The sequence below is a fragment of the Primulina tabacum genome, chromosome 7, assembly GCF_025594145.1.
Source record: "Primulina tabacum isolate GXHZ01 chromosome 7, ASM2559414v2, whole genome shotgun sequence".
In the NCBI taxonomy this organism is placed as follows: Eukaryota; Viridiplantae; Streptophyta; class Magnoliopsida; order Lamiales; family Gesneriaceae; genus Primulina; species Primulina tabacum.
In genome coordinates this window covers 32474517-32546605 of record NC_134556.1, presented here as the reverse complement: position 1 = coordinate 32546605, position 72089 = coordinate 32474517, and the positions used below count along the sequence as shown (strand labels likewise).

The 72089-nt window shown below is 36.2% G+C and overlaps 2 protein-coding genes across 2 annotated transcripts; one reads left to right on the top strand and one right to left on the bottom strand.

Annotated features, from left to right (window-relative positions):
• Positions 1 to 49108: 49108 nt before the first annotated feature.
• On the bottom strand, positions 49109 to 50207 carry LOC142550871 (RING-H2 finger protein ATL64-like). The gene has a single exon (XM_075659914.1). It carries the CDS (start codon positions 50105 to 50107, stop codon positions 49250 to 49252), a length of 858 nt encoding a protein of 285 aa, XP_075516029.1. The 5' UTR covers positions 50108 to 50207; the 3' UTR covers positions 49109 to 49249.
• A 13906-nt stretch (positions 50208 to 64113) lies between these two features.
• LOC142551298 (epoxide hydrolase 2-like) lies at positions 64114 to 67511 on the top strand. The gene is made up of 3 exons (XM_075660453.1): positions 64114 to 64672; positions 66199 to 66428; positions 67094 to 67511. Exons 1-3 carry the CDS (start codon positions 64196 to 64198, stop codon positions 67338 to 67340), a joined length of 954 nt encoding a protein of 317 aa, XP_075516568.1. The 5' UTR covers positions 64114 to 64195; the 3' UTR covers positions 67341 to 67511.
• Positions 67512 to 72089: the final 4578 nt, after the last annotated feature.

Genomic DNA, 72089 nt, shown 5'->3' with positions numbered 1-72089 from the left:
CTTGATACTAGCATATGTGATGTTGTGTACCACGTTTCATGATAAGGGCATAGAGATGTCCAATCAAGCAGATGGGTAATCACACGATTATTGTACCGACCAACTCTCCCTCGAACTTTCCAAGTGGTTGCCATTCATCGAGAGGAATAATATGTGATTGTGATTGTACACCATTAGTCCTTACGACCCGAGACAACGCCGATGCTCTACATACTAGGATTGTACTTTAACTCGTTTATCGACTCCGTAAGAGTCATAAAGTGGCGAGGTTGGTGCGATTGCGAAGTGTGTAGGAGCCAGTGCATTGTATTCGGGGATTCACCGCTTACCTATGGGTGTGGATATCCTATGTGATCTACCGAAATGCTAGTGTATGAAATATATGGCCAAAATGTGAGATATAAATTAGGTAAAGAGTTCTCTAGTTGTGCATATATTTCATAATTGTATCACATAGCTATCGAATTTATTACCAATGGTTGCATATTCGGTCGGGATAAATGAGATGAAGGGACCGTACCGTACGTTAATCATAACCGACTGGTTCTTGCAGGAACTATCAGTGATACCTAGGGAATTATGGGGCAATGTTACTAGACACTCTTACCATGATTCAATGAGTTTAATCAGAAAATTATTTTTGACATTCTCATGATCAAATGTTGGTGTATGGAATGAGACAAATTAGGATAAGCTCGAATAAAAGAAAATTTCCTAAATCACAAAGAGTTGTGAACCAACGGCTAGCTGTATCCCTGAACAATTGAGGGTCACACAAGCATTTGATCTTTTGTTCCCGTTGAGATAATAAATTCAAGGAGTTGAATTTATATCTAAATTTTGAGATAATAAATTCAACTCCATAATTAAATTTTGGAGAGAATAAATTCAAGGAGTTGAATTTATAAAATTTGAGAATTTAAATTATTATACTCAAAAGTTGAATTTATAAAAGATTAAATTAAATGTAGTGGAAAATAAGTTTAATGGGCTTGCAGGAGTATAAGTCTAACATGTTAAATAATTAAAGTTCTTAATGGACTTTATTATAATTAATTAAACTATGAAGGATCGAGTGTGCTAGTGCCTTTGAAGGTATTTCGAACACTATATTCTCCAATGAGCTGCAATAGCTCGTATTCTAAGAATGTTAACACCGATGAATTAAATCGAGTTTGGTTTAAAACCAAGCAGAAGAAAATCGAAGTAATCCTTCGTGAAGAAGAATGTTATATTAGAAAATATTTTAACTCATATAAACTGAATAACTGAAAAATGGTAGATTAATTTTTGCATTCATCAGTTCAGTTACGGTGACAACTGAACTGACAGATACTCTAACTGATACAAACAGTTTGAAAACAGCAGTTAATCAGTTAAATACACAAGATGTGTTTATGGATGTTCGGAGACTTCAATTGCTCCTACGTCACCCCTTCTACCTCCTCGGGTAGGTACCACTAGAAGATTTTGATTTATACAACTACTTGTACAAACCCACCCAGCTAGGACCTACACTACTGCCTAAACTGAACTCCTATCTATGACTGAAAGCAGCACCTTCCATTCAACACTTCTTTAACGTCTATGTGAGAAAGACTACATACACAAGTTTAACGTCTTTGTGCAAGACTATATTTGAGTGGTGGTGAGAGTGTTTGTGTGTGAGAACTGAACAATGATGTTCTCACAAACTGACGGAGATAAGCTTCTAAATTAAGCTGATATGTCTTTGGTATCCCTCTGGACTGATTGCTTTTTGAAAGCTGGTGAGCAAATAAGCGTGCCCTTTCTTTTACTACACTCTCTCTGGTATTTGCATTGTAGCTCTCTATGTCTTCACTGATCTTCATCTTCCATTTATATGCGCGAATTTAGATCGTACAGTGAAACTCATTTATTGTATCCGTTGCATTTTGAATTCGTTTCTTGGACTTTGTGTCTCGACTTTTCGACTGCCTTTCTGAAACATTTGTCTTTAATGTTCTGATGCAATATTCATTATTGTCCTTTGACTGGACAATTACTTTGTTCCTTTGTGTATAGCTGGAATCCACTAGAAAGAGCTTGTCTTGATCTACAACTGAAAGATTCTGACTAATGCTTCGAACTGGTCAGCTGAACTAATCTTCAGTTGGGCTGATAAAATCAGTTGACTCGTCAGTTGAACTGATTTCACTCTCGTTCAGTTGTACTGATCAGGTGGGTTTCTTCATCAGTTGAACACTCCTTCGGCTGGCCAGGCTTATGAGGTTCTCCTGCTGAACCACCTATCAACTGGACAATCAGTTGGACTGCTCAATTGACGTAACAGTTAGACTGATTCAGTTTGTGCGATCAGTTGAGTCTTCAGTTAACATCAAAATAAAGATTGCGAACATGAAATGTTCCAACAATCTCCCATTTTTTGATGATTACAAAACCTGTTTATTTATTTCTAATGAGTTTACCTAAGTGCGTAGAAACTGAAACTGACCAAGCATCGAACTGATCAGTTACCAAGCTTAAACTGAAGCTATCGAGACGCAAATTGAAATTGCCAACTGATCGATCGAACTGAACCAGGACAACTGAAGTATCAAGAGCAGTTCAACTGACTATCCAGTTGATAGGTGGTTCAGCAGAAGACCTTCAGAAGCCCGACTAGCTAATGAAGTGTTCAACTGATGAAGAGCCCAACTGATCAGTTGAACTGAATCAGTGAAATCAATTCAGCTGATGAGTCAACTGATTTCACCTCAGAGTTCAACTGACCAGTTCAGAACATCAGTTAGGAGCGAACCAGTTTGCAGATACGACAAGCTTAATCCAGCTGTGCACGAAGGTACAAAAGCTATTGTACTATCAAGGTACAATAAAGACGTTGCAGCACCGCTTAAAGCCAAATCTTCCAGATATCTATTTGTGGGAACACATTCAAACTGCAACGGATTCATTTACTGAGTCTCGTTGTACGTTCAGCCAAACTCCTATAAATAAAAACTGAAGCTCAGTGAAGACGATGATGAGAGTTGACGCGTGAAGATAAAAAGAAAGGGCACACATATTGTATATCAGCTTACAAGAAGTAATCAGCCCAGAGGGAACACTTCATCGCGTTATCAGCTTAGTTTAGAAGCATATTTCCCTCAGTGTGTGAGAACACTTTCGGGTAGTTTTCAGAGATCAGTTCTCACACACACACACACACACCACCACCACTCAAATTCAGGCTTGTACAAAGAAAATAAACTTGTGTATGTAGTCTTTCTCACATAGACGTTAAAGAAGTGTTGGCTGGAAGGTGCTGCCTTCAGTCTAGTCTAGGAGTTCCGTTAGGCAGTAGTGTAAGTCCTAAGCTGAATGGGTTTGTACAAGTAGTTGTATAAATCAAAGTCTTCTAGTGGTACCTACCCGAGGAGGTAGAAGAGGTGACGTAGGAGCATTTGAAGTCTCCGAACATCCATAAACATATCTTGTGTACTTTAACTGTTAACCCCTTGCTTTAAACTGATTTGCAGTTCGAGTAGCTATCAGTTCTGTTTTCACCATAACTGAACTGATACATGCTAGAACTAATCTATCTTATCTTCAGTTAATCATTTACACGAGATTAAAAGCTTTAACCGATCAATTTTCTTAACAAAAGATTACTTTGAGTGTTTTCCGCTTGATTTAATTTCAAACTCGATATAATTCATCGGTGTATACATGCTTAGAACACGAGCAATTGTAGCTCATCATGTTTTTAGAGGATTTTCCCAATCCAACAAACTAGTTGGACTAGTCCAATTAATTATCAAAGCTCATTAAGTTTAATTAAGGAACCTAAATCTTGAATTATGGAAATTAGGTCATTGATGCATGTTTTAAGTGGGAGAAAAAAAACCCTAGCCTCCAAGCCTCAAATTTTTCGAAAATCATCCTCCGAAAGTGCTCTCAAATTCGGCCGCCATGAAACCTTTTATGTTTGTGAGCTGCCTCTCATTTTTTTCTCTCCAACGTGAAAAATATCTTCTATACTTTCTAGTGCAAGTTAGAAGAGGAACAAGTAATCTGGTCATGGACCTAATTCGGAGATTGAAGAAGGAGATTTGAAGAACGTTCATAGGTAATTACAACAAGAGCTACATCCGCTAATACCAGAGTAATTGTTACCGAGTGAATTGTTCATTAAATGTATATGACTAAACATCCTATGTATGTTCTTTTCATTTAAACCATACTAGTGTCCAAAGATTATTTTGAATGTCAAAATTAAAAATTTTAAAACTTCTGATGTGATTTGGATACGAGAAAACCAATTACCTAACACTGCAGACTTCGGGCTGGATTACTCTTCTTTAGTGGTTAAGGCAGCAGAAATGGTATTTATGGCTTTTTTGATTGGGAGGGTATGAATCTTCCCCAATCATGATTATATAAAACTCACAAGCTTTAAGATCAATAATAGATCGTGCATCTCGAGCTTGTTGAGTTATTTGGATTCTCTTATAGCCACTGTCTTTGTATCCTATTCTCTGGGCAAAATCTCTAATAACCTCCAAATCAAGTTCATGGGTAATATACTACCTGCCAAAAGCGGAAATTTCAATGACAATGATACTAAATTGTTCATCAAATTCTTTAATGTTTCCAAATGTTTCATTTTAGCATGATCAATTTTTTTTATAGCAACCGTGAGCTTATTTTCCTTAGTTTGGTCATTCTATTCACATAATTGATTCAATTTTCCCATATAAACATTATCATGATTTACTTTCTTCTTGTCTTTGGTAGTCCACTCAGACCGGTGTTTTTCCACAATTTGAGCTCCACCCTTAGTTATTGTAATAACAATGTTTTCTTTGAGGATCTTCATAGCATCATATGTGATGACATAACACATATAACCATCTTGAGATGCATACTTATTTTCCAATCATCATAACTTTCATTAAAAAACACATGAATCATGTTAAATAAAGCCTTTTGAATATGAATTTCAAAGTAAAAAAAAAAATCCGTTTTGATACCACTTTATAGGATCAAAAAATGTTTAGAGGAGAGTGAATAAACAATTTAAAATTTTCTCGAAAACTTGAGCTGTCCTCAAGTTGGCATTAATAGTTTAGCTATCAAAGCCCTTTTTTTCTCGATGAGCTAGATGCAAATGGACACTTGAAAAATCTTTTTCCAAAGTGTGGAAAGGTCCGACTGAATTTAATGAATAATTATATTCATTTACTTCAGAGTAAACAAGTTGAGCTTGTAAAGAAAATATAGAAATAAGTAACACAAATAGTTTTATGGACGTTCGAAGGTTGAATCCTTCTACATATCTCGTTCTTCTACTTAGAAATGAATTCATTGGAAAATTTTGGTTTTACAATGACTTGTAACAACCTACTTCAGTCCAGAACTTATTCAACATTTAACTAAAATTCCTAGTACAAGAACAAACTCTGCCTGTATGAATCCTTCGATTCAATAGTTAATAAAACACAAACAAATAGCTTGACAAAGACAACTTAAGTGTTTGAATAGTATAGAGAGATCATTGATCATACAAGTATGCTCAGTTCTTGATAATAGAAACTGCTTGAAAACTTGGATAAATCTTGTATGATTCAGTGAGTTCGTAAGTTTCAAATGAACGTGAGTACTGTCTTTTTATAGTTGAATTTCTTCCAACGTTCAAATTCTTGTAATTTCAAATTTTTCTTTAGTCGGCACAAAAGTGATCAGTATTTTGTCTCATTTATGTTTATATCATGCCTAATAAATGTTACTTGACATCTATCCAAATATGGTAATTAACTGCTCTGTAAAATTGATTTTAAGACAGAGAAAAGTTGCAATGAATCTTTGTCATATTAATAGAAATTCTTGATCTTCTGATATCTTTTGATACTGTGTATGATTGGTCAATAGATCAACTAAAATTTCTAGTTGATAGGTGGAAAAAAGTGACTAGTTCTACAAGTATACCAGTTGGAGACCAATATGTAGCTAAAACATCTTATCTCGAAACTTGAGAGCAGCTAGATTTTTATAACGGTTGTAAGGTTAGACTTTAGAGTCTCTAGTTGTTCTGACATGAAGTTCTGCTAGAATCTTGATATAGAGGCAATCCACCTTGAGATCAAGGCATCCAGATCGAAACCTATAAATACAATAAAATAATGATAAAAATTTGTGTGAGACGGTCTCACGGATCGTATTTTGTGAGACATATATTTTATTTGGGTTATCCATGAAAAAATATTACTTTTTTATGATAAGATTATTATTTTTTATTGTGAATATCGGTAGGGTCGATCCGTCTCACAGAAAAAGATTCGTGAGAGCATCTCACAAGAGACCTACTATAAAATAATAGACGAATCAGAAAACAACTTGATATTATTTATTATCACTAAAACTTAAGGATTACAGTTTTAATCTAACACTTATGCACCTATGTTATCAAATATAAAATTTTAGATTTTATACAAAGAAATATATTTAATATGATAAAACTGAACAAACACAAAATATGCCAGGTGTCTTGTATACATTAATAATGGGACCACACATTAGGTACATATCAGCATTTTTTTATGCATGACATAAGAGTCATTTGATGCTTGGAAATATATTGAATTTTTTTTGTAAAACAATTTTTATATAAAAAATCTATATATTTTATTTTTTATTTTTTGAAAAAATGCGTGATAATTTTTTTCATGTTACGTATAATATAATCATTTAAAATGTAAAAGTATATAGATAAAGATAAACAAATATTTTATTAGGATATGATAATCATATATGATAATCAAATTTACTAAAATAAGTTTTCATGATATTTTTTATGAAATTAAAGTGGAATATTTGTGTAATTTGAGAAGAATATTTTTTTTAATCAAACATATCATACCCCCAACATTATTTAGAATAAGTCCTTTAAAATATATATTAACACCTTTCTTCACATGATGTGTGCTCATACAATTGATATATTTTTGTAAACATAAATTTTTTTGTTATTTTCAAATTAATTAATTTTTCATTATTTTTTATTAGGAGTAATACACTATCTAATTTTTTTTTTAAAATAACATAAATATATGATTGAATTTTAATATATAGAATAAGATAAGATTGTGGATTTAAAAAGAAAGAAAATTTTAGGATAATAAGGGTTAAATTACTTATAAACATCAATTTTCTGTGTAAAAAGAAAATAATGGATATTACTTTAATTTGTTGTGAGCTTCACCTTAGTAATTAAGAATAAGCTTTAAATGGGTGTAGATTTTTTTTGTTAAATAGTAAGATAATGATATAGATATCATAAAAAAAATATTATAACTATAATTAAAAGAAATTTTTAGTTGTACTCTTGGAGAGTCCATTCGATTCGACTTTTTCTTCTTTTTTTATTTTAAAAAAATAAAAATAAATAAATAAAGAGAAACTACAAAATACTTTCGTTGGTTGATGAATGACGAGAAGTCCAAAAAAAAATGTCATACAAAATAAATAACTTATTTATAATATTAATTACGGTTATTTTTCGTGTTTATATCGTAAAAAAAAATTCTGTATCTAACTTATTGTAAGATTAATTTTAAATATAAAAACTTCTAACATAAATTTCACATGAGATTTACGCAAAAATGTGCGTCGTCCGTACAAAATATAAGACATTAACGTGGTAATGTACATTCTGCCCATGTCAAAATATTTTGGCCCATCAATTTATTTATTGCTGGAACTTTGCGGGAGAATGATGAAATAAATGTTTGTATCATTTGCGATAACAAGATATGTATGTATGGTAATATAGTCGAGGCAAGATTTTAACTTTTATTTCTCTAAAAATGATATCATATCGAGTGTCTTTAAACCAACAACCACATCTATATTTTTTTCCCTAGTTTTGTCCTAAGATGGTTCTATATCTACATGGCATATATTTGATAAATAAACCATCTTTGGTCAAATTTGAATGAATGCATTAACCCCTTTGGAAATCAACTTCCAACTCATATGTGTCATGCTCGGGGCCTAAGCCCGCACTTGCACAATGAACTACTAAAGCAACTACTTCATATCTGTCATCGTTTTGAGAAAATAATTAACCCAAGTTGTTATAGAAGTCAATTGTATCTCATTATAAACACAATTCAAATCTTCAGTTATTCTCATATGAGAATAGTATTAAAATATGAATATACGCCAAATCACAATATATTCACAACACAATGAATCTTATCATAACACCAAGATTTTACATTACGCTCATTATATTTAAGAAGTAAATACATACATAGACTTTTTATATCTGTCTTAGGACATATAACATGATAACCAACAGAAAATACCTAAGTTTATATGCCAAAATTTCTTCTAAAATCCTTAACCACAACACCTCCATACTTTTTGGCTGCCTGGTTGCAATCAAGAGTCTTCGGAGTAGCCAAGAAATTTCTCTGAACCGGATATGGCGATATGGTTTGAACCAGACTTTCATTCGCAACATGTTTCAATCTTCGACTATCGAATTCCTTCAACATACCAAACCCCTCTTGGGCAACCTTTTCTAGATTTTCCTTGTGTGCCATGTTTTTTGAAGTTACACTAAGTGATTGTTTGTGGCTTGCTATATTGTGTGTTGGATAGGTATGTTGCCAATGCTAGGCAGCAGTCAGTCTCTTTAAATAGAATCTGTGGAAGCTCTGTCATTTCACCTTTGCTTTGGAGACATTAAATTATATCATTAACTTTTATTAAAGGGATTCCATTTAGAGAAAGTGTTGTCCATGTAATAAACAAATATAGAAGTTACCAAAATGTTTATTTTTGGGTAAGAAAAGATGTAAATTTTAAATGGACAATCTCATTCTCACCATCTCTTTGTTATTCTTTCAATAATTGAATGTGTAAAAAATGTAGTAGTATCGGCATCCTTACTTTATGGAAGATTTTTATTCCCCTATAGCCATTCAATTTTCCTTTAAGGTAGGTTTATGAGCTAAAAACAATAATAAACAAAAAACTTTACACAAATTTAACCTTGCCGATCTCTTTTTCTCTCTATTAGGCTATGTTTGAATCATTTTCGACGTGTTTTTATTAATCATAATGTTATAAAATACGATTTATGCTTCGATTCTGTTGGGGGCAGTATTTGTCTCTACTAGATAGAGTAATCGAAACTTGATGCTTGAGCTGCTGTATGATTTAAAAGATTTGATTTGCACCGTTATCACCGGCTATAACTTTTGGTAAAATGATAAACACTCGGTCTTATAACTGGTATCAGAGCTAAAACACGGATTTGATTCTCATTGATTGTAATGAGTGCAATTATTGAGAGAGAGATTGTTGAGTGCAATAATTGTCCCTGTTGGGTAGAACAGTCGAAACATGGTGCTTGAGCTGTCGTACGATTTTAAATATTTGAAGTGCACCGTTACAACATTCTATAACTTTTAGTAAAATAACAAGCATTCAGTCCTTCATATTCTTATTTTTATTGAGAATTTTTTTATTATTATTATGACTCCATCTCCCTTGAACTATCAAAATTTTAATTTCTTAAGAGTATATATTATGGATATTTAGATTTCCGTATTTTTTGGGGCTTATATAATTTAGAAATATAATAATTTATCGGATTAGATATAATGCAAGAATTGAAACTTTTGAGAATGAATACAAATTAGAATCGAATGGAAATGTGTTGTAGAAAATAGAGGCGAAGGTGTATGACTTTTATTTATAAAAACATGAAACGTGTCTTGAAATAAAACCCAACTTCGCCTAACGTAAATTTGATAATCAGAAACTTGGCATTTTACCAAAAAGTGATTTTTTTTAAAAAATATTTACTGAATAAAAAACATCAAATAAAATAATCTCTGAAATCCCATCACTTTTAGCACATCATGTGACCAGAAAGTACAAAGAATATTGATCTAATTATTGTTGAAAATGTGTTCAAGTTTGAACACTTGGCCTATTTTCATTAATTACACCAATATTTGAAGTTGGCTAATCTCTTTTGTAATTAAATGATAATGAAGAATTTGTATTTCACCTAATTTTATAAAATAATGGAGACTCCAAGATTTGAACGGTGGAACGAAATTCCTGGAGAATATTTGACCATATTCTATTTGAATGGAGACTTTGACGGGTGACACTTAGCTATAAGTAGGAGGCATTCACCAGGAAAAAAAATTATATAATTTTTTTTAAAATATCACACACACAAAAAAAATACAGTTATAAATCATTTTTTTAAATAAAAGTTTATGCCCACAGGCCGTGAGGTGTAGTTAATTGTTCTATGCTTGAAGTATTTTATTGGTATGCAATGTTTTTTGTTTATTGGTAAGGTTTTCAAACTGTTTATGTGTGCGGCTGCAAATTCTTTTTCAGGCTCGACCCTTTCCACCGGCTCTCGATTCAAAGCAAAATTGTGTCCAACTTTCTATTTTAGAATCAATCATGTTTATATTCATCACGGTAGGACCTGAACCTGATAAGGTAGCAAATGTATTTATATAAGCTTATATGTGAATAATTATGTGTTCTAGGTTGTCTATTAAGTTGAGTTCAACATAAAGTGTTAACTAATGTTTCGGGTTATTGTGCTTTAATATATCCAATATGTTGTAGACCTTTAATGTGTAGAGACATAAATGTAATTTCTGTTTTTATGATTGACTAAAATAGAAATATCAGAAGATAATAGACATTATCTATATGTAGTTCAGAAGAGAAAACTAAATGATTCTCCTAAAGAAAAGAGCGCGTAGATATGGAAGATCGACACACGTTCTAAAGAATTCAGAATTATGGTTTCAGTTACGCTTCCGTTGACATTTTCCATCAAATTTTTGATGATTTAGCACGATGAATTCTGTAGTTTATGGTTTTTTCTCAACAATTACAACCCAAGTAATAATTACTTGACCATGGACTTGAAAATACCTTGTTTTGCCAATAATGATGTTGGCCTACACTGGCTTTGGCTGCAGAAACAAGACGCTGCACATCCGCTACAAGAAGGTTTTTTGATTCAATAAGCTCTTGCTTCTCTTGCCATTCTCAAGCTACTTTATTTATTTTTTTTATTTTTTTAATGAATTGATTTCATTAAAATGGTTAAAAGAGTTAGTCTACCAATACACTGGACATCTCCAGGAGATAAACGAAACCAACAACAACAATTCAAACACTAACAGTGAAACAACAAGTACAACACTTAAAGAAATAAATCAAGTCTTCGGTTCCATCATGCATGGGGCTGATTTGAATGGACCAACATGGTCCTAATGCACCCTATTACGTGTCTAGATGTCGCCTTGGGAGCCTGGAGTCGAACCATCCACCTGAAACCACTAAACAAGAGGAAACGTGAAGCTTGCCAAGGAAAGTAAAAAAAAATCTGCACCATGGTTTCGAAAATATTTGGACATGCATCTCGATTTTTTCTTGATAAAACATGATCACATACTGAAAAATAATTGCTAATATGACTTGATTGAGGTTTGAAAGAATCTAGACATGCCTTGGTTATCGTTTGAAATAAAAACGAAAAGAAGAGACGATGCGGCGCGGAGGAGTGGAACGCTTCTTTTGTTTCCTTGCTCTCGATTCTCACTCTTGTTCTAGGCTATGAGGGTCACGATTTTTCTACTCTATAAGCTCTGAATTTCGGTCATGGGGGGAGGGAGAATGATGGTTAGGAGAGTGAGGGAAGTGGGTGCAAGATATAGGGGATAACTCAAGACCAAGTCTTCACCTTTTGAATTTTGAATTCTAGTTTGATATCAAATGATTTTGTTGGTGCATGTTGGGGTGAGGTGACCGATCAATTACCATCTAGACTAGGTGAGGATAAGGTTGATCATTAATTAAATGGTGCTCCCAAAAATAAAAGAATTATCCTACTAATTAAATACAAAGAAAGGGTCAAAGGTGTTGAGTTGGCATATCAATGCTTAATCATCTAAGGGGCCGAAAATTCATCTAATAAATGGAAGAAAAAATGTTTTCTAGCTAGTAAATTTATAACCCTTAAAAGCCTCACTAATCCTTTAATTAATTTAGTGAATTAATCCCTTAATTAAGTAACTTAAATGAGCTTATTTCTTAATCACCTCAAGTAACTTAAATTAAATCCTCAAACCTCCTTATTAACTTAAATTAACTTACTTGCTAGCTAAAATAAAGTCTGAAAATATTTATCGAATCTTAAATTCTATCTCAAAGCTACAACTCCAGTTCGGCCTCACTGAAATAACTGAAAAATCAAACTACTGCATGAAATAATAAAATAATTAAATTCAAAGAAAATCATTAAAATAATCATGCAATGAAGTCAATTTAATTTAAAATACTAGAATTATGCATGGCTTATACGTAGACTGATTTACGGGTTCTACAATCCTCCCCCCCTTAAGAGAAATTTCGCCCTCGAAATTAGAACTCACCGAATAACTCGGGGTAACGATCTCTCATCTCCGACTCAGACTCCCATGTAGCTTCCTCCTCTGAATGGTTGAGCCATTTGACTTTGACTCGCTTAACCAACTTGTTCCGAAGTTTCTTCTCCTGCCGGTCTAGGATCTGCACTGGTCTCTCCTCATAAGACAGATTCAGAGTAAGTTGCAATGGCTCAAAGTTCAGCACATGCGAAGGGTTCGCCATGTACTTCCTCAGCATGGAGACGTGAAAGACATTGTGTACTCCGGCCAGATTCGGCGGAAGAGCCACACGATAGGCAAGCGTCCCAACTCTGTCGAGGATCTCAAACGGTCCAATGAATCTCGGACTGAGCTTCCCTTTCTTCCCAAATCTCATGACACCCTTCATAGGTGCCACTTTCACAAATACATGATCGCCCACTGCAAACTCTAAATCTCTCCTCCGCTGATCGGCATAACTCTTCTGTCGGCTCTGAGCAGTCCTCATCCTATCACGGATCCTGACTACTACATCTGCTGCCTGCTGAACAATCTCTGGACCCAACTCTGCTCTCTCTCCTACTTCATCCCAATGAACAGGAGATCTGCACTTGCGGCCATACAGTGCTTCATACGGAGCCATACCTATAGACGACTGGAAGCTGTTGTTATAGGTGAACTCAACCAATGGTAAGTTCGACTCCCAAATCCCTGAGAAATTAATGACGCAAGCGCGAAGAAGATCCTCCAAAATTTGAATAACTCGCTCCGACTGTCCATCTGTCTGCAGATGGAAAGCTGTGCTAAACAGCAACTTCGTACCCAAAGTCGAATGCAAACTCTTCCAAAATGAGGAAGTAAATCTGGGATCTCTGTCAGATACGATCGAAACTGGAATACCATGGAGTCGGACTATCTCTCGGATATACAGCTCTGCATACTGAACCATGGTGAAAGTCTTCTTAATCGGCAGGAAGTGCGCTGATTTGGTAAGACGATCTACAATCACCCAGATAGCATTCGATCCTCTGGCTGACCTCGGCAATCCGGTCACAAAGTCCATGGTAACATTCTCCCACTTTCACTCGGGAATAGGGAGAGGCTTGAGCAAACCTGCTGGTCTCTGATGCTCGGCCTTCACTAACTGGCAGGTCAAACACTCGGACACAAATCATCTGATGTCCTTCTTCATACCAGGCCACCAATACAATAGCTGTAGATCTTTGTACATAGAGTACGGCGACGTATGGGCTTCTGATAAGATATCTGCTCGGATAGAATCACTGCTAGGAACCCATATCCTGTCTCGGTATCTCACAATACCATCACTGACCGAATACAAGACACTGCCCTTGGCTTCATCTCTCTTCTTCCACTGTGCCAATTGCTCATCTGCTGACTGACCACTGCGAATACGGTCCATAAGGGAAGACTGAATGGTCAAGGTAGATAGACGAGGAACTCTACCTCGAGGATAAGTCTCGAGATCAAACCTCTGCATCTCAGTCTGAAGAGGTTTCTGAATCGTCAAATGAGCCATCACTGCGACTTTTCTGCTCAATGCATCCGCAACTACATTAGCTTTACCCGGGTGGTAGCTAATGTCACAATCGTAGTCTTTCACAAGCTCCAACCAACGCCTCTGACGCATGTTCAGCTCCTTCTGCGTAAAGAAATACTTGACGCTCTTGTGGTCGGTAAAGATCTGGCATTTCTCTCCATACAGATAGTGCCTCCAAATCTTCAAGGCGAAAACTACGGCTGCCAATTCTAGATCATGGGTAGGGTAGTTCTTCTCATTAGTCTTCAACTATCTAGAAGCATAGGCTATCACCTTCCCATGCTGCATCAATACTGCGCCAAGACCGAGCTTCGAAGCATCGGTATACAGTACAAACTCACCGGACCCTGACGGCACGGCCAAAAATGGTGCTGAGATAAGAGCTTGCTTCAAAGTATCGAAGCTCTTCTGGCACTCATCGCTCCACACAAACTTCACATTTTTCTTTGTCAGTGCTGTGAGTGGAACGGCGATAGAGGAGAATCCCTGGATGAACTTCCTGTAATATCCTGCCAGCCCAAGAAAACTACGGATCTCGGATGCATTCTGAGGCACAACCCAATCTCTGACTGCTGCAACTTTTGCTGGGTCTACCTCAATACCACTGCTAGAAACGATGTGACCTAAGAACGCCACCTTCTCTAACCAGAATTCGCATTTACTGAACTTTGCGAATAATTTGTGCTTCTGCAATGTCTGCAACACTGTGGTCAGATGTCTGCTGTGTTCCTCCCGACTCTTGGAGTAGACGAGAATGTCGTCTATGAACACTATCACAAACTGATCGAGGTACGGCTGAAATACGCGATTCATGAGATCCATGAAGATCGCTGGCGCATTCGTCAAACCGAACGGCATCACAAGGAACTCGTAGTGGCCATAACGAGTCCTGAAAGCTGTCTTGGAAACATCAGCATCTCTCACCCTCAACTGGTGATAACCAGAGCGCAGATCAATCTTGGAGAAAATCGAAGCTCCCTGCAACTGGTCAAACAGATCCTCAATCCTCGGAAGTGGGTATTTATTCTTCACTGTAACCATGTTCAACTCTCGATAGTCAATGCAAAGCCTCATCGAGCCATCCTTCTTTTTCACAAATAAGACCGGCGCGCCCCATGGTGAAAAGCTCGGGCGAATGAACTCCTTGTCGAGAAGTTCCTGAATCTGCTTCTTAAGCTCTGCCATCTCTGTTGGTGCTAGTCGGTACGGCGCTTTGGATATCGGAGCCGTACCTGGCATAAGCTCAATGGAAAACTCCACCTCTCTCTCGGGTGGCATACCAGAGACATCTTCGGGAAAAACGTCTAAGAAATCTCTGACAATCGGAACATCTGAGGCTGACTGGCTGGGTTCCTCGGGGACAGATAAAAAGGTCGCTAGAAATGCCCGACACCCTCTATGCATGAGCTTCCTGGCCTGAACATAAGGAATAATGCGCGGTAAAGGAAAGTACCTGTCCGGCTCAAATAAGAACTGCTCCATTCTAGGCGGTCGGACAAGAACAGATCTCCGATGGAAGTCTATCAACACTCTGTTCCTCAATAGCCAGTCCATCCCTAGGATAATGTCAAATTCCGGCATCGGTAGCACAATAAGATCCGCATAAACAAGATTACCGTGCAGCTCAAGGTCTATATCTCGGATAACATTGGTGGCTGCCATCTCCTCGCCTGACGGCAACACTACTGAAAAGGCTGTATCTAGCCCAATGGTCTGGATCTTGAGAAAGTTTGCAAAGACCTCCGAAATAAACGAGTGAGTGGCCCCTGAATCTATCAAGGCCTTGGTAGCGGAACCAGATATAAAAATTCTCCCTGAAAGAGCGGAGCTCTAAGTTGAATCCAGTAGCTACAAGAACTAAACTTATAGACATGCAATGGTCAAAGTTCTTTTAACTTAAATCTCCAAAATACTACTGAGTAGAGCATGCAATCCTATCACAGTTCTAAGTTCAATCTTAATCCTTATTCCCAAAACACGGAATTTCAAATAACAACTTAAAGTTTAAAGGTACCTGTCAACAACATAGTCTCCGGGTTGGTTTCCGCGGCATGGAGAGCAAAAACTCTGCCTTGGGTAGGCAGATTCCTCTGAGGGCACTGCAGCAACATGTTGTCTGGACTGCCACACTTAAAACACTTTCCTGAGCCAGACATACATGCTCCAGGATGGCGGCGTGAGCACTTGGGACAGACTGGGTGCTCATAAGTCCTCGGGGCTGGGCATCCCCGCTGCTGCTGCTGGCCTCTGTTTCTAGACGGTCCATGAAAATGCCTCTTGTTCTGCTGCTGATGCTGATGAGGAGGAGGGCGGTGTGGTACCTGGACTGGGCGCTTGCCCTGGCGATCCCTCTCGATATCCCGCAGATCCTGCTCTGCGGCTAGGGCTTTGGAGACAGCAATCTCATAAGTAGCAGGGTCAGACACCCTAACATCCCGGTGCAAGATCGGCCGTAGACCCACCAGGAAATGCATCAACTTGGCTTTGGCATCATTCGCGATCAGGGACACAAAATGACAGCCCCTCTCGAACTTACGGATGAACTCCGTAACCGTCATGTCTCCCTGTCTCAGGCTCATGAACTCAGTGGTCAACCTGGTGCGCACTTCCTCGGCAAAATATTTGGAGTAGAAAACCTCCGTGAAGCGTGTCCATGACAGTGTAGCCAAGGTCAGGGCTACTGACGCTCCTTCCCACCATAAGCGGGCATCTCCACTGAACAGATAGGTGGCACAACGGACTCGGTCTGCGTCTCCCAGCTCCATGAACTCGAAGATAACCTCGAAGGATTTGATCCATCCCTCGGCAATCATGGGGTCAGACGTCCCAGAAAACTCCTTTGGACGCATCTTCATGAATCGCTCGTAAACAGCCTCTGGCCCTGTCAGCCTAGTCACCACCGCATTGTTCCCCGCAAACTGTGCGAAGAACTGCGTCATCCCAGCTAGCATCTGGGTACTCATGTCAGGTGGGGGCGGTGGTGGAGGTGGAGGAGGAGGAGGTGTCTGCCTCTCTTGTCTCTGATCGTCATCGTCCTCGCGACGGTGCTCGCCACTACCTCTCGAGCGTCCTACTTGACGTCTAGGTGGCATACTGTTCCAACATAACCCATACGTAACTAACATGCATAATTCCATAATTTATTTTAAATGAACACTGAAATACTGAAAATCTGGTCGAAATTATTTCATGGAAGCATGCTGTCAAAATAATTCATGCTATAAATAAAATGCTGAACTGTAAAACTTACAGACCGAAGGCGTGGCTTCGTGAGCTTCTCGTGGTCAGTAGTAGTGTAACCCTATACAGAACCACCGCTCTGATACCATGTAGAACTCGTAAATCAGTCTACGTATAAGCCATGCATAATTCTAGTATTTTAAATTAAATTGACTTCATTGCATGATTATTTTAATGATTTTCTTTGAAGTTAATTATTTTATTATTTCATGCAGTAGTTTGATTTTTCAGTTATTTCAGTGAGGCCGGACTGGAGTTGGAGCTTTGAGATAGAATTTAAGATTCGATAAATATTTCCAGACTTTATTTTAGCTAGCAAGTCAGTTAATTTAAGTTAATAAGGAGGTTTGAGGATTTAATTTAAGTTACTTGAGGTGATTAAGAAATAAGCTCATTTAAGTTACTTAATTAAGAGATTAATTCACTAAATTAATTAAAGGATTAGTGAGACTTTTAAGGGTTATAAATTTACTAGCTAGAAAACATTTTTCCTTCCATTTATTAGATGAATTTTCGGCCCCTTAGATGATTAAGCATTGATATGCCAACTCAACACCTTTGACCCTTTCTTTGTATTTAATTAGTAGGATAATTCTTTTATTTTTGGGAGCACCATTTAATTAATGATCAACCTTATCCTCACCTAGTCTAGATGGTAATTGATCGGTCACCTCACCCCAACATGCACCAACAAAATCATTTGATATCAAACTAGAATTCAAAATTCAAAAGGTGAAGACTTGGTCTTGAGTTATCCCCCATATCTTGCACCCACTTCTCTCACTCTCCTAACCATCATTCTCCCTCCCCCCATGACCGAAATTCAGAGCTTATAGAGTAGAAAAATCGTGACCCTCATAGCCTAGAACAAGAGTGAGAATCGAGAGCAAGGAAACAAGAGAAGCGTTCCACTCCTCCGCGCCGCATCGTCTCTTCTTTTCGTTTTTATTTCAAACGATAACCAAGGCATGTCTAGATTCTTTCAAACCTCAATCAAGTCATATTAGCAATTATTTTTCAGTATGTGATCATGTTTTATCAAGAAAAAATCGAGATGCATGTCCAAATATTTTCGAAACCATGGTGCAGATTTTTTTTTACTTTCCTTGGCAAGATTCACGTTTCCTCTTGTTTAGTGGTTTCAGGTGGATGGTTCGACTCCAGGCTCCCAAGGCGACATCTAAACATGTAATAGGGTGCATTAGGACCATGTTGGTCCATTCAAATCATCCCCATGCATGATGGAACCGAAAATGACAGCAGCATTCCTCCACTGCCATTTTGTGCTTCGAAATTTCAGATTTTTCTGTCAAGGGATTGAATCTGATCTTGGCTACCCCAAGGGTCTATAGCCATGGTTAGATCACTCCCCTAGTATGTCTAAGGCATGACTAAGTCTCCCTTTTGGTGGCTTGGTCCATGGCTCATCGGTTTTTACATAAAACATCAAGAACAGCCCCCTCCCCTCTCGGCCCCTTCGGTTTTGACAGCACATGTACTTCGAGTTGGTTGGTTTGGTGTGGATCGTGGTTGGCCTATGGCCCTTAGCCACGGTTCATACTATGCCCCTAGATGTCTAGATCGTGCCATATTCAATCAAATGGCCACTGGAACGACACGAGACAGCAATCAAAACAAAACACTACACACGCACGCATGAGGGCCCTCGGTAAGAGCTTTTGGTTGGTTGCTGGAATGGTGAGGATTGTGGCTGGCCTAGGGCCCTTAGCCATGGTTCAAATCATTCCTTGGGATGTTTGTAAGAGTCTTTGGTAGGTGGTTCACGCACCAATGGCCGGTAGTCTCGAAAACAACACAAGATACGCGATGGTATAGCTGCTGGAAATTTACAGCAAGTTGCTGTGTTGGTTCGGAGGCTCGTTTGAGTTCTTGGTTGGCTTTTAGCCTGTGGCCTTGGACTGAACAGTGCCTCATTGAGTTAGGAAGGTCGTGTTTTTGACCGTTTGTGATTCGGATCATTTTTGAGGTCGTAGGAGAATTTACGGTGCGATGTGCCAAATTGACTCTCGAAAGAGCGTTTCTTGTTTTGGCCTCCATTTCACCTAGATTTCGACCCTCATCATTTTAGGAGCATTAGTTCATAATTTTAAGCGTATTTTAATCATGACTATACGTCGGTTCGGTGTCGGTTTGGGTTGGTTCGGAGTCATGATTAAATACGAAGTCGTTAGACGTAATTGTCGCATTTTCAAACTTAATTGCATAGTTTGGTCAAGTATAAGCTATTGCATATTTTTCATGGCATATCTAGGTTGCAGCGAGCCTGGGAACGATCCAATCCAGTTGGTAAAATTACAGGATTTTTCAGTTATGCCATTTAATTATATTACGTGCATGAAAATAGAAAATACTTATTTTTGAGATTTATGCGATATGGCTTGTGGTCAATTCACTACTATGGGAGCATTATTTTATACGGTCGCCAGTGACCGATCAGTTCAGTTTGATACCACCCGGTCGCCAGTGACCGGCCAGCTCAGTTCAGTTCAGTTTTATACTCCCCGGTAGCCAGTTACCGATCAGTTCAGTTCAGTGTAGAGGCCACAGGCGTAGACCATAATCTCAACAGAAAATTTTTACCAGTTATTTCAGTACAGGGCTCCAAGGAGCAAACATTTTTACTATGATTTCAGTTCTGTTATGCACGTATTATAATTGCTCAGTACAAGTTATTTTCGGTATGCCTCATGACATGATATTTTATCCCATGCACATTTTACTTCAGTATTTACTCGTTACCTACGATATTTGCATGTTGAGTCTTTAGGCTCACTAGACTTGATTGTTGTAGGTACTGATGAGGCCAGGGCCGAGAGCGGGGACCAGTGAGCCAGCTTGGGTCGGCAGTAGTGGCACCCGAGGACCTCAGTTTCAGCACTTGCCACTTTTTTTATGCTCAGACATTTTATCAGCTGTTGAATATTTTTAAATTGTTATTTTCGGCAAACTTTATTTTCTTCCGCTGCTATATTTTAAACATTGAACTTGAGTTATCAGTTGATTTTATGAATGAGGCACTCCATTTATTTTTAAAAAGAAAATTTTTAATTTTTCCGCAAATTTTCAAAGTAAGAATTTTCGGGTCTCGACATAAATACCGTAGGGAAGTTCATTACAGTAAGCACATCACATAAGAAATCCCAATCTACAGTGTCATAGGCCTTTTGCAAGTCGACTTTCAACATGCAACGCGGTGACCCCCTTTCTCGAGCATATTTCCGAAGCAACTCTTGTGCGAGATGAATATTATCCACAATGGATCGGTCCTTAATAAAAGCTGTCTGAGCCCCATCTATCAAATCACCCATGACATGCCACAATCTGTTCACCAAAATTTTCGAATCATAATAGCGCTTAAAGTCATACTTTTCATCTCAGAAACAAGATATAAAGAATGAAATCATGTTCAATCGATTTAAAACATAATACATAATTTTAAAATAGTAAGTCCACTTACAAGAAAATCTTAAAGAAATTTAGTAGTTTCGAACATGTTTGAATGCGAGAAACCCTTCAACTCGACTTTCGCCAGCTGCTTGCACGAAAATATTGCTAGTATGGAAATTTGCGTAGCTTATGGGTGTGGTCTCATTTATCTGAGACGGTATTTATAGGAGTAAAGCTAGAGGAGATACATCCATGTTAATGTACGTATTATGTGGTTCACGATAACTCACAAATGAAGCAAACAGATAATATATAGGGAAAATAATTTTTTGGGTCGATATCTTTTGTTAGGCTTGATAACTTTTCAATTTCTGATCATGGTATAATAACTTTTAAATTTTGGTTATTTTGATTCATCTATCATTAGAATGTTTATTTTTTTCTTTGTCAAAAAATGCTGGTCAGACCGCCCCTAAGGGCGAGGGCTCGTTTTCAGCATCCGCCTGCGGTGCGGTAAGGCACCACCCTCTAACTGAAGCTAAAGTTTCCAAAATTTACGGATTTCTTTATTTTGAAGGGGAATCAATTTTTTTGGAAGCAATTTAACATAAAATGTCGAAAACAAATCAAACAAATTTTACGCATTCTAGCAGAATCATTCAATGATTTTGATTTTTGACACTAGAATGTGTTTTAACAATTATCTTATCAAGTTTTTTTGGCGAAAATTGAACATTTTAGTGGTACATAAATCAAAATAGCCGAAATTCGAAAGTTATTGTACCAAGACCAAAAACTGAAATTTTATTGGACCAAAAACAAAAAAGAGACAAATTACTGGATCAAAAAAATATTTTCCCTGATATATATAGTCATCTCTAAATCATTTTTCTTTTACTTCATTATTAGTGAAATAACTTAATGACTTCAAATTAACGAAATTCTCCTTGTTCTTATGAAGAAGACAAATATCTATCGTATGTATCTCGATATTTCTCAAAATCTCTTCATAGGTATAAATCAATCCGAAGATCAATTTTAGAATCACGTCGAAGGAAAAATGCAATGCTACGAAACCGTCCACCGACGGAGTTAACTCCGGTGTCGAATCAGGTGCACACGCAAAATGGATGTGAATTCATCGTGGAACCACGTACGATGCTTAATATTGTATTTTTAGAATGATTGATGAAATTGTGATGAATAAGGAAAGATTGAAAATTATCATATAACGTTTAGGGTGCCATATTTGGGCCGTTTGAGCAACACATGCCAGAACAATGCAGCCTTGGCTTAAACAAAAACAATATCATCTTTAATTATGTCAATAATTTTTAAAATAATTTAAACAATTCTTATTTAATAAATATATAAATAATAATTATTTTTAGTTTAACTGTTTGATAAATAATCTATTTTTATATATTTATTATCTAAAAAAAATTATAAGAATCAGATTTATGATATAGAAATTAGTTAATATAAGAACATTACATGAGCTTCACATAAATATGATAATTACATAAATTATAAATTTATGTATATATATTTCTATGAACAAGTATAAAAACATCGACACAATATAAAATAAAATAATAAATATCAAAATTTTAATAGTTGGTACGTCTGATCCAGATCTTCATATGTATATATATATATATATATATATATATTTATTTATATATGATACCCCATGTCTAGGCCCATCAAGATTAGGCTCAATCCAGATTCTGGACACCCGACCCATCCCGGCCCAGGTATTCTCCTATAAATACCAGGTTCGGATGTATAACTGATTAACTCACTATATTATTTTTCAGCAGCACCCTTAGCTGCTCTCCACACTACAAGAAAATCGTCATTCAACAACGCAGATACGACAACGATTTTTTATAAAAACCGTTGTGCTTTGTCTTTTAACAACGATTTTTTATAAAAACCGTTGTGCTTTGTCTTTTAACAACGATTTCAAGTAAAACCGTTGTCGTAGGCTCAAAAAACCCGCTCATAGACAACAGTTTCTTAAAAACCGTTGTCTTAGATATGTCAACGACAACGGTTTTTAAAAACCGTTGTCTATGAGCGTGTTTTTTTGGGATACGACAATGGTCCGTTGTCTATGAGCGTGTTTTTTTTTGCTACAACAATGGTTTTTAAAAACTGTTGTCTATGAACGTGTTTTTTTGGGATACGACAACGGTTTATAAAAACCGTTGTCTTTATGTGATTTTGTCAAGGATCAAAGACAACGGTTTTCAGCTGGTCTTTTCTTAGTAATTTATATGGTTAACGACAACGGTTGTACAAAATCGTTGTCGTAGAATTTTTTTTAAATAATTTGTAGTGTATTATAACACACACTTGTAATAAAAGATAGAAGAAAAAGAAAGAAAACCCAAACCCGATCCCGCCCTACGTCTTCCTCTTCCCCCCAAAATCTCAAGCCGACGCCGCCGCTTCTCAACGCCAAGAAGACCGGCCGACCACCGTGCGATCTAGCCATCAACTTCGCGACCTTGGTTCGCAAGAAATTTGGCCCTGTACGAGGACAAGTGCGTTCCCGAATCATCGGGTTCTTTGTTCGATTTCTTTCTCAAAGAATCCGAAGCTCTTCAAGCCAAGGTATGCTTTTCTTTTATCTTTTCATTTTCTTTTTCCCCTAAATTTAATGGAATTGATCTGGCTTATGGTCCCAAACGGAAATGATATCGAATCTTGAGATACAGATGGAGCGAACACTGTAGCCGCCTCCTTCCATATTAAATTTTTTTTTTCGAAATTGAATATTTTCTTCAACATGACACATGACCAGAAATGAGATTTCACACCTTTATTGAAGAACGCGTGGATTCTAATTTCGTCCTCGTTAGTTATGTTCATTTAATAGCTTCATTTCATGTGAATATCTGACTCATGTTTCGTCAAATCATCCTCTATTGGTGTAACTGTTTGTCATTTAGGGTTTTTGTAGTAGTACCACTTATATCATCAGTCTCTAACTTGAGCGTCAGAGGGGCTACGCTGGGATACCCTCTCGACCCCCTTCTAACGGTCTTATTCGTGATTTCAGGCTCAGTGCAATTTCGAAACCTGCGTCTGGACTAGTGACACTTGCTGGAATCGGACCCTAAATTTTTCAAGAGTATCAATATATATATATATATATATTGAAAAAAATGTTTCAAAGAGCTGATCCTGCTCCTTAGATGGCCTGTACGTTTCTTATCTTTTTCATTAAATCCTTGACGCTCGACGTGAAGTTGAATCTTAAAAAGGACAATAACTTTATTAACAAGATTTTATAGCCAATTCCGGTCTTTGTTTTGTTGGATTATTACCATTTGTAGCAAGTAGTATTGTCGTTGGTCCACGGGGATCCAGCCTTACTCGACTAATCTTGAGTTAGGACGACATTCTACTCTGTTCGTTTACCAGGTAAATCAAAATACTGCTATAACCTACATACACTAATAGCTGACTTTCATTCAGTTTTCAACTTCGTTGTAATTTGAGCTAGTGATCCTCATATTATCATCCAAATGTTTTACTCATGTTACGTTACGTCGTGTCTGGTGGCACAAATTCCTACGTTTATATTTTAAGAAGATGTGTGAAAGACTATTTCCACCAACATTTTCATTACCTAAATTTGGTGCAAAGATAATCCAGGTCTGCTTTATGTATCTTATTGTGAAGAATTTATATTAACATTACCCCTTTGAATTGTTGCCTTTGGAGAGGTTGAATTGGAATTAAAGTTTTCAATATTTCATCACATATGACCAAACTTAATTAAATTCTTTCATATACGACTTGTTCTATTGTTTTACTTGAAACTAACTATTTTACCACTATCAAACTAATATAAGATATAATTGACATATATAATTTAAGTATTTCATTAAACAAAAACTCGTGGAGTATATCATAATCTGATGCGCTACTTAAATTGATGTTTTGCGATTCCTGGAATGCGTCCTTTTAATTTGCCAACGAAACAACAATCCAATTATTTATTTTTCTGTGTTAAGACTCAAGGTCCATGCAGGCAGGCAACCCCTTCGCCACCATCCACGGCGGCTCAGCCATCAGCCGGCTTTCTGTTCATGCTAAGTATCTTCTTCAAAGACATCAACCTAGTCCTAGAGAACCTAATTAAGTCCCTTGCTTGCTCCCAAGCAGTACGGAGTTCAGTCTTCTGCCTCTCAGTAGAATTCAAAGCTACTCATGGATTTATGTACGACGAGTTGCCACTCGACAAAGCACACTTTCTGGACAAAACCAAGTAATCCTTTTGTCTTTGGACATAAAAATTAATTTCTGTTTTCACTTGAAATTATTTTTTTATCAAGAAATCAACGCGAAATACTTGTAAGTTCATCTAAAACAATTCCCTTAGTCGACTTATGGAATCCATATAAACACTTGATCAAATTTGAGAGTATTAACCAACTTAGAAATCAACTTCCAACTTTCATGAATATACACCAAAGTCACAAAATATTAACCACACAATATATATTATCACACAAAGATACATGTAAATCCATACATAGCCTGTTTATCTTGAACATTTAGCATGGTAACCAACAGTAAGCACCTACGTTTATATTCCGAATTTTTTTCCAAAATCCTTTACTATAACACCTCCATACTTTTTGGCTGCCTGGTTGCAATCGAGAGTCCTCTGAGTCGCCGATGTATTTCTCAGATTCGGATATGGTGATGATTTTTGAACCCCATGGCCTTCATCCATGACGGGTCTCGATCTTTGTCTTTCGAATTCATCAGCGAATTCCTGCTCAGCCCTTTTGAGATCTTCCTTGCGCGCCATGTTCTTTGAAGTGACACCAAGTTTTTGTTATTTGCTTGCTGTTGTGTTTGTTGATGAGTATATTGCAAATGCTTAGTAGAGGCCTCTAATTTATATAGAACTTGTGGAAGCCTTTTGTCATTTCACCATTTGCTTTTGTGACTGCAAATTATTACATCATTATATTATTTTTTTGTTATAGGAATTATATTTATCCAAACGTTTCTTTTTGGGTAAGAAAAGATATAAATTTCTAATGGAGAATATAAAGTATTCCTCCCTCTCTCCATCTCTTGTGACCCTTTTAATAATGGAATGTAACTCTAGATAAATATCAAAAGTACATTTTGGGTTCCATATATTTAGCTACAGGTGATTTTAGTCCCTGTCTCCGTCTCGGGTGATAGGATAAGTAAATGATTAATAATTAGAGCGATTAAAAAATAAGATATGTGGATTAATAGTATGATGGGATAAATAACATGGTGTTTGGTATGATTTTAAAATGATGAATTAATTTTGTAAATTTTATTGTAATGACCAAAATGCCTCAAATGCTAATTAAATATATATTCTTAAAATAATTGGATATATAATTAAATATTTATAATTATAATTTACATTTATTAAAATTAATTTAAATATATTTATTAGAAATAAATTTGTAAATATGCATTTACTTTAATAATTAAAATAGCAATAATATTTTGAATGTTAATGTTAAATAAAGTTTTAGTAATAATTACAATATTATTGTTTTTTCTTAAAATAATTATAAATATTTTTAAAATAATTTGATAGATAATTAAATATTTATAATTAATAATTAAAATAGTAGTAATATTTTGAATATTAATTTTAATGTTAAATAAAGTTTAGAGATATTATAATATTATAGTTTTTTTAATAATTATAAATATTCTTAAAATAATTAAATAGATAATTAAATATTTATAATTATAATTTATGTTTATTAAAATTAATTTAAATATATTTATTAGAAATATATTTGAAAATATTACGGTAATCATTAAACACAATAAATTAGAATTTAATAAATATTTATTTTCATAAGAGATAAGAGGATAAAAATGTAATTTGTGGTGTGTTGATAACTTATCCTACTTAATTTGTTAGATTAATCAAACAATTAATCATAAAATTAGATCTTAAACCAGGTCAAAATAATTATTAATATATCTTAAAATTTTAACCAAACATTAGATAAGTATGTGATTATTCATCTATCCTTATTTAATCACATCAACCAAACACACCCTTAGGATAAAAAATATTACTTTTTCATAGATGATTCAAATAAGAGATCTGTCTCACAATATACAATCTGTGATACCGTCTCACACAGGTTTTCGCCATGATTTGTCTATGACAGATTTCTGATTTATCAAATATATATCCATCAGGTACTATATTTAATCATAAAAATAGAAATAAATCGTGAAAATAAAACCCTGACACAGCCTTAAGCTTGCTTGATTTTACCACCCCAATCTACCTGTGATATAATTAACCATCAGAAATCTGTAATTTTACCAAAAAGTAATTTTGTTAATTTTTACTGAATAAAATATTAAATGACCATATCCTAATTGGCTGTATTATATAACCCATGAAATCCCAACACTTCTTGCACATCATGTGATAAGAAAGTAAAAAGAATATTTGCCATTAATTATTGTTGGGGGAATATGTTCAAGTAGGGAACACTTGGCCTATTTTCAACTAATCTCTTGTTTGACAAGTATAACATTTTTTTTACTATTATTATTTATTCATTTAGGTTTTCAATAAGTCGGCTACTCTCTTTTCTGACAAGTATAATTTATTTTTATTTTTTTTAATTTTATTATCATTACTTATTCATTTAGGATGAAGAAGAATCTAATATATTCTCCCTTTTAATAAAATAAAGGAGAGTGATTTGGTTCGGCGGGATAAAATTCCTGGAGAATTTTGGACCATCAAAGCAGAAGATTACGTCGACTTTGACTGATAACACTTGGCCAGCGGGAGATATTCAAATTGTTCTCTATTGAGAGAAAGCTGCAATTTGGACATGAAATCATTTTGATCTTCTTCTTGTTCTTACCAAAATGACAAATACCCATGTCATATATATGTATCTCGGACATTTCTCAAGATCCAAAGATCAATTTTAGACTCATTCCGAAGAAAACTACGATGCTATAAAACGGTATCCGTCATACAAGATTAACGAAGCAAAATAAATAATTCGATTGTCGTGTATGTTACATCACAAGTAATACTCGATGGAAATATATTTTTCTATTTTACGCGGTGTACAATGAGCAAATAAAAAGGATCAATATATATATATATATACATGCATATATATATATAATATAAACTCACTTACTGTGATATGCTTGATAAAGTTTTGGTTGGTGTTTGAAAATGGTTTGCTCTTGCTACTAGATTGCTGCTCGAAAATGGACACTAGCAGCTTGAAAATAAGGCTGATATTGCTTAGAATTTTGCATAACAATGATTCCGAATTTCGCGTGCGATTTATAGAATAAAATATGACTATAAGTATCTCATTTACTCTTATAACTTCGATTAATACCTCATTTACAATATTTGAAATGACCGACGACTGTTGGGATGGTTTGCTGAAACTCGACTGCTAAAATGGTCGGTTGAAAATTATCTATTATATAATCAAACTAATTGTAATTATTTATATAATTATCAAATAATTAAATTATTATTTGAATTATTTCGACATAATTAAAAAGAAAAAGAGCCAATAGCAATAAAAGAAATATTATTTTTCGTAGCGTGCAATGAGCGCCGCGGAATGCTGATCTGCATAGCGCAATAGTATAACATAACATAAATTAAGAAACAACGTAAAAAATACATTCTTGCGATAAAAATAATTTGAACGAGAATTAAAGATCAGACTATCTATAATTTTCCTAAGACCATCATAGTCCTTCAAAACTACACTCTTACGAAGAGGACTATGAGCATATATGCTAGCATACATCAACACCAACCATGTTTCAAGCCCAAACTACAAGTCAATTTCAAGTATTCAAAGAATTAATACCTAATAAAGCAGTCAAAAGAATAAATAAAAATTAAACATAGCTAGAAATTGACTAAATCAACTTTTGACATTAATGTATTCTATAGCTAGGAACAACATTTCATATTAGATTAGGTCTTTTGTGAGACGGTCCTACGAATCTTTATCTGCAAGACGGGTCAATCCTACCGATATTCACAATAAAAAGTAATATTCTTAGCATAAAAAGTAAATAATTTCATAGATGACCCAAATAAGATATCCGTCTCACAAAATAGGACCAGTGAGACCGTCTCACACAAGTTTTTGTCATCCTATTAAGTCACAAAATTAAATGATCTCATCAAGTAAAAAACCTTAAAATTCAAAACGAAGATAGGGATCTTCGTGATCCAGTTCTAGATCAGAGGAACGCAAGAAAATGCATGTGGTCTGGAACAAATAATTCTATACCAAAGTCTAAATGAAGAAAAAGATAGCCTAATTCTTGACAATAAATTGGGAACCTGAGAAAAAGGCACCAACAAAGCTGAAAAAATAGCACAATCAAAGTAAAGAAATTGCAGTAACTACTAAACATGAAGAAGTGAACAAAGTAACGAAAACCAGCCACACATTTTTGTGATTAAAAGTAAAATTCTGAATCTTGAAATAGTTTCAGAGTTTCATCTTTGAAATCTCAGGATTGCTCCGCCGCAGAAAAAAGAAAGGATCCGCGTTAACATCGTTTTCAGTTTTAGTATCAAGAGACCATAGTGAAGCCATCACTCATTTATTTTTCAATACACATGATGTGAAGCCATGTTACATTTAGAATATAAAACTATACTTTTCTTATTCTCATTGTGTTTAAGGTACTTGTGTGTGTCTAAGATTTACTAGAGTAAAATGTACTTAATCAAATGCAGTTCGTGTACGAACCTACTTAGACATCTCATGTTTCTGCAAACTGTTCAAAGCACTAAAGAGATTAAATTTTCAACCACACAGCAATTATAAACTATTTATTTCAAAGCACTTGAATGCTGAAACTTATCATATTACAAGAATATTCATAAATATAATCAACAAAAGTTCAGTTACCTGTGGTGATTGAACCAAATATTTGAAGAAACAAAAATTAGCTATTACATAGAAGCTTCAAGAATTGTTCCAATGGTCCAAAAAGCTGAGAACACTACCATTCAAGCACCTCTCTTTGGAGGAGGAATAAATTCTAAAAACCAAGATGAAAGAACTGGATCACCTCCTAAGCCAATGCCGACTAAATCACAGAGAATGACCAGAAAAGTAAGATTCGGGGAAAATGAGTTGGCTACAATTATTAAATTCCAAATAATTTTTATAAAAGACAAAAATACTTGATCCAATAAAAGAAAAATAAACTAACTTGAAATTCAAAAATAAAACAGAAAATAAAAAGGTCAATGTCATCTACTCAATCGAAGAGGAAAATGTGAAACGTAAATTTTTTTCTTGGAAACTTAATTTACACAATATGTTTGCACATAAGAAAACAAGCAAGATTAAATTTAACACATTACATCTTTCATTCTCGACCTGAACTAAATCCATCGTTTCTCACCAAAATTAACCCACAAATTTTTCCACGATTTTGAGAACAAGTATTCTTGGAAAAGCTTACCGCATAGGGAAACAAGGAGATTTGACAAGAAGGAAAACCTATGGAGAGCGAAAGATGGCTAACGAGGTCAGGGAGAAGGTCCGACAGAGTGAAGCATGGTGCGTGGAGCGGTGGAGGGAGATGAATTCGCGCGAGGCAGGTCCCCAGAATTTTAGGTCTTAAGCGGGAATTGAAATTTAGTGGATCAGAGAAAAAAATGAGAGCTTTTTTGAGGTTTTATTGCAATAATAAATGATATAAATTTTGCAAGGCAAACTAGCATATATTGTTATATATAGGAGAGAAAGAAATAGCAGCGCACATATTAATGAACACTGTAAAATCAATATTCACGGTGTGTTTTTAATACATGTCGTCGTTTATATAAGATCATTAATAATGCACGTGTAAGCGCATATCGTTAAAAATAATATTCACAATGTTCTTTTAATGCAGCACGTCTTTACTGTAACGTGGAACAATATTAACAGCAAAGTAATATATGTTGCATGCTTTTAATGCACGCCGTTGATTCCATGCGGGAAAAATCATATTTCTTGTAGGTGTGCTACTCTAACCACCCAAGGATGTCACCTGATTAGGTATGGTCATGGGCACGGATTTAACAGGGCCGAAAAATAAGTTGAGCGTTGAGCATTTCACATATGAACAATCACTTCCATCAAAATGTATTGAAATTAAAATCCATGAGGTCTAACAACTCCTCACGTGATTCGCTCATTACACTCACAAATGTTTGTGATATTATCAAAGAAACTCTCATATCAAACACTGAATATCTTTACCATAAGCTTGCAAATATATCATATCTTTCCACCAAATGAATAGATTAAAATGTACAATCAAAAGGGATGCACAAGGGTTGTATAGTAGCTTAAAGTAACGTAAGATAAAAGAAAGGTAACAAAATGTTTTTGGAATTGAAAAAATCATATAAAACTTTCCACAAAAAACGTATCTAGACAAAATCAAAAGTGTACTTCAATCTCATCATGACATCAAAGAATGATGGTTTGCGTGTTTCTTCTATTTCTATCGTCATTCTCTTCTTTCTCACCATTTTTTTCTTGTTTTTTTGTACTAAAGGTAGAAGACGATTACAAAACTTAGTGCTTGAATAACAAAATATCAGCAATTTGCAGTATTGGATCAAAGTGATGCTACAAATGAAAACTTTATATGATTATTCAATTCAAGGTTCAAATAGATGAATAACCAATGAAAGGGATTTATCATGTCTTGTAATGTGGTTATTTAAAAAAAAGCTTCGCTTCGAACTTGCCTCACTAGAGGTCTATGAATCAGGATAGTTTCAAAAGAACGACACTGATGATGCGAAAGAAATTGTTTGAACCTAGTTCCCTTATCATTTTTGTTTATACACCTAATCTACCACAAGGTGTTAACAAAGACACGTGCAAAAATGCAAGTTTTGGAGAAATCAACAATACATGACCAACGCACAATCAAAGAAAACAAAACATGATATAATAATTGTTCATAGACTCAAAGCTCACCAAAGAAAAATGATATGTATGTTAGACCTCATACACTTGTCCTTTCAACTCATTATCAAGAGTAACTCCCCATAATGCAGTAGTGAGAATTCAAAACCAATTGCACAAAAAGAAAACATCAATTTTTATAGACTTGAATCATTAGTATTTTGGACTCAAAAGAGAGAGGTAACAAATAAACATTAGATGCACCTAAACCATCACAAAATAGTGAATACTAGAATTCAAGTTATATATCCCCTCAAGGGATGACAATTTTGTTAGAGTAGGTACTCGTCGTGCTAAGTGTTGGCCGAGTGTTCACAATGAAACTCTATGTATAAACAATCTTTATTTTAATAATATTTGAAATTATTGTTTTGGCACATCTTTATCTGTATACCCATGCTAGTGGCATAGATAAAGTCCTTGAATATACAAATAGTAGAAAGAATATGAGATGCTCATATGATGAGTATCATGAAACTCATATTTGCAATATTGTATATTCTAAACAGTTCCTAGTCGATTCAGCCGCCGCTAAGAAGGATATAGGCTGCTGGAGTTTGAGACTAGTATCTGCGATGTGAGTATCATGTTTCATTGGTAGGGGACATTGTGATGTCCGAGTATGCAGATAGGTGCTCCTGGTAGAGTGCACTGAACAACCTTCCATAAAGGACTTTCCAAGTGGTTCTCACTTATCGAGTGGAAACGTCCTAGTTTATGGTTGTACACCATTAGTCCTTATGACCCGGGACAACATTGAGACTCTATATGCTAGCATTGCACTTTGACTTGTTTACCGACTCTCATGGGGTCATCAGGTGGCAAGGTTGGGTGTTTTGTCGAAACATATAGGAGTCGATGCATTGTAGTCGGGGATTCACCGCTTACCTTCGGGTATGGATATCCTATGTGAAATCATGTGTGATCAGAGTATGGTGGTAATTATGAAAGGGGTTTCATATATTACACCATCGATGCAACTACGGCATGACACATAGTATCGATTCATTGACAACTCTCGATATACCAATGGTTGTCGAATCGGTCGGGATATATGAGATGAAGGGACCGTACTGTACGCTAACCATAATAGAATGGTTCTTGCATGCACTATCATTTGATACCTAGGGAATCATGTAAGCGATGCTGCTAGGCGTTTAATATGATTGGTTGGGTACTATCAGACTTGAGTTCTGACGTTCTTGTTATCAAGGAGTTGATAATTAAGAATGGAGCAATTGGGGTATGCTCGTATAAGGACATGTTTAGTCCGAATCACATGGAGATGTGAACCCACGGCTAGTTGTATCATTGAATCATTGAGGGTCACACAAGTGCTAACTTTCTAGATTCCGTTGAAAAGTAAAATAGTTCAATGTGTTGAACGGCTTATAAAGGAGTTTATAAGTGCAAATAAAAATAGAAGTATGACTTCTATAAGGAGAATGTAACTTTTAATTCAAGGAAAGTGTTCCTAAATTAAAAGTTGGCCAAACAAATAATATATTTGAAAATTGTGATTTTCATAAACATTATTATGGACTAAATTAAATTAATTCAAGTGTTGAATTAATTAAACACTAGTGGGCATAGTAGAGTCCAAATAATTAAATTAATTCAAGTGTTGGATTAATTAAATAACATTGGGCCTTGTTGAGCCCAATTAGAAATAATTATTAAACTAGTGGGCTTGAGTAAAATCAAGTAAAGTTTAAATGGTCTCAAATGTGTTTAAGACATTTAAATAAAAGTCTATGGGCCTTGTAATTGTTACAAGCCCAAGTCAAAAGGCATGCAAGGGAGGTGAAAGGTTGGAGACAACTTTTTCATAAAACAATGCATGGCATGCTCATGCATTGAATCACTTTTTCAAGAACCAAGAAAAGTCATCCTTCTCTCCTCCATCTACCTCATGGCCGAAACTTTGAGGGTCTTTCTCCTTCATATTTTTCTTCATTTTTCTTGAGGAAAGTTTATTCTTCTCAATGAAAAATACACTATTTTTCCTAGTGCAAAATTAGAGTGGTTCTACTTTGTTAGTGGTGGATCTAATTTTTGAGCAAGGAGTGCTCATTAGAAGCTTGTAGATTGGGTCATCCATTCAAGAGCTTATTTGTTTGACAACTAAGTTGGAGCCATCATCAATCCTTTGTGATTGATAGATAAAAATTTCTAAAACACCCTATGTATGACATTTTGTGTTTTATTTTTATTTGCTACACATCTTGTGAGGTGCTCGATTTTGTTTTCTTATTGAGAAACATTTTTCAAACTTCCGTTGCGCAACCGGACACCGTAACCGATCTCCTTTCAAAATTTCCCCACGGGTACACAATACGGGGATCCCGATTTTTCGGGTCCAAATCCCGAAATAGTTTGGGCCGAGTATTGGGATATTATTTCCATCCCCAAACCCGCCTTGAAAATAATATTAATTATAAAAATAACAATATTATTAGTATTAATAATAATATCACTAATAATAATAGATAATAATAAGTTTTGGCCCGGAGAATCCCCGTCATCGTCTTACCCCATTAATATTCTTGAAACGGGGATGAAGATTTGATCACCGTTTTTTCGTGTTCGAGGATAATATTCTTGAAACGGGGATGAAGATTTGATCACTGTGGTTTCGTGTTCGGGGAAGAAAAGCGGGGATCGGACGAGTATGGGGTAGGGATGGATGTTGCGAATTTTCAATGCCGCAAGTGTACGGTGTCAAGTTTTAGTACTAGTTAGAGTACATATATCGATCCCACGAGGAGTAATTATTTAAAATTGTATATTAATTACCATAATTGACATAGTTCAACTTTATTTAAAAAAATCAATGAGATGGTTTATAATCAATTCAGACAAAATAACAAATTATGTAAATCTTATGCACGCAGTTGAGATTCAGTGGGTAAAGCAATCTAGAGATATGATTTCGTCGAGTCTCCCCTATGCTAAATTAAAATTGTCTAACATATTATTAATTTGCACCATATTTATTAACCAAGAACTCACAATATGTTCTATTCCCTTTTTCATGTGATAAATAGAACTGTATTACCTATTACCGATTTTAATATGTCTATTCAAAATCATGCAACACGTAATAAATGCACACAAGATTCTCTTATGGATTCGCCAAAGTTATACGTCTTTTGCACGTTATAAACATCTGACGATGCGATTTCCCCTGTCCTAATTTCGATCACCTCTCTCGAATGTTAGATCTCAATTATTTGATCAATCGAATTATGGCTAGTAATTCAAAAGCATTAAAGACAAGAAATCACAAATAAACACGATGAATTAATTCAATGAAAATTCAAAACGTCTATAACATAGGTTCGACCACGACTACGTCAATCTCTAGAAGATAAAATTTAGTTCATGCTCGAATTTAAATAAACAAAACATGTTTGTAATAATTAAGAACGTAAAAGTAAAGAACCGAATTAGGAATGTGTTTAAGAGAGATGAAAGCGTGTCTCCGTGTCCGGATTCAGCGTCTTCTATCTCTGTTCGTCACGTCCCGTGCTCCGTGCTCTGACCTTTTTTCCTTTTCTCCCGTGATATGTCGGCTGCTTGTCACAAATTTTAGAACCCTTTCCAAATCCCACGTCGAGACCTATTTGATTCTTAAAAATCGCGCCGCGCGCATATGCGCGACCAAGTCCGGCGCATATCCGCGCCTCTTTCTGTATGGAGCTTCTTCTCTCGCGCATATGCGCGCCCAAGTTCCGCGCATATGCGCGTGACTTGCTGGTGTCTTTGGTGTATCTTTCGCGCATATGCGCGGGTCTTGCTGTCTTCAATAGAGGGCCATTTTCACCGTTTTCTTCTAAGCGTCATTTTCGATCCTTTTTACGCCCACGTAGTAGTTTCCCCTATATTCCTGCAAGTACATCAAAAATAACAATACCGCATAATTCTGCCCAAGAAAACTAATAATCTATATCCATTATGAGGATAATTTAAGTGCAAAAATTGCACTTATCAAATCCCCCCAAACTTGAACATTTGCTAGTCCCGAGCAAAATAAAATAAAATAAAACATTAGCTAGTCTAAACTTAGCACATCCTAAAGAAAGTAACTGAACGACAAAGAATTGTGGAATAAAAGGGTAACCACTAGACTCAGAGATTACAGTCCCCATCATATTGAATCAAATACATGCCACATTACTCACAGTTCACGTGCATGTGTGTTTTGCTATTCTCGTTTACCCAATCCAAATGCCACGATAAGTTCAAAACTTTTTATCTCAAAAAAAATTATGGACTCCTCGACACACATGTAATTAGCAAAATAATTGAGGCACACATTTACCTTCACAAATCAACAGGACTTATAGGGTAACATTTGGCTAAACAAAATGGCAATCTGAAGACAATAATTAACCAAACAAAGTCCAATATCATGAAATGCGCACATTTACACAATCAAATTCTATGTCTATCGACGGCATTTTTCAAGTGTCCATAGGCTTAACTTTGACAACTCTTCTCCACTAGTATATTGGATACGTGTGACTCGGTTAATAGGTCTTTTAAGCTTATAACGTTAGGCTATGGCTAATGGCTACAAATGAAGATAGGGAATCAAAAGTGAGAGAAACAAACCAATTTATTTTTCAACACCTATCTCTCATTTCTCATGTTTCACCTCCACTTGGATCGTCACAACATCTTTACCATTGTTTCTTCCTTTTCATATCAACACGCCATACTTCTTTATTTCTTTATTCAACTTCTTCCTTCTCCCTTTTCTCAACATCTTTTTTTTTTCCATAGAAATTCATTTCTTTCTTTTCATCTTTTTCCTCTTTTTCCGATGATATTCTTATACACGCACAAGGGAGACGAACTTTTGTAGTGATACACAGGTTCGTTTTCTATCAGTTTTCGGTAGGTACTAGTGTATATGATCAAAAGTTGGTAGTTGACGTAGGGATTTAGAATTGATACGAATGGGGGCTTTTGTGTGCCTTCGCACACTCCATTCGATTTTCATTAAGCTCAAACATGGGACACTAGGGTCTGATATGATGTTATGGGTAGGCTTGAAAGGCTCAAACGTTCCAAAAATCGCCTAAATCATCCCTAAGTTACACAATACCCGTATCTCACCTTGAAGAGTGCCAAACCAAGTTCTAGACTACTTTCAATTTACCAATCAACAAACACAGATAGATCATGTTTTCGGGTATTCAAACAGAACAAATCACACATCTCATTATCATTTAGGCTCAAATGGCTAACAATTGACAAATTATTCAAGGAAAAACAGGCCCAACATAATTCAAAGACTGCCTGAATCATTTTTGTGTTAGTGAACATGTAACTCAACAACAAGCAATCAACATGCAGGTTTTGGAGTCCATTCATACATTCCAACTCACAAATCACATGAACACTCTCTTGTCATCGGATGTATCAACAATCATAGCAATCGTGAATTAGTGTGTAAATGGTTAAGTAAAGATAGCATGCATTTAGATTCGTAATCATGGAACAACATGTGTTTCGGGTTAACTTTCATCATTGTTTGGTTATTACCTTAATTCCACAAATCTAAACAAAAAAAAACAATTTAAAGACTAAAAATGGACATAAAGACTAAATTAAAATTTTTTTAATTTCAAAATTAAACATCAAAATTTAATCACCCCCAAACTTAAAGTATGCATTGTCCTCAATGTATAAACAGGAAATAACGAAACAAGCATACCTCCCACGACGAGCGTCAGTGCTCGCCGTCACCATCGTTGTCATCCTCGTCCATGTTCTAGGGTGGGGGCTGGTAAGGGGCTCCAGGATACTGAGGTGGCCATGCAGGTGGATGGAGAAACATCGGATCCTCTGGACCTATAGGTGAGAACCGCTGAGCAAGCACGGAAGTGAAGTCCATCATGTATCCCATGAAATGGTCGGTGCGGTACTGAAGCGAATCCAGCACCGGGCGCTGCTCTACTAGTAACCTCTTCTGGTCCTCCATCTATGTCTCAAGTCTACGAAATCGGTCTCCCCTGCGCTGTCTGGCTGCCTCAAGTGGTGGCGGCAGTGGAAGCTGTGGCTGTGGGAGTTCCTCTTCATCTGGATACTCGTGGGGAATATAAGAGGCAGCTCCAAAGAAGGCAACAATGGGGGCCTTCGGCTTAAGCACTTGCTCATCAGGCGACCATGACACGCCGACCTGTCTGCATAGCCCGGTAACAATATGAGGGCATGGAAGGGCGACCATGGCTAACCCTATGGCGGCTCTCATAATCGATCCATAAATTATTTTCCCAAGTCAACATATTTGCCCATCACAATAGCAAAGACAAGTGCAACTTTGTATTTGGTTACATCATGGTAGTGTGAGGATGGGAGAACCCGGGCCAACACGAACGATGTCCACGCACTTGCATTGGAGCCCATATCGGATTTCTTTAGAGAAATTGGACCACTCGAGCTCATTTTCCATGTAGCACCTCCCTGACATAAGGTCCGAATGACCTCTGAATAATTAACCCCATCTTCTAGAAATTCACTGTACTCGTCTTGGTCGAGGCTTGGCATCTGATAGATCATGTTTATAGTTTGAGAGTCAAACGATACCAATTTACCTCTCACCAATAATTTCGACTCATCATAGTGTATCCGCAGATTAGCATAGAACTCCCGCACAACTGAGATCACAGCATCTAGAGGAGGGTGAGCAAATTCAATCCATTGTCTTCGTTCCAGTTCATTCACAATCACACCACGTGCTATCGATAAATTAAATCCCCTCTCCGGGATGATAGACCGAGTCATAGAGCTCTCATAAATTTGCTGGGCTTCCTCATTCCAAAATCGGTGCGTATCAAAACTTGCGGAGGACGAAGCACCCTTCTTTGATTTCTTTTTCGGCGCCATATCAATTAATAATGCAAAACCACACCCACACACTAAATTCAACAACTGAAGAGCCAAAATCCGGTAATCGCACCCCAATGTGTATAGCAGATATAATCTCACCCACCAACTAATCCGGTTAACAATAGAACGTGCAAACTCAGTCACAAACTACTTTAGAACCACGAGAAGTAACAAATTGGCGAAATCAAACACTCCCCAAATAGATCGAACACAAGATTCCAAGTACGCAGCATAATTGAACAAGATTTGGTTAAAACCCTTACTTGTACCAGAAAATGACCAGAATTAGGAGACGTGGTCAGAGATTGTGGCGGCGGCGGCTTTCTGTGAGAGGTTGCGGCGGTAGGTGTGGTGTTCCAGAGAGGGGTTCGGCTGATGTCTTGCTGAGGAGGGTGCGACTGTGTTTTGTTCTGAGAAAATGATTCGCGATGCCCCTTTTTTTTCTTAAATTAGGTCGCGCGCATATGCGCGCCTTGGAGCGGCGCATATGCGCGTAACTCACTGCCTCAAAATTTATTTCGCCTCTGGATATCGCGCATATGCGCGCCTTGAGTGGCGCATGTGCACCGAGTCCTCTGCCTGTGTCGCGCATGTGCGCGCCCTGAGTGGCGCATGCGCCGTGTCCTCTGCCTGTGTCGCGCATGTGCGCGAAAATAAATCGCGCATATGCGCGACGCACACTGTCTATAAGATTTTCGAATTTTTTTTTTCTAAATACCTGCAAAAATAAAAAAATTCAAATTAACACTTGAACAAAGAAAATTAAAACTAACAATTAAGGAATTAAAATAAAATAATAAAACGGATGCTAAAAATAAATGTGGGTTGCCTCCCACATAGCGCTTGGTTTATTGTCATCAGCCCGACTGTCACTAATCCTGTTCATGGTGGGTCGTATGATTTCTTGGATGCCCTTATTGCCACCAGTTGACCTTCAACTTCCATGGTCATCTTTTCTCGTTTCACGTCAATGATGGCTCCAACACCAGCCAATAATGGTCGTCCTAGAATGACGTGAACGTCCTGACTATTCTCCATATCGAGTACCACGAATTCTGCTAGAACTTTCAATTTGTCAATCTTAAGTTCAACATCTTCCACAATGCCCAATGGCACCTTCACCGATTTATCTGCCAACTGCAAGCTTAATTCTATGGGTTTTATCCTGGTTAGTCCTAGTTTCTCATAGAGAGAACTTGGCATTATATTCACGCTTGCTCCTGAATCACATATAGCTTTTTTCACTAATTGACCCCCTATTTCCCATGGTACAATAAATTCACCGGGATCTAGCAACTTCTGAGGAAGATTTCTTCGTGTTCCTTCGGTAAATTCACCTTCCACCTGATCTGCAAACTCATTATTAGTGTGTAGGTTCTTGAGATCTTCAAGACCTTTTTTCTTTTGAAATTCAGCTTGTAATTGTAAAAATATCTGGGGGTAGGGAAGTAAAAAAATATCAATGCATTGATTTAAATCATACCTCTCATATTTCTTACCTCGGGCTCTTTTGGGTGGAGTTAGCTTTTCATCCCGAACAGGTGTGAGTTCATCCTCCTTCTCTTCTCTGCCTACCACACCAATCTCTTCATGATGTATAAAAATGGCATTCACTTCTCTTAGATTTGGGTCTGCAGTCTTTTGAACTACGCCTGACGGTTGAGACATGAGTTGCTTCGTTATCTGCCCCACTTGCGATTCAAGGATTTTCAAGGTAGCACCAATACTTGCCATGTGGGTTTCTAGGTTGTCAAGCCTAGACTCAGTCCTAGCCATCCTCTTACCAGATTCAACAACAAATGTCCCAACTAAATCCTCAAATGATGGCTTCCCTTCCCCATTTGATGTATTGAACCCCGGTGGAGGATTCAATACATTCTTATTATTTGCATATGAAAAATTCTCATGATTTCTCAATCTAGGGTGATAAGTATTAGGGGGAGGGTTACCTCGATATCCTCCATAGCCTCCAAAATTCCTGTTGTTGATGTATTGGACTTCTTCAGGAAAATGTGTGTCTTCAGCAACAACCGGTGCACTTTCACCCTCTTCAGCAATAATCGGATCCACAACATAGACTCCAGCTGTTCTCTTTACTCCTGACCTCTCAGACGGCCATTGGTAGCTATTAATAGTCATCTGCTCAAGCAAGTCATAGGATTGAGCAGGAGATTTGGTCGTGCCACCTGCCGCTGCATCCACTGTTGTCCGTGTCTGACCATTCAACCCGTTATAGAAAAGCTCAATCTGTACCCAGTCTTCGAAACCATGATTCGGGCACCTCCGCAACAATTCCTTGTACCTTTCCCACGCCTCATAAAGCTGCTCAAAGTCAGTTTGCCTGAAAGTACTGATCTCAATCTTCAATTGCGCAGACTTTGCTGGGGGAAAATATTTAGAAAGAAATTTCGTCGCCAGCTCCTGCCATGTAGTGATACTTCCCAAGGGAAGTGATTGGAGTCATCCTCTCGCCTGGTTCCCGAGAGAAAATGGAAACAAGCACAATCTAATAATATGATCAGAAACATTATTAATTTTTACCGTATCCGTGATCTCCAGGAATGTCCTTAAATGAACATGAGGATAAGAAGTGGCAGTTCAAGCAAACTGATTTTGCTGAACCATATTGATCAGAGCAGGCTTCAACTCGAAATTATTGGCATTGATGGTCCCTCTTGCAATACCAGAGTAATGATTGTTGATCACTGGTCTGAAGTGGTCTCTGATAGGTATGGCGTCTGGCGGGTTATATCCCGTGTCCTCTCTGTTTTCAGCCATTGTTTGGATTTCTTCCCTTCTCGCTTTTCTTAGTCTTCTCGCAGTTTTTTCGATCTCTGGATCAAAGATAAGCAAATCAGGGCTGTGCGATCTTAGCATGCACTGCAAAACAGAAAAGATTATAACGTAACAAAATAAATAAATAAAATAAAATCTAAATTAAATTCAAGACTACTTAGTAACGATATTAATATGCAATTAAACAGTTTACTTCTCGGCAACGGCGCCAAAAACTTGTTGCGAATTTTCACTACCCGCAAGTGTACGGTGTTAAGTTTTAGTACTGGTTAGAGTACAGATATCGATCTCACGAGGAATAATTATTTAAAACTGTATATTAATTACCATAATTGACATAGTTCAACTTTATTTAGAAAAATCAATGAGATGGTTTATAATCAATTCAGACAAAATAACAAATTATGTAAATCTTATGCACGCAGTCGAGATTCAGTGGGTAAAGCAATCTAGAGATATGATTTCGTCGAGTCTCCCCAATGCTAAATTAAAATTGTCTAACATATTATTAATTTGCACCATATTTATTAACCAAGAACTCACAATATGTTCTATTCCTTTTTTCAATTGATAAATAGAACTGTATTACCTATTACCGATTTTAAAATGTCTATTCAAAATCATGGAACACGTAATAAATGCACACAAGGTTCTCTTATTGATTTGCCAAAGTTATACGTCTTTTGCACGTTATAAACATCTGACGGTGCGATTTCTCCTGTCCTAATTTCGATCACCTCTCTCGAATGTTAGATCTCAATTATTTGATCAATCGAATTATGGGCAGTAATTCAAAAGCATTAAAGACAAGAAATCACAAATAAACACGATGAATTAATTCAATGAAAATTCAAAACGTCTATAACATAGGTTCGACCACGACTACGTCAATCTCTAGAAGATAAAATTTAGTTCATGCTCGAATTTAAATCAATACAAAACCTGTTTGTAATAATTAAGAACATAAAAGTAAAGAACCGAATTAGGAACGTGTTTAGGAGAGATGAAAGCGTGTCTCCGTGTCCGGATTCAGCGTCTTCTATCTCTGTTCGTCGCGTCCCGTGCTCCGTGCTCTGACCTTTTTCCCTTTTCTCCCGTGATATGTCGGCTGCTTGTCACAAATTTTAGAACCCTTTCCTAATCCCACGTCGAGACCTATTTGATTCTGAAAGATCGCGTCGCGCGCATTTGCACGACCAAGTCCGGCGCATATGTGCGCCTCTTTCTGTATAGAGCTTCTTCTCTCGCGCATATGCGCACCCAAGTTCCGCGCATATGCGCGAGACTTGCTAGTGTCTTCGGTGTATCTTTCGCGCATATGCGCGCCTTTGACTTGCACATATGCGTGGGTCTTGTTGTCTTCAATAGAGGGGCCATTTTCACCGTTTTCTTCTAAGCGTCATTTTTTATCCTTTTTACGCCCACGTAGTAGTTTCTCCTATATTCCTGCAAGTACATCAAAAATAACAATACCGCATAATTCTGCCCAAGAAAACTAACAATCTATATGCATTATGAGGATAATTTAAGTGCAAAAATTGCACTTATCAATGGAATTCAGGGACGGAGATGGGATGACAAATCCACCTCCGCCTCATCCCATTGCCATCCTAATCCCCTCCCACACTTATATCTGACATTGTATCCAATGAATCTAAAAAAAATGTTAAAAAAATGCAAGAAAAATTAGAGAACTCCTCTGAAATTTTGAGCATCGGAAAAAATATCATCTACTGCTGTAGTGGTGACTACACGATGTGAGGGTGATGGACGGTGGTGTGCAGATAGGATAACTGCAGGATTGTGGTGCTGCGCTGGTGGTTGCTGGCTGCTGTGTGAGCCTTGTTTCAACTTCAGAATATGTTTTCTTTCAAGGCATACTCACGTCCTGATCGAAATTATCTGCCGCATAGAGCATGCCAAAAATTATATCTAATCTCAAAAAAAAAAATTTAAAATAAAACACAATTAAAATAAAAGAAAAACGAGAAAAAAATTTGATTGCCTCCCAAAAGCATTTGATTTTTAGTCGTCAGCTTGACCCTTAGAAGTACTCATCAAAGAGCAGTTGATGTCCAAAGTAAGTGACATGTAACATCACATATGGGTCTTGGTTCCTTGTGCCTCAAGTTTGGCTTGATGTATATAATGTAAGCGCGTCTCCTCAATAAAACGTGACTTTTAATAATAGGCATGAGATGAGAATATCATCGTTGGCTCTTGAAGAACAAAATATTTTGAAATCGACAATGGAGAAAGACAAAGATATCCTAGATGTGTGTAAGATAATATTATCTATAAGCTCAAATATATAGTCTCAGGAGCTTATTCATCTTTTAACTTCATTGGTGATTCATTTTTGTATGATATTTCTTCCAAAACTTCTTCAGTCACACATGCTCAATAGCTTCCTCATTCAATGCCATACACTTGTTTACCATAAAATTCAGTCAACTTATGATTAAAACAAGACTATATCCCTCATCTTTTTATGTTTGAAAGGTCGGTCTATAAAACCAGGGTGACTAATTTCTGGGTGATATTGGTGGCTCCAACTTTTTATCAAAGGATCCCAATATTGTGGTAATCAGAGTCAGCCATATCATCCAGCAAATATACCACACTGTTTTCATCTAGACTAAGTATTGGACTATCAGTTGTGAGTGTCCCATTAAATACCCATCTTTGTGTCACTACATCCAAACCTTTAAGGAAAAATCGAATAAGAGCTTAGTTAGAAAATTGTGATTCGTGAATTTTGTTGCTAAATTATTGAATCTCTCCCATGCTGTGTAGAATTGCTCTCTGTTGGTTAAACTTGTGAATATTTGTCGATGAAACATCTCGAAATATTACATAACATTAATTCCCCGTAGCATTCTTCTTTTCTCAATCTTCTAGTCGTATTCTCGATTTCCATAATACATACAAGTTTATCAGTATGAGAAGAATGAGGCATAAAGTGAAAAGACAATAACTCAATTCGAAAGAAACTAACCTTGCACGGTTCCTCGGCAACGGCACCACAATTTGATGTGTTGTCGTTGAGCCACCACTTAAATTCATACTCTCTAAGAAAAATGAGGATAGTGGTGAGTATGATCGAATCCACAAGAGACAAATAATGATTTCTTTCGAGAAAAAATAAATAATAAGGTGGATTTTATTGGATAAAGACTGACTAAATAAAATACTAAAACTAAAATTAATAAGCAAAGAAAAATAATGAATTTAAAGATATTTAAACAACCAAAATAACATATTAAAATAAGAAATTCAATCTTACCAAATTTTGATTCAACGGGGTTTTACTATTCAATTATTTAACTGGTAATCGGCTAACATATTATTTATTCATATAGTTACAAACAATTATCCTTAGAATTATAAGTATAGTCGTTAAAATCCTTGTGTTTTTTTTTATTTAATAACCAAATCCAGCATCTAATCAAAACTTATCAATAATCAACTGACAACTATAACGTTCTATATTAATTAAAATAACATTTTCGCTTTGTGAAAACAGTTAATCTTTAAATCTAACAACCGAGATAGCTGCAATTGATAAATCCACTGATAGGTGTAGTTTTTACGTGTTTTATTACATTAGTTTTGTGTGTGTTTGCATTGTGCATGCTTATATTTCATTTACAATTTGTTCGTTTAAGAGTAAGCGATGAATATGATCTTGTCTCACTTGTGCGCGATGAATTTGCAGGTAAAATGACCGGAAAACTGAAATCGGAGCAAAAGGTGCAAGCCAAGAAGACAATGGGCAGAAAGGCTGGCGCCCGAGCGGTAGAATTTTACTGCTCGGGCGCGAGAAGTGATTTGAGGAACTAAATTCCAGAGAGCATGGCGCTCGGACTGTATTATTCTACCGCCCGGGCGCGAGAAATGCCTTTTGAATAGTCAACATATAGAAGACTCGGCACTCGGGCGGTGAAATCTTACCGCCCGATAGCGAGTGTCGCACTTCCCAAGCAAGATTACAGAGGGTGTGGCGCTCGAGCAGTAATATTCTACCACCCGAGTGCCACCTAATTTTGGAAAGATTTTTTTGGCCGATTTCTTCCCTTATTTCTGAATGGGAGAGGATATGGAAGGGAATTTTGGGACGAAAATTGATAGATTATTCAGAGCCAAGGAGTCTAGAGAGAGAAAAAATCTTGGAGTAATTTTTTGGGAGTGAAGATTCGAAGATTTCTGGGCATCATTCCTAGCACTTTCGTCACGAATAGTATGTCAAATCTAGTTTTTATCATTTAAACATCGTTGTTATGGGGACCCGGACGCTAATCAGTTCTTAATCGTCATCAGGATCAATTTACTAATCAAGTAATTAGGGTCATAAAATTTTTTTCTTTTTAATGCGGAATGTAGTGAAATCAAACTAATAGACAACTCAGTATAAAATAAAGTACAAGTCCCGTACCGTCTACAAATCAGTAAAAACTAAGGTTCAACATCTAATTATCAAGTGCCAAAACCCTATATACATCAAAGTCCGAAGTCTCCACTCTATCACGATCTCTTCTCATCTCCTGTACCTTGATCATGTCCCACCTGTTGTCATGTACACATACAAACAAGACAACAGCCGGATAATTCCGGTGAGAATATAATCCCAGTATAAATCAACAAAACATGCAATCATATAAACAAATATAAAGCATGTAACAGATAACAGCAATATGTATCAAAATCTGAAACATAATCAATATCAGACTGTCAACAATACTCGTAACTCTACAATTCAGACTAGACTCAATCCTAGTCTAGGGATCCCGGTTTCCAGAAGTTGACATTCCCATATCAACCAACAGTAATAGGAAAGACTCCAGTTCTATCCACGTCGATAGGGTATCGATCACCAGTAATAGAAGAAGCTCTGATTCTATCCACATCGATATAGTATCGATCACCAGTAATAGAAGAAACTCCGATTCTATCCACATCGATATGATATCGATCATCAGTAATAGAAGAGTTACGATTCTATCCACATCGATACAATACCGATCACCAGTAATAGAAGAAGCCACATTTCTATCCACATCGATAGCCAATCATCCGGTGACAGACTTTGGCACTATCGCCCATACACTATCTTGTGACATCGTGCAATGTGCCCGTGACGATCCCGCCACTATCAGGCACTTCTGTCACAAGATTACTCGTCTAATACCTGCTATCTATAAATCAAGAGAACAAGTACATCAATCAAATCAATGCAAATATCAATGCAATAAAATAAAGTATGTGATTTAGGGAAACTCAAGTCTAAACCGACTTAAGTCGATCTCCCGATACCACATTGACTTATACTTTTCGTTTGTAGTCACTGTCTGAAACAATATCAGTTCTGAACTCAAGACTGTCTCTGTAAATCTGAAACGACATATTGAGAATCATAATATCAATATTCCATTCTCAATTCAACACTGAATCTGATTAATCCGGATTTAATTCAAATAACAGCATAACGGCGCAATCTCAGTATCCCCGTCAATACCATATCAACAGACATCAATTACAAATCATAACTCATATCCGATACAATTGTAATCCATCCATAATCCAAATCTGTCCGATTTCAGATCAATATAATCAGAAAATAATAACAATTCCATAATCAGTCCGTTTCTTAATCTGACTTCGATTCTATGATGTCTAACATGTCAAGAACATCATATATGACGTGTATTCAATTCCAACAACCTCATAATTTCAAAACATGTCAAAACATAGTAAAACTTACGTTCAGTTGTAGCCTACGTTGCTAGGAACTCGGTACCGAAGTCGGATTCAAAATCAGACGGACGGATTTTCTATAACTTCACAGAGACTTTTCTCGACTCTTTTCTCGGAAATAATGAAGGAGGAACGAAGCTTTGTTACATATATATATATATATATTGCATTCACGCATGTAAAGCAAATGGCCGATCCTACATGCAACACTTCTCGCGCATATGCGCGAGGCGATAAACCCTGGCGCGTACCTTCACGGCATCTCGCGCATATGCGTGCACCTCTTCCGCGCATATGCGCGAGGAATTGTTCACAACTCTCGGGTTGTCTCGCGCATATGCGCGGATACACGTCGCGCATATGCGCGAGGCTCTCTGGACATTTCGCGCATATGCGCCCGGCTGGTCGCGCATATGCGCGAGAGCTCCTCCTCGCACATACATCTTTTTACACGTTATCTCAAATCGTGTCCCGATTAATCCTTTCATAATCATATCAAATTATAAATCAATAATTACAGATTACTAGGATTAAATTTCCGGGCATTACAGTTGTGTTTATTCTTACCATGAATTCTAGTAGCTAAACTAAAATATTTGTTGGGATTTAAGGGGATCTTATCCCGAAACTGATTTAGTTAATTCGTATTTCAATTGTTGGTTTATTCTTGATTATGCTACTGTTTTCATTATAATTATTAAAGTATAGCTAACTTTAATAATAATTTTATATTGCGAGTGAGTTCGAGAGAATAGCTTGTGATAAGAACGAATAGAATAGTCCGTGGATCTACAATTTACATAGACATATGAAATTGGATACGCGCCGATAGTCATAGTCCGGTCGGGCGAAAACTAGGGGATTTCATAGGTCGATATGCGATTCACTCTTGATAAATAATTAAAGACATTTAATTACTTCACTGAGTAGAATTAGTTTGGCATAGCTCGAGAGGGCGTGTTCAATTGAATAGGAAATCCTGTCGGAAGCATACATCACTATCGAACGAATTAATTAATTAACAAGGGTAGGTGAACTGAAATTCCCAACAAATCCATTTCTCATCGAAATCTATTTAAGTGGTTTAGAGTTTATGTTTCAGCATTTAATTCTTGACTTGTTCATTGAGTTTTTATTTAATTTTAGTAGTCATAAACAACCATTCAAATTTCGTTGCTAAAGATTTGATAACTGAAAATAATAATTGCAAAATACAGTCTTCAGTGGAACGATACTCGTACTCGCATACATTATACTATTACTTGACATCGTACACTTGCGATTAATTTTCGAGTATACAAAATCATATTTTTATTAAGGATTCCACAGTGCAAGTTTTGCTCGATCATCCACTTTCATTGATTTATTTAGATTAAATATGCTATGATAGCACAATACACATAATCTATAGCGCTACTCATGCACCAATCATCCATGAAAATTACGAATCAATGAATTCATGGGTAACATTGAAAAATTATATATCGAATTAAATTGTTAGATTAATCAACATAAATCTACAAATAATTGAACAAAAACAAAATATTAAATTAAAGCACAAAAACCTCACAACGATAAAATTGAAATAGTAAAAATATCATTTGAATTAGAAATAAAAATTAGTCTAGAATTGTTTAGAGAAATAATGTAGATAGAAGTTTAAAGATAAAAAAACCAAAAACTATAATAAAATCTAGATGGTCTTTTCATAAGATTTCACATTGCATATTGTCAATATATCCAATTAATACCTCGTGGGATTATATGAATTATTGTTTCCATAGAATTGCTACTTTTTTATATTTGGTTGAAATTGTTTTCGGATATATTTTATTTAACGATTAAAATCGTGACGAGTCCGATCTCGTATACTACCGGAGTCGATCAATTTAACTATCAAAATTCATCCCACGAAATATTTAAAACAAAAATAGAAAATGTTATGAAAATACTTGTATATATTAGTTATAAGGACATTGTAACTAAATTAAAAAACTTACACTAAATTGCCAAAATTAATCAAACATTTATGATATTAATTTCCTATATTTTCTTACTCGTTACAATTTCATTTTTGGTCCAATCAGTCTAAAAATGAGTATGGAGGTTCTACAATGAATTCATCATCAATTTGGTGTGTGCGCATGATTCGACTCTCGAGTTAACTCCCCGCGCTCAAGGTCCACGCAGGTGGCCCCGCCGCCAACATCCACGGCGGCTCCGCCATCTGTCGGCTTTCTGCTTATACTAAGTATCCTCTTCAAAGTCATCAACCTAGTCCTGGAGAACCTCACCCCCTGACTCGCTCCCGAGCAAGGAGCCAAGTCCTCATCCTCCAAGTAGTATTCAAACCTATCAGGCGGCGGCGACACAGTTTCCTCGTCCGCCGCCGCGGTATCGCCATTCCCACCCAGGCCACCCTCCTCACACGAGGCGGACTCACCTCCATGACCAGAGCTGGAACCAGGCCTGCCCCGGGTCTGCACTGGTTTCGGCACCCGTTCAACCCGCGACCGGCAAAGGGGACAGGTCGAGTGAGAATAGAACCACATGTCGATACAGTCGACGTGGAAGGAGTGATTACATTTCGGCAGGAGGCGGATGATGTCGTCCTTCTCAAACTCCGACAAGCACACGGTGCATCCCTGTGGCCGCTCCTCCTCTTGGGCCTCGCCTCGGGGGTAAAGAAAAACCGGAAGCGAACTCAGCACCACGAACTCTAGCCCCCGATCTACAATGTGGTGGTGAGGGACATTAGTGCCGAAAAGCACGTTGTGAATTCTCGGGCCCGGGCGGCGCCGATGCAGCTCCCTCTCACGGCGCCGCAGCCGCATGAAATACCATCGGTCGTAGACGTGGCGTCCGATGACGAAAACCAACGCGGCGGAGAGTATACCGACGACGGCCAGCATTAATTTCTCGCTTAACAAGAACCCATCAGAGGGTTCAGTCTCTATGCGCACAGTGTGATCCGAATCCGCCATCAGAGATCGTAGAATTCAATAAAAATCGGTGCTTTTATTATGCAGAAGAAGAAGAATGAATGGAAAACGGGAAGATTTTAGATCTTATATGCAATGTATACATAGACGACCAAAGAGTGGAGTTAGTTTATATGTTAATATATATTTTCGTAATATTTTTGCCAATGCACGTAATATAAAATATAATTTCAGCTTTCCTAAATTCTTCTATATATAAAAAAATATAATTATCTCAAAATATATTTTTCACATTAAATTTTATTTTCGAGTTTTTACTTTATTAGTTTTTATTAAATATAAAATAAAGATATTATGATAGGGTAATTTGGAAATTTTATTTTTAACATTTTAGAGACAAAAAAATACTTATTAATAAGAAGATGAGTATGTCTCTTGTGATACTGTCTCACGAATCTTTATCTGTAAGACGAGTCAATCATAGCGATATTCACAATAAAAATTAATACTCTTAACATAAGAAGTAATATTTTTTCATGAATGATCCAAATAAGAGATCTGTCATACAAAATATGACCCGTGAGACCATCTCACACAAGTTTTTGTCATGTTATATATATAATTAAAATAAAAATTAAATTATTATAATATTATTAGAATTTGAGGGAGAGAAGTGGAAGAGTTGGAATTAGGTAGGAGGAATAACAAAAAAAAATCTGGGGGATTTTGGGAATCTAATTTTCAGGTCAATCTGATGTGGAAATCAATGGGTCAAAAAGAGCATTTATTATTTTTTTCCGTCAATAAATTCACTTAAATTTGTTTGGTAAAATAATCTGTCTATTTCGTTTTCTACCGAGTGATACTTAATTGTGATTTGATTTTGAAATCCAATTATGAATATATGTAATAAATAAGATATGATTATTTTATGATATATATATATATATATATTAATAATAAGATCTCATCATAGAATGAACTAATTTTCCTCATTATATAAAAGGATTTAACTTTAAGAATACTTTTTTTTAATAAAAAAAAATAGATCCCTCGAATTGGTTTATAACTTTATATAGCTACACTTCTCATCGTACAATCAGTCATATTTTGATTTTAATACAATAAATTGGTTTATTTCTGTACATTTTCGACAAATCGGACTCGAAAATATTAGAGTAGGTCTCTTGTGAGACGGTCTCATGAATATTTATTTGTGAGACAAGTCAATCCTATCGAGATTCACAATAAAAAGTAATACTCTTAGCATAAAAAGTAATATTTTTTCATGGATGACCTAAATAGGAGATCTGTCTCACAAAATATGACCCGTGATACCGTCTCACACAAGTTCTTATCTAAATTTTATCAAACTTGACTAATTTAAAGAATCACAAACATATATAGGCCAAATTGTTGAACTAATTTTATTTGTTTTCTCCTCTCTAGAAAAAAACGTTCGAAGAAGGGCCAAGATTTGAAAACTTGTATATCAAAACTTTAGTCGAACACACGCTCTTACACGGAGTTGTTATTATGAGTGGTCTAGTGGGATGCGTTACTCCGTACATCTGTATCCACCGATAAAATGATACTCACTTATTTAATATGATAAAATAAATCGAAATTATACATTCAATATTTGAGTGTTAACTTATTCACTAGCCAAGAAATTAACATGATTCTTTATATATATAATTGGAATTGTTAGTGGACAGGTCTAATTTTTTTGGAGCAGTTGATTTTGTGTATGTGTTGGGATATGGTCATGTTTGTTTGTTATGGGTCAATCTGAATGTGGACCCTATTTTCTACATTTGCGGTGGAGCCTCTCTATTAAGTTACTATATTTTTGGGAAAAAAAATATCTGAAGACACATTACCGGTTAATGTCATTTGAGTTTGTTTCTTGTATACTCAATTTGTGATTTAAACCATTCCCAACAAGGTTAGAAATCCTTTTTCTTCTTATCTTTTTAATCTTTTCTTTGTATGGTGTTCAATCTCTAGGGGAAGTTTGATATAAAGACGAACACGAAAAAAACGAGGATTAATTTAAGTGTATAACATGAATAAAAAAAATATGATTTGGATAAAAATGGAAGAGTAGATCTCTTGTGAGACGGTCTCACGAATTTTTATCCGTGAGATGTGTCAATCCTACCGATATTCACAATAAAAAGTAATATTTTTAGCATAAAATGTAATAATTTTTCATGAATGACCCAAATAAGAGATCTGTCTCATAAAATACGACCCGTGAGATCGTCTCACACAAGTTTTTGCCAAAGTGGAGAAAAAAATGTCGATATTAGGTTAATTAATTTACGTACATGTTAAATGTGAAAAAACACGAGTTTTGAAGGAAATATTTAAAAGATTTGACAACAATAAGCGCTAAAAAATGCGACAAAACAACATTGTTTGGATAACAATTTTAAATTTTAAATAACAAATTTATTTATATATATATATATATTTTAAATTCATATATATATATATATATATATATATATATACATGAAAACACTTGGTCTTTTATCAAATTATAGCACTTTTAATTTTCTATTAACAATCTACCGTACTTTTCAAAAATTTATTAAAATATTGTAAAAAAAAATTAAAAAAAAATAAATAAAACTTTTACTCCCCCGCCCTTCCAAATGGGGGAGCAAATTATTTCAAATTAAATTAAATTCTCCCCCGCCTTTACGACATGCGGGGGAGAGTTATTTTTTTTAAAATATGTCCCGCCTCTGCAGGAGGCGGGGTAGAAAAATTAATTTTAAATTTTACCCGCCTATGCAATAGGCGGGGAATATATTTTTAAATTATAAAATTTAAAATGCTTGCCCCCCCTATTGCATCGGCGGTTTGCATTTCCGTTTATCGGTTCACCCTCAACAATCAAATTGAGCCTATCATTCCATGCACATATGCTGTTTTTATGATGTTCGGCCCAATTATAGTTTCGCCTACCTTGTCGGGTGCATTCGTGAAATTCATCCCCATCAAACGCTGGCCCTGGAATGCTGCAACTGACCAAATTGTCGGAGAACTCGGTCTGGGCGGTACATCTCCACAATGTTGAAACATATAAGCGGGCACACCGAACGCCAATATTCTTTGTCAAATTCATTAGAATATAGCACCCATTTGAACTACAATGAATGAAATAGGAAAATCAACTACGATGAAAACTTTTGCACATATGTAACTAGTAATTAATATATTTAATTATTTGATAACTACCTGGTTTGGCTCCATCTTATCCAACAAATCACGAATCACTCGCACTGAGTGATTCGTAGTATGTGTCCACGTGAAACTACGGTTCCACCTGTATGAAATTAAATTGGGAATAGATTTGCAATCAACATCACAAAAATACATTTACCCAAAGATTTATAAATATACCTTTCACCAAATGAAGGAAATGGAAGAATTTGGTCATTGTGATAATCGTCATCTGGAATGTCACCAAATGGATCTGGACAAAGAAAGGTAATTCTAGAAAGTGCCCAAACCTACAACAATAATACATAAACGAAATATAATATTAATAAATGTGCAATGGAAAAATATGTTATGAAATAATCAAAAATTGCTAAAATTATATATACCCGTAAAATGAAAATTGGTCTTGCTATTTCACCTTTGCCGATAGTTGATGCAGTACACAATTCACGGTAGAGGAATGCTAGTACATCACTTCCCCAACTGTATTTTGAAACCTGATTCGTGTCTCGGAGAAGACGTAAGTACATCAAATTTACGGAACAACCACCTGAATCAGGTAACATACATCCTCCGATAATCATCAATGCCACGCACCGAATATACCGCTCAACTTCTACATGCGTGCTATTATCGTTGATCAAAATTGATCTACAATATTGATCCAGCACTGACATTACCAATTTATTACCTCTGAATTGATTTACGTGTGGCATAAAACCCAACCATTCAGCACATTGACTTTGCCACACGTGTGGCTTAAAAGATTCGTCAACGCCAGTAACAGCAAAACCGTTAATATTTAGATTCCATACCAGCTCAACATCTTGCAACGTTATTGTTGCCTCACCAACACGAAGATGAAATGTATGAGTCTCTCTACGCCATCTTTCAACGAGAGCCGTAATCAAATGATTATCATATTTGAAGAATCCGCAACGAATAATGCCATAAAGACCCATATCATTTAAACGTGTAAGAACGCGATGATGCAGTATTTTATCTTCACACAATTTGGATATAATATTGTCGGATTAAAAGTTTATCTCGATGATTAAATTCATGTCTAATAAATTTTTTAGATTTTATTTTATTATTTATGTCTAATATTTTAATTAAATGATACTACTAAATCATAATTTTTTCTCCTACATTTTACAAATTATTAATATTACAAAATATTAGATCTAATCTTAAAAAAAAAACGCTACTACATACAAAGTAATAAATTTAATACGAAATATTACAAAATATTAGATCTAAATTTTAAATTCTTAAAGAATAGTTTGAATAGAATTGTGAAAATGATTATTTATATTAACAACGGTATTCATAAAAACAATGTAAAAAGCTAATTAACATATTTAGCAATTAACATAAATAATATGTTAGTTTGATTAGTTATTTAATCTAATACCAAATTTAATTATGATGATAATAGGAAATAATCCCTCTTATTTGACTTAATTTAACATGTTTTGTGTCATTATGAAAATGATTCAAAGGATATAATTGGAATTTAATTTAATTAAGTGCTAGTTTTAAAAACTAACTTAAAGTTAAATTTGATCATAAACATACATGTGTAGAATGTCATTTTAAAATCCTTCTAAACAAATATATCATTTTTACGTAAACATAATAAATAAAAACACTTCAATAATATTTATGATAACAAATTAACAAATAAATATATCATAACAAAAATTAAGATAATAATTTTAACGAATTAAGATTAAAAATTTCTAAACATAAATTAAAATTAATATAATACAACAATCAAATAAATTAATTGAATACAAATAATTTTATCAACACTTAGAAATATTATTTAACTTTTAATAAGATAGGCATGATAATACCAATATCTACACTTCCTGAAATAAATCAAGAGACAGAAGGTATAAAATTATTAGAATTCAAAATTTTATTAAAAAAATTTGAGACGAAAAATAAATCAAATCCATACCGACAAATTTTTGAACAACCTTTGAATACAAAATGCAAGTGAACTTCTGTGAACACAATACAAGTGAAAAATCTTTGAATACAAAATGCAAGTCTCGTGTATATATATAGAAGAATCCTATTTTAAAAATATTTAAATTTGTCCGCCACTGCAATAGGCGGGCAAGCGAAATTTTTTAAAAAGACTCTCCCCTGCCTGTCGTTCAGGCAGGGGAGAATTTAACTTAATTTCTCCCTCCCCCGCCTGTACCCCCGCCTCCCCTACAGGCGGGGGAGGTGAAATAATTTGCTCCCCCCCTCCCATTTGGAAGGGCGGGGGAGTAAAAGATTTATTTATTTTTTTTTTAAATTTTTTTTACAATATTTTAATAAATTTTAGAAAAATACGGTAGATTGTTAATAGATAATAAAAAGTACTATAATTTGATAAAAGACCCTGAAAACACTTGATAGACAATGGAGCAGTTTGTGAGGACGATGGAGTAGCTAACAGTAAACACCTTAGAACTCGAGTCAGTGATAAATTTATGCATTTATTTTTAAATTTATTATGTTAATATGTTATTTAATTTATTAATGGACTGTTGATATAAGTGAAACTATAGTAAAAATTGAAAATATTAAGTTTTTATTAAACTCGTTTAATTCGATAAAACTTGAAACTTGACCACAATATTTAATAATGTTTCACTTATTTTTCAGAATCTTAAATATACACAGTCTAAAATTTTGATAACATTTTTTTTATCACGTTGATTTTTTTTTCATATGTAAATGGATAAAAACTAAAACTAGATGCTGCCCCGATTTTGCCGATTTTATAATGTAATAACTAATAGGCTTACAACATTTTGTTAATGAGTAGGTACGATCTCACGAATCTGTATCTGTGAGACGAGTCAACATTATCGATATTCACAATAAAAAGTAATATTGTTGGCATAAAAAATATTACTTTTTCATAGATGACCCAAATAAGAGATTTATCTCACAAAATACGACATGTGAGACCGTCTTACATAAGTTTTTATCTTTGTTTATTGGATGGCCTTGCATGACAATTGGTTTTAATTTAATGAATTTATTTATTTCTTGCATCTAATTATTGATTGATATTTGTTTATCATTGTATGTGAATAATTTGGCCCATTGTTTGTATATTTGTTGTTTTATCTCAAACCGAAATGTTAGATATTAATTAAAGTTTAGCCTTACAATATCAATCAACACTGATTACAAATAGTATTTCAGTTTCTGTGTGTGGTTTTAGGTGAAGACTGAGATTTTTTAAATCTTAATGTATTTTTATTTAACTAGATTCAAATAAAAATATTTGGACCGTTAAATAAAAATAGATTTATCAATTCTCGAAATAAGTTAATAAATAATTTAGAGAATTTCTGTAATTACGCAAGACTTTGAATAGATGATTGAGTTAGAACACATGTCTCATAGTTGAGTCTGGTACCATTACTTGATTTAGTCACTTGTCTTTAAATTGATTTAATCCCCGATTAATCTCTTTTGTTCAAGTTGATTTGTTAAATTTCATTAGCATTCTACTTCAGCTTAAAATTAGTTAATAAATTCAATCACCCCATTTAATTTGATTTGTCTAGATTAAGATTGATAATAAATATCCTAGCAATTAAATATTAGTCTTTGTAAGAACGACTCAGACTCTAAGTCCGATTTATTGCAATTTGACAGAGTGCACTTGCTAGTAGCAACCGATTTCAATGGTCATGTTTTTAGCGTCGCTGTCGAAAACTTTTTATTTAATAATAAGATTAATTATTTGCTTGAGATCAATTTGGTTCTTGAATCAGAGCTGGAGGAGAGGTTCGAAACATATTTCAAATCAGAATTTGAGGAGAACCCAGAAGCAACGATGAACGAAGAAGATAATTGTATGGCGATTGAAATCATTTGACCGCTTATTGGAGGACGTGGGTCCTGTATTGTCCGCCATGCAATTGAAACAAATAATTTTGAACAGAAACCTGCTATCATTCAGATGACACAGCTTCAAGTAAGGTTTGGGGGATCATCATCCGAGGATCCGTGTGCACATCTAGAGCAGTTTATATCTATTTGTGATGCATTCAAGTTCAATGGAGCGAAAACTGATGCAGGTTATGTTGCGACTATTCCCCTTCTCTCTGCAAAGTGAAGCAACCGTGTGGCTTGCATAATTATCATCTAGGTCTATAACGACATGAACTGGGTTGGCTGAGACGTTTCTGAACAAATATTTCCTGCCGACGGAGATGGCGCAATCTTTCAAGCAAAAGGATGGGGAATCACTTAATTCTGCAGCATGTGAAATATTAAAGAGGATGACTTTCACCATGCCAACGGGTCCAGACTTTATACAATGGAACTGAGCCATCGATACGTTCTATGTTAGATGCAACAACAAATGACAATTTGTTCACAAATACCCCAACATCAGCATGGAAATAATTTTGAATATGCTGAGAGTAACTTGAGTTGGCAAGATGCTAAGCGAGGGAAGAAGGCTGGAGTCCATGAGATGGATGTATTGACAACACTCACGACAAAGATCGATGTTTTGACACATCAAGCACCTCAGCTGCAATCGAATCAAGTGAACCAGGTTCAAGGAGTAGTCATGGAGGAACAACAAATGTTTGGAACCAAATCATCAAATTTTGTATCGAATCAGGGGCGGCAACAATACAAACCTTATGGAATCACTTATAATCCGAGATGGAAAATAAGCTAAACCCGCCCCAACCCCAAATGCAATCAAGGGTATAACAAATCCAGGCACAACCACCAGAGAGACTACAATATGGGAAAATGGTACTGGATACACCTCCAGGATTCAAGCGAGAGAAGCAAAAACCATGTTTAGTTGGAAGATGTTATGATGAAATATGTAGCTTGGACTGAAACAAGGCTACATAATCAGGAGGCGATAGAACATAAGTTGGAAAGTCAGTTGGACCAATTAGCTAACCAGCTAACCACACGAGCTCCATGATCAATGCCTAGTGACACTGAGAAGAATCCTAGGGGAACTTGAAAAGACCGCCAAGGGAAAGGAGGCGGTGAAGCCAAAGCTTGAAGATTCAAAGGAAGACAAGCACAACTCTGCAAAATCCCCGACCACAAGCAAGAAAGGTAAACATTTAGATTTTGATGTTAGTGTAAACGTCGATACTTCTACTCTTCCTTTTCCACAAAGAGGTGTGAAATTACAATTATGTCATCAGTTTAAACAGTTTATTGAAATTTTCAAGAAACCAAATATTGACATTCATTTTGCAGATGTCTTAGATCAAATGCCGAGTTATTCTGGATTCTTGAAGGAAATATTGACAAACAAAAGAAAGTTGAATGATCTTGAGACAATAACTTTGATGAAGAATGTTCTACTGTGCTCCAAAACAAACTCTCGCCAAAGTTTCAAGAACCAGGGAGTTTCTCTACACTTTGTGATATTTGTTTTATTTTATTTGACAAGGTGTTAGATGATTTAGTTGAGAATATCAATTTAATATCTTATTCACTTGCTAATAAATTAGGTATATGAGCTATTGAACCTACCACTATGTCTCTTAAGCTTGTAGAAAGAACGACTAAATATCATAGAGGGATAGTGAAAAATGTCTCAGTTAAAGTGGACATGCTCATATTCCCAATTTATGTCAATATTTTTCACATCGACGAGGATTGTGAGGTCCCTTGATCGCAATGCACCATTTTCTAGCCACAAGTAGGGCGTTAATCGATGTGCGAAAAAGACAATTGGTCTTGAGGATGAATGTTGAGCAAGTGGTGATTAATATGTTTCACTCAGTCAATGATATTCTATTTGTGTAATCTTGCTTTAACTTTATGTTGTTGATGCTTGTGTTGGTAGATGTATGCAGGCAAAAGAAGCCACCGAATCAGTCTCTCCGAAGATGGAAGAATTAGTTGCAAAATTTCAAAAGTTCATGTCAAATAGTCTGTTGAATTTTAATCTAAATCATCGCCATCCTACTTCAAATATCTTAAGGTGGATGACTTAAATATGCCTGTAATAGTTTCACCATCTTTAATTAGTAAAGAAGAAACCAAGCAAGCCAGGATCCTACGTGATTATATTCACACAATGGGGTGGAGCATCGATGATATTAAACGAATTGAACCCATAGTGATGGTAGATGGAAACAAAATTCGTGGAAGTCGTGGCGTTAACAGGCGCAAATCCACGACAGTTGATGATCCAGCTTGAACTTTGAAAAGGAAAGTAAAGTTGGACTATAGACTATAAATTTAGCACTTATCGGGAGACAACCTAGGGTTTTTGTTCCTTTTTTCTAATTATTTCCATTTATTTTGTTTTTTTAGCATTCAATTTTATTTCTTGGTTTTTAGGTGCCCGGATCTCATCGTTGATTTGTGTCATGTTTCAAACATATTCAAGTGTTCATTGCCCGCACGGTCGGAACCCCACCCTACCCAACCATTTCCGGGAAGTGTTTTCCATTTATTTTTTCTTGTTTTAATTTTTACTTCGCATTACATTGAGGATAGTGTAAATTTTGAAGTGTAGGAGGGGACGACGTTTTTTGAGAAAATACACTTGGCACTTTGTAATTAATCTAGCAACATTTTTTTTAAATATACATAGTGACAAATTGAATGTGATCGAATGAAGCCGTGAGTTGCCTATTCAAAATTTTGATTATGCCAAAGATTGAATTATTTTTAGGATTGATTGAAGAAATCAGTTGGATTTCATATCTCAATACACAATCCCCAGATACTATTCAATTATCAAGAAACAACATATATAATAATCATAATTGCGGAAGCGTACCCGAATCCATGATTTTGCAGTCAATTTTCAGTGATGATCTTCAATCTGTAGATTTTCTTTAAGCATAGAGTTTTGTTCATGGGATACAAAACTTTTTTTTAAAACGTTATATGCAGATTGGGAACATAACCATTGTTTTTATAATTAATTTTTTTTTTATTTCTAATTTGGCCCCTCAACAAATAAGAAATATTATATATGGTATCAACACAATAATATCATGACATTTAAGTCCTCGAGTCAATTCTTATTCTAAATTAGACCACATAAGTTTACGACTTATTTAATTGATGACATATAAACATTTATAATTATATTTATGACCCAAAAATTCCAACATTGAAAACATGATATAGACATTCAAACAAGATGAGAGGATAAAATCCAAAGAAAATGAAACTTCACAAGAAAATAAAACCCATGTCCTAAATGACACAGACCCATAAAAATATTATCAGTTTTGCACATTCTATTGAACCACACAACACTTAATATATATATTAATATAACAATGCAACAAAATTTCTTTAAGCATTAAGATAATCCAATGGTTAAAATGCATTCAATGACAGTATATATATAAGCATAAACATAAATCAACTGAAATACTTGTTTCTTTGATGTATATTAAACAAGATGACATGACTTATTCTACATTATATGTTGAACACAAAATAGATATATAAAAGGAAGCATCGTTTGGGAGACAAACCAAAATAATTTCTTACCTTTGAAAGAAATTTTTTTTTATTAATTTTACTTACAAAGAGAAAGCAACTATTATAAAATACATTGCTAATATATAATATTGAAAATAATAATAAAATGGATCCGCCAAACATGAAATTGGGACCGAAGCTTGCTAATTGAGAATTTCTTCTCAATGTCTAAGCTTAGAAAGGTGACAATATTAATTGCCAAGTGTGGTGCCCTAGATACGTGTGACTGTGTGAGTGAGGACATAAACACGCTGGAAAGACTCGTCTTAATAAAATGGAGACAGTCGTTGAATCTTGAGTGTTTCACCAAGTAAGTAAGAATTTCAATACAAATTCAAGAGGAATCTTGCATACCTCTGAAATTTCACATCCGTGCATTTTTTCAGGGTTTATTGTCTCATGAACATGTGTTTTTAGAGTAGGTACCTTGTGAGACGGTCTCACGAATCTTTATCTTTGAGACGGGTCTACTTACCGATATTCACAATAAAAAGTAATACTCTTAGCATAAAAAATAATATTTTTTCATTGATGACCCAAATAAGAGATCCGTCTCACAAAAATACGATCCGTGAGACCGTCTCACACAAGTTTTTTTTGCCGTGTTTTTATTCATCTATAAATATAAATGTTTCGTGATTTTTTTACTACCCGAATTGTCACGCCCCGAAACTCGGGATTTGACACCGGCGTCGTTTAACAATCACACAATTGAAAACAACCAGCCTCGTAGCATAGTATAAACCGAAAACCAGTTTATTAATCATAATTTCTCAAAACAGAGTCTTTACAACTGAAATAACTAATGCGGAAGCGTCTTACATGAAATTAAAAAAACGAAATTCGAAATAATGCTAACATGACTAATACTAAATCTCGAAGAATCACCATCCCCAGAATTGTTCTGATTCCTCCTCTTCGACCTGTTCTTCGGATTTATCTGGGGAAGGGTGTAAGGGGTGAATATTTTGAGAAATACTCAGTAAATGTGGGATATTGAAAACAACATAAACATTTCGTTTTACAACATTTTCGAAACATACATATAAATACAGCATGCTTTTCATAATCGTAACATCATATCATAATAACACCGCGATTTTTCACCTTTCATGGTTTACTGATATCAGTCCCTAAGTTTTAATCCTCTAAGGGGGCGAGGCCATAAAACAGTTCTATCCCACTGTTAAGGGCCGTATGTTGGAATTCCACCCATTTTCAGGAAATTCTCACAGTGTCATCACAAAAACGTAACAAGATTTAAAAACGTAGACGGTGTTCAACCGAATTTTTAAAATCAAAAAACGAAACCTTCAAATGCATAAAACCGAAATTTAAAACAGCCCACTTACCATAAATTCTTGAAAAGAAAACGTGAAAAAGGCTAGGGTTCTTCGAAGTTCCTACTTCACTGGTTGGACGGCGGCAGCGCTTTGCTGTGCTCGAAAATTCCTAAGGAGACTAGAGCACAATTTTCGAAAATTTGGGTGTGTTGTGAGGTGTGATTTTCGAATACAGGGCCCTCCTTTTTATAGGGGTTGGCTGCTATAGTGATCAAGAGTTATAGTTGCATTTGAACTCTGAATCAAATCTTCATCTAAAATCATGATCTATCAGTGATACTGTTCGAAATTTAAATCTTTTATCCCATGCAAATTTCGAAATTTGCATATATATACACTGATAAATTTCAAATTCTAGAGATTTATTATCCTTTGTCTGATTTTTATCCCGGTATCTCCATATCAACTCAAATCTTAGACATTTATCTGCGAAATTTCAAATAATAATATATACGATATTATTATTATTCACTCAATCTTGGTAAAATCTTACAAGTCTCACGTCTAAAATGAGATAAATCCTGGTATCCACAATATACTATCGTGATAAAAACTTAAATGATAAAGTTTAAAATTCTTGGATTTTACACGAATACTTCAATCGCTCAATCCTCCTTATCTCCACGATTATCTAAGTTAACGACTTTAAATGGGTCAACTGTGATAGGTTTTTATCATTTGTGTATTTGTTGTGTAATATTTATTTTTGTACTCGTTATTGTTGTTGAACTACATTAAATTTCTTTCTATTTTTATTATGATAAATTTAAAGCCAAAAATTGCATTTTTGGTCCTACATATTTCTTTCTATGCGATTTTTGTTATCTACGTTATCGAATTTCAATATTAATCTGTCACCTTTCAATTTCTTTTGTAATTTTATTTCATTGAGAATGTTGACGTGACATTAAATACAACAGTGTTACACTAATATCACATTACCGCCACTTTCGAAAAAAGACTAAAATTTCCCAAAAAAATAAAATTAACGGACTAAAACTGAAATCTGATAAAATAAATGATGAAAATTAGAGAAAAATAAATATATAGAACAAAAAAATATCTACTTTTTTCCAATTTATTTACACAATAATAGCTCGTATATTTATTTTAAAAAATTAAATAAATAGTAATAATATGAGTATTAGTTGATTGGCTAGTGATTGATGCTATACGAGCATCTTTTAAATGGGCGAAGTTATGCTCTACCTGTTAAGACAAGGTCCAGTAGAGTTGAGTACAACCTTTGGATAAGCGGGTTTCGCATGAAAACATTTGGGAATCATACAGTTTTGTGCTAGTAATTATTTTATTTAGTTTGATATTTGGCATAGAGTTATTGTGGAGACGGCCGAAATGTTCTTTATCTTTTGTCTTGTATACAACTTTCTAAAATAGTCAATCTGCTGGTAATTTTGTTCTCACGTTTGTTTTTTTTGTGGGTCAGACAAAATGTTAGGTTCTATTTATATATTTTTACGGACATTAAATTTCATTTGTCAGTACTATGGATCTTCGAAATTTGAAGAGTTAGATATTTGAATTTTGGAACAACATTTGAATTCTGTTTTTTGGAACAACATTTGAATACACAATATTAGATTAAAAGCAACTTACATTCAAATACAAAAACATTGTAAATAAAATGTAATATGACAACACATATTTCACTTGACAAAAACTTATGTGAGACAGTCTCATAGATCGTATTTTGTGAGACATATATCTTATTTGGGTCATCTATGGAAAAATATTACTTTTTATGCTAAGAGTATCGATATAGTTAGATTCGTTCTCACTGATAAAGATTAGTGAGATTCTCTCGCAAAACATTTACTCATTTCAGTTTGGGAGAAGTAGTTGTCTAAATTTAATGTACCTAAATTATATGTTTTAGATAGAGAAACGTGTTTGCTCTGAGGTTGTTGCGTAGCATAACCTAATCTCTTTTATAGGGTTAAATACACCTAATTTCCACATCTTCCTCAGCTTACTTTTCCTCCTCGCTTCATCTTAGAGAACGAGAATGGAGAAGATAGAGCACAAGATGGTCACCGTAAATGCCTTAAACATGCACGTGGCAGAGCTAGGGGAAGGCCCATTAGTCCTCTTCCTTCACGGCTTCCCTCAGCTGTGGTACACTTGGCGCCACCAAATCCTCTTCATGGCGGAGCGTGGCTATCGGGCGGTGGCTCCGGATCTGAGGGGTTACGGTGACACCACAGGGGCACCCCTCGAAGACCCGTCAAAGTTCACCTACCTACACGTTGTGGGTGACCTGATCGAGCTACTCGAGGCTATTGCTCCGGGTGGAGATAAGGTGTTTGTTGTTGGGCATGACTGGGGCGCTATTATCGCTTGGCAGTTGTGTTTGTACAGACCTGATAAGGTTAAAGCTTTGGTGAATATAAGCGTTGCTTTTTCTCGCCGGAATCCCGTGATGAAGCCTGTGGATGCGCTTCGAAGTGTGTATGGAGATGATTACTACATGTGTAGATTTCAGGTAATGCATATGACCTCGACTGCAATTACTTTGTTCAAATGATGTTTACTTAAAAAGCCTGTTACTTTTTATTTGTCAATGAGATTATCGGACTTCAAATCTTTTTACTTATCCCTGCCCAGGTCTTTCTTGTTGATCATCAAATTTCCTCTGACCTTCAAGAGTTTTGGATTTTGGGTTCTTATAAGAACATTATTGATGATGTAGTACGTAATGTATAGTTTGGTTTGAGGTATTTCATTTTGCGTGCAGTGATCGTTAAAAGTATCACTTTATATGTTGGTCTTACGTTAAAATCACCATGTGACAATCTACGTGGCATTTCCTTATACCCATGACAACGCACAATGCATTTACTTGTGTGCTAATGGGTCGAGCTGCTGGTCCCGTGGGTCCAGGCAGCTGCGTATGTATATCTTTTACCTCTTTCTGGTTACGATTGTCGCATGATGTATGTGTTGGTACTGTGAGGATTCAATTGGATATGGTTAGGAATCCCAATACTCATGATATGTCCATGACCCTTACACGGTGGGATTATAACCGTTATACGGTCTCGCCCCCTTAGAGTAGTAAAAATTAGGGACTGATATTAGTACAACAATAGAAAATAGAGGAATCTCTGTGCCTGATCAATGGTATGCATGTGGAATGAGTCATGTTATGCATGATATGTGTTTCGAATTTTTATGCATTTTGTTATGTTGTGCTCGAACGGTCCCCGCATACTGAGTGACGACCATATCACTCACTCCTTTACTGTACTACGAGACTTGTTGTTTAGCAATTATGTGATTGTTAAATAACGCCGGTGTCGACTAACCCCGGTCTCGGGGCGTGACAATTATAATACAAAGTTATTTAGTGTTCCCCTGTTCTGATCTATACAAGTTAAGAATAGGATGTGATTATTTTATTCTGATTAATTAGTTGTGCTATCATCTCAAATAATGCAAAAGCATTCTTTGTTCAATTAATTGGAACTCCTTGATAAAATTTATACAATTTGTTCTACCCGCATCATGTAAACCAAACCAAGTGTTATTCACATTTTTGGTCCTATCTCACAGTGTACTAGGCGTCTCATATGAGATACAGGCCTTTCTGCTACATCTAATGCATCCCAGAATACACTATCGGCATGGCACACTAAAAACTTAAACTCATCCTTCTTACCTTTTCATTCAAGTTTGTTATGATTGTTCCATCCACAATTAAGAGTTCTTGTGAATGTTTAAAATAATGCTGGTTTGGATCTCGGGTTTAACAAACAATAGTGAAAAGGAAAAGTCAAATCTGCAAAAACTGCATGTCCTTGTATTAAATAGTAAATAATTTATAGACTTTTAATAGGGCCGATTTTTATTTCGAAATATGAATTATAAATGACTTTAGATGGAAGCTTTGATTCATCTCCTCCTTTTAGATCCAAGAGGGGAAATATTTTTCGATCACCAAATTTAGGATATGCTGATGTATATCAAATTGGACCAAGTTAACCGATCCACTTCTTGATAATGTTACAGGAACCTGGTGAAATCGAAGCTGAGTTTGCACAAATTGGTGCTAAAGAAGTTGTCAAGAATTTCCTTGCATACCGTACTCCTGGTCCTTTGATTTTGCCCAAAGGTAAAGAATTTGGATACTCTGCCGATAGGCCATCATGGTTAGCAGAAGAAGAGCTTGACTATTATGCCAGCAAATTTGAGAAGACTGGATTCACCGGTGGAGTGAATTATTACCGAGCCATTAACTTGTAAGTGGCATCTGAATTCTTGATATTTTATAGTTATAGATGATGGAGAAGAGCTCAGTTACACTAACGAGAAGCATCATGTATAATATAAGCTCTAAAATGATATGATATTGCTATTTTCTTAATCGAGAGATTTTAAGATATTGAAAAGTAAGTTGAAGTTCCCTCGATATTTCGATAGAGATTATGAGCTCTAGATGTGTGCTTAGATGACAAATTAAATTTTGGAGCAATGCTTTGGGCTTATTTTGTTGGAGTAATAATCATCTTTATTGTTCTATGTGGTAGTTTTTGTAAAATAATGAACAAACCATATCGCTTGAGATTTATAAGGTTGAATAGATAAATTGCGCTTCTAAGTGCTAACATCAACTGTTTTTTGGTGTAGTGGCGAACGTTTTTTCTCTTCTTTTCTTGAAAGGGCTTACAACCTCTTGAAATCTACTTAGATAGCGGACTGAATTTTGGAGTGACACTTCGAATAGACATTATTGGGAAGCTAGAATTGCTCCTGCTGTCCTCTGGCATAGCATGGAAATTAAGCAGTCGATACCTGAGCTGATGTTCAGTTTATTAGAGTTGTACGGATGTAATGATTTATATATTTTTGGCTTGGCAAGGACTTCTATACCCTAGTAAGAGTTCTTGGCTGTTGCTAATCGCAGGAGCTGGGAATTGGGTGCACCCTGGTTGAAAGCCAAGGTAAATCTGCCAGTAAAGTTTATTGTGGGAGAGTTTGACCTCGTGTACCATATGCCAGGGGTTAAAGAGTATGTGCACAACGGCAGGTTCAAAATGGACGTGCCGTTATTGCAGGAAGTGGTGGTGGTAGAAGGTGCTGCTCACTTTGTTGTTGAAGAAAGGCCAGATGAGATAAGTGAACACATATACTCGTTTCTTAAGAACTTCTGAACAATCTCCCATGTAAAATCCTGTACTTCGTTATGCAAAACGGTTGTCTATGTGTTTGTGCGCAGCTATTCCTTATTGTCTCCGTATTTACTTGAAGGGAAACTACAGTTTGTATGTTGATTGAATATAAAGTGGCTGCTTATATATTTAATAAAAGGGAATGTTAATGTTGCTCCTCTCTCTAATTGGGTGTAGCAAAATTGTTCTCAACTGTGACATTATTGAAATTTGATCGTACTGACTGTATCTATAACTCTATGCAAGTGTACATAACATTTTGTGTGTTAAGCAAGAGAATTCGATTTGAATCGGACTCATTGACATGCCACAAATAGGCCAGAAATTATTTATTTTTGCGACACACTGCATATATTTTCCGAGAAAACCTTGCTCAAACTAATACTATCTGTTTATAGAGTAGGTCTCTTGTGAGACGGTTTCACGAATCTTTATCTATGAGACGGATCAACACTACCGATATTTACAATAAAAAGTAATATTTTTTCATTGATGACCCAAATAAGAGATCCGTCTCACAAAATACGACCCGTGAGATCGTCTGACACAAGTTTTGTACTGTTTATATTATATAAATCAAGAATTATGATGCAGAATTATGCTTCGCTATCCTTACCATACCCACAACTAGATAAATTCGAGTATCCGGAAGCTGCAAATAATGCATTTAACATATTAAAGTTAGCAATGACATCCCTACCAGCTTTAACCTTGCCGGAATTGCAATAGATAATGTTAACAGAAAACGTTTACTGCTAGATCAAAAAACTCGGGAGCAACACAACTTTTTTGCTAAGTTAGTGGGTTGTGACTATATCATTGAGTATCTTACAGGTACCCAAAGAGATGATCAGGAAAATTAAACTATTGGGTTGGTGTATCCTCCTTCACTTTTTTTGCAAAAACTTGTTTGAGACGGTCTCATCGGTCGTATTTTGTGAGACGTATATTTTATTTGGGTCATCCATGAAAAAGTATTACTTTTTATGCTAATAATATTAAATTTTAATGTGAATATCGGTAGGGTTGACCCGTCTCACAAATAAAGATTCCTGAGACCATCTTACAATAGACCTACTCCACTTCTTAAGACCACTATCCCAAGAAATTTTCGTTGCAGTCGGATAGGACGGCACGGGCGTATCCTACGAACCTTTCCTCGAGTCTCGACATAATTCTTTTCGACCAATATGAAGAAAAGCTGTGATTTGGTATGTTAGGACTCGTTGCATTTGGCAACAGAGAAAATATGAGACCTGACGACCCAATGGTTTACCACAGCCACTACCAATTCCGCAAATAGAATGAAGATAAGGATAACATTTTTTGGTCATGTAAAATTTCAGTTTTTGTCCACTAATTTGCATATTAATTTTTTTCACTTTTGGTTCTTTTTTACCGGAATGTCAACGCGACACCAGAAATATAGTGACGTGGTGCCGAACTTTGCTAGCGTGGATACGAACATTATTGACGTGTACGATGTCATGTCAACATTATGGTGAAAAAAAGACCAACGTTGAAAAAAGTGTGCAAGTTAGTGTACTAAAATTGTGATTGATCGATTAAAAGACCAAAAATAAAAAAATGTATAAATTACATGACCAAAAATGTTAGCACGTTGCCGAGCTATTTCATCACTACCAAAGTTTCCAATTTGTCTATTGATACCCAGGGATGAACCTATCAAGATCCGGCCCAAATTCCCGGCCCATCATTAAGGCCCACAGGTGAATGGCCCATGACAAGCCCAAGTATTCTTCTATAAATACCAGGTTGGAGCGTATGATTATTGGATTCACTGTATTATTTTCAGCAGCGCCCTTAGCTGCTCCCCCCATATATCCTCAGTCTTTGACTTGAGCGTCGGAGGGGCTACGCCGGGACACCCTCATGGCCCCCTCCTAACGGTCTTATTTGTGATTTCAGGCCCAGGGTAATTTTGAAGCCCGTGTCTGGATTAGTGACGCTTGCGTGGATCGGACCCTAAATTTCCCGTGAGTATCACTTGGCGCCGTCTGTGGGAATATCTGAGTTGAGACGTAGAGATGGTAGGGAGGCGAGGGAGTAGAAGAGTTAACTCAGTGTCATCGCGTCCTCAGAGGGGACCCGAACAGTCTCATGCTGAGGCGAGGCAGGAACAACCCCATCAGGAGACAAGAACTGAACAACCTCGTCAAGAGACCAGGGTCGAGCAACCCCGTCCTAATGAAAATGTGGGGAACTTGACCCTGGAGCAGTTGGGTCAATTTATCACTCGGACAGTGGATGAGGCTATGAAGAGGAACCAATAAGCTGTGTTCATTGAAGAGCAGGCCACTCGCCAGGAGCGAGAGAAAAATGTTGAGGGCCAGCAGAGTAGAATTGAAGAGACCCAGCCCCTCCCAAGCGAAGGGAATGCAGAGATTGGAGAGATGTGGAAGGAATACGGATGTTGAGACAACAGGTGGGAAGTAGAGCGCCGGCCCCCAAGAAAGGAAGTCCTTTTTCGCTTGCCATTCTGAAAGAAGTACTTCCCCCGAGTTTCCGACAACCGAATGTTGGAGAATATGATGGACATACCGACCCCGAAGAGCATTTGGGGAGATTTGAGAATGCGGCTCTGTTGCACCAATATTCAGATGGAGTTAGGTGTAGGATTTTTCTGGGCACGTTAGTGAGGTCAGCCCAGCAGTGGTTTAACACTTTGCAGCCCAACTCTATACGTTCTTTTGAGGACTTCTCAGCTGCCTTCTTGCACCGATTTGCTAGCAGCAAGAGGCACCAGAAAAATTATTTGAGCCTGTTCGTGATGAAGCAGCAAGAGAATAAAACTTTACGAGAATTTGTCCAGCGTTTCAACAGTGCAGCGCTGGAAATACCAGCGGCTACTCCTGACATCATGATAAGTGCCTTCACACAAGGATTGAGGGGAGGGGAGTTTTTCAAGTCGCTGGTCAAGAAGCCCCCGTCAAGCTTTGATGAACTGTTGGCTCGAGCTGAGAAATATGTAAACTTGGAAGATGCCCAACGGTATAGAAGGATGGAGAACCGGCACGGAGGAAGTAGAGTTGAGGAAGTGGAGAAAGGAGGAAGGAAGAGGGGTGCGGGGGAGAGAGAGGAAGACAGAACTAGAAGTAGAGGACAATTCTCATCACCTGTTCCCCTGGATAGGAGTCGTGACGAGGTGATGGAGGTGAGGGAGCCCGCGAGGAGGTGGGAGAAGTCACGAAGGGTTGAGTGCAGTGCTAGATTTCCTTCGCGGGACAGACGAGAAGGATCTGCATCCGGGAGTCGACCGAGGTCTCACCCGTCCCCTAGACGTGGTCAAGGCCCTCCATGGATAAATCAGGGGGTTGGGGAGCAGAGAGGGGAAGGTCGAGGTCAAGATGTCCTTCAGGAGCCCGTCGAACCGAGGAGGGGAACGAATGAGGATAATCACCCTACGAGAGGAATGATTCATATGATCTCGGGCGGTGCTACCGATGGAGGCTATTGTCGAGCTCGGAAATCACATGAGAGAAAATTGGAGAACTTTGAGATATATAGTGGTGCAGACTTACCACAAGACCCCGTCATCAGCTTTGGGCCGGAAGACCTCCGAGGCGTTGTGACTCCACATAACGATGCTTTGGTGGTGACGGACACTATTGCCAATTATGATGTGGCAAGGATATTTATTGATAATGGAAGCTCCGTGAACGTCTTGTTCAAGAGCACGTTGGATCAAATGAAGGTGGAAGAATTTGAGTTTGAGCCGGTCTCCACCTCGCTGTATGGGTTTGCAGGACATGCCATCCCACCGCTGGGTCAGATTACTCTTCCCCTATCTTTGGGACGTGACTCTCGGCGGGTGACAAAGATGGTAACATTTACCGTAGTGAATACTCCCTCATCGTATAATGGAATCCTGGGGCAGCCAGCCTTAAAGGATTTTAGAGTCGTAGCTTCCACTTCTCATCAGAAGCTTAAGTTTCCTGTGGGAAAGGGAGTTGGAGTCTTGTGCGGGGACCAAAAAGTCGCACGTCGTTGTTATGAAAGAATCGTGAAGGAAGAAGAAAAGAGAGGTCTTGAGCTCAGTCTTACAGTTGTAGAGTCATTCGCAGAAGCTTCTAAGTGGGTAACTTTGTTCTGTGGAGATACAAGAGGAGCAGAGAAGAAAGTTGGAGAATGCGCTGGTTAATGCTCTAAAGAGGCCCAGGAGCACTTATCATCTTAGAGAATATTAATCTTGACGTGAATTTTGCTGTATTTTGTTTCTGAATTTATCTTATGTTATCAGCTGAAAGTTAATAAAGCCAAGTTCTTATATTAAGTTCGTGGATGTTGTTGTATTGTGAGGATGAAATGAATTAAATTTTCCTGCTAAGACATCGCCTAGCAGAGGAGCAGAGTGTAGGAGAAGAATTTTATTTTCTTGCTAAGGCATCGCCTAGCAAGGAGCAGAGTCGGGGATGAGAAAAATTTTATTTTCCTGTTAAGGCATCGCCTAACAGAGGAGTTAGGGGGTGAGGGTGGAGAATCTTTATTTTCCTGCTAAGGTATCACCTAGCAGAGGAGTTAGAGGGTGGAGGCGTTGAATTTTATTTTCCTGCTAAGGCATCGCCTAGCAGAGGAGTTAGAGGGTGGGCGCGTTGAATTTTATTTTCCTGCTATGGCGTCACCTAGCAGAGGAGTTAGGGGTGAGGGTGGAGAATCTTTGTCTTCCTGCTAAGGTGTCGCCTAGCAGAGTAGTTAGGGGGTGAGCGGAGT

Coding starts and splice junctions, on each gene's coding strand:
- LOC142550871 (XM_075659914.1), bottom strand. CDS start 50,107: ATGGCGGATTCGGATCACACTGTGCGCATAGAGACTGAACCCTCTGAT.
- LOC142551298 (XM_075660453.1), top strand. CDS start 64,196: ATGGAGAAGATAGAGCACAAGATGGTCACCGTAAATGCCTTAAACATG. Junction 64,673..66,198: donor ACTACATGTGTAGATTTCAG/GTAATGCATATG, acceptor ATAATGTTACAG/GAACCTGGTGAAATCGAAGC. Junction 66,429..67,093: donor TATTACCGAGCCATTAACTT/GTAAGTGGCATC, acceptor TGCTAATCGCAG/GAGCTGGGAATTGGGTGCAC.